Below are 72,089 nucleotides of genomic sequence, written 5' to 3'. Positions count from 1 at the left end.
CGGACAACGAAGAAATTCGACGACCACCCACCACCCACTTAATAGCCACTATTGACGACTCAACCGACATGCTCGACTTTGACTCTGAAGACATCGACGGTATGAACGACGATGCGGGAGGCAAAGGGGAACCACCGCCCACAGAGCGTTGGATGACCACCTCATCATTAGACGTATACATGGTAGACACACCAAAAGAAGAAGACAATGAGGAACAGAAGGACACACCGAAGGCTCGTTCCCTCGAGAAGCAGTCAGAGCGCCGGCGCAAGCGCCGCCCCAAATCCCGCCTCGGCAGAAATAATGATCATACAGACCCAGCGTTGGAGCAAGGCGAAACACTGCCGGACCACGGCAATACGGAGAATCAAACCAAACAAACCAATTCTATCAAAGATAATAGTCCGGACGACATAACGCCGGACAGGCACCCGGAGCAGCAGAATGCCCGTCAAAGGCTTGTTGCCACCGCGAGGAGTCTGAAAAAGCAGAAGCAAAGGCTCAAGGCTGCACAGGACACACTCCAAATCAGATGGAGCAAAGTACTCAACACAACAGCGAAGTACGGCAGAAATCGTCCCACCAAGAGCTACCCAAAGCGGAAGTTGCTACCTAAATTCGATGAGGAGGCCTCAGACCCCCCACAACCAAAAAAAACGGCCACCTGGCCGGATAGACGACCTCACGGCCAACATAGAGCGGCCAACAACACCACCCACAAGCCAACGACCGATCCACGCGAGGGCTCGTACCAAAAGGACGGCGCAACTAGATCCATCTATGGACCACGCAAGCGTGCCCCAGCATACGATGTAACACAACAAACATCCGAACAACGCGGTACACCCAGATACAGGGGTGCCGCACACCCCCTATGTTTCACCAACGAGGTGCTGGACCATGAATTCCCAGAGGGATTCAAACCCATAAACATAGAGGCATACGATGGAACAACAGACCCTGGGGTCTGGATTGAGGACTATATCCTCCATATCCATATGGCTCGAGGAGATGATCTCCACGCCATCAAGTACCTACCCCTCAAGCTCAAAGGGCCAGCTCGTCACTGGCTTAAAAGCCTCCCCGAAAACTCCATTAGAAGCTGGGAAGAGCTCGAAGACGCTTGTCAGGCAAAATTTCAAGGGACTTATGTCCGACCTCCGGACGCGGACGATTTGAGTCATATAACTCAACAGCCCGGAGAGTCAGCCCGAAAACTTTGGCACATGTTTCTTACTAAAAAGAACCAAATTGTCGACTGTCCGGACACCGAAGCCTTGGCAGCTTTTAAGCACAGCGTCCGTGATGAATGGCTTGCCAGACACCTCGGCCAAGAAAAACCAAGAACAATGGCAGCATTAACAAGCCTCATGACCCGCTTTTGCGCGGGTGAGGATAGCTGGCTAGCCAGATGCAGCACCAGCGACCCCAGTACATATAAAGTTAGAGATGGAAACGGGAAATCACGGTGCAACAGCAATAACAAACGCCGGAATAAAGAAGACAGCACGAAGAGCATGGCAGTAAACGCCGGATTCAAAAGCTCTCGGCCAGGTCAGCAAAAGCCGCCCTCTAAAGGCGCCAGAGACGAACTGTCCAGCCTAAACAAAATTCTGGACCAAATATGTCAGATCCATAGCACCCCTGGTAAACCCGCTAATCATACCCACAGAGAATGTTGGGTCTTCAAGCAGTCCAGCAAGCTCAACGCCGTACACAAGGGGGAGGATACACCAAGCGAAGACGAGGATGAGCCTCTCAAGCAAGACACTGGGGAAGAAAAGAAATTTCCACCAGAAGTCAAAACAGTAAACGTGTTACACGTGATCAAGGGAAGAAACAAAACGGCACTCCCAGAAAAATATGCCCAAGGGCCTATCACCGCAGAGTCCTGCCACTGGTCGTCTCAACCGATCACTTTCGACCATCGTGATTACTCAGCAAGTATCCGGCGTGCAGGATGGGCTGCCCTGGTATTAGACCCAATAATTGACGGATACCACTTCACACGAGTCCTGATGGACGGTGGCAGCAGTCTAAACCTGATATACCAGAATACAATCCGCGAAATGGGGATAGACCCAACAAAAATTTGCCAAAGCAATACTACCTTTAAAGGAGTAATGCTAGGCCCAGGGGCTCATTGCACGGGCTCCCTGCTACTAAAGGTTATATTCGGCTTCCCCGACAACTTCCATAGTGAACATTTAACCTTCCACATTGCTCCGTTCCAAAGTGGCTATCAAGCACTACTCGTACGCGAAGCTTTCGTTCGCTTTAATGCAATACCGTACTACGCTTCCCTCACACTCAAGATGCTCGGCCCACGTGGCATCATTACAGTGAACGGAAGTATTAAGTGAACTTCGCGCGCCGAAGAGAGTGCGGCTGCCTTGGCAGACGCACACTAAAAACGGCCTGAACAACTAAAGCATTTATCAGGTCGTCAAGACCTCAGACAAGGTTAGACGAGTCCAGCGCAGCTATATGTAATTCATACCGGATCAATGGTCACACCCCTATTACAAATACAAGAGGCTCAACGTGCGCAGACAAGTGGCAATTTTTACTCATCTGGAATTATACATGGTTTCTTTAAAAACTATCCTTTTGCACGACAACTTTTTCACCTAAGTTCCTCTCTTTTACAGATGATCATCGTGCTACACCCGTCCAGGATACGGCACAACAGAGATACAGGCGCAGACGTGTAGCAGGGACCCGCTCCAAGGATTCTTTTTAGATTAAGACCCTGCATAAACCTTTTTTACTGTCTCTTGTTGATACACATCCACCGAATTCTTATCACAGTTGAGAAGGATGCTGACGTCTTGGCATGTGGCCACATCAGAATAATGCACGTACCTAGACACAAGGGGCTTCTTACAAAGGGCACTATTTAGGCCCGGTTTATACCATAAAGACCGAATACCTTAGGGAGTGTTCGGCGTCGCGAGTTTGGCCTTATATGCATCAGCTCCGAATCATTGTCTTTGGTCAAATGTTGGGTTTGCCCGGCTCCTGTGTTTTGGTGCCTTACGTTCCGCTTTATCGGCTAAGGTAGCACCAGGAGAACTACTGCGATTGTGCCCTGGTTCATCCGGACGAGCACCTCAGTAGAGAAAGCCGAAAACTGACTGTCATGGTATAGCGTGAGACTGGTCAACCACTCGATGACCTATCGGAATGTTAGAATTCCTCCGCATTAATGAAGGGCCGTTTTCCGGCCAGGCATGTACGCACCCCGCGATCGGGAGAGTGCGGAGCCACCAGGGGCTATCTAGTAGCCCCACTGTCAAACTCCTATGGCTAAGTGAAAGTGTTAAAGCATTATAGTCCGGTTGCCTCGTTCGCTATGCTATCACCTCCTTAATAGGACCAAGACATTGGGTTAAGTGTGAACACGTGTTTTTCGCGAGCACCTCCGCATTATATGCGTGGGGGTTGAAGCCGACGGCTGTAATCTTTCAGGTTATACACATGTATACATAAACGGCCGCATAGGAGGCATCGTACTACTTTCAGGCAAAAGTATAAACATGGCCTTATAAAATTTCATAAAAGCATTGTGTTTACAATGAGAATACGTATCACTCAAACATAATATTCTTCGAGCACTGGGCCTCTATCAAACGAGCACCCTCGAGAACCTCCTCGAAAGAGTGCTTGGCAGCCACTCGACCTATGGCCGAACCCTATGCCGCAATAGTGGTAGCGTCCATCTCCGCCCAGTATGCTTTAACACAGGCAAGGGCCATCCGCGAGCCTTCTATGCACGCCGACCTCTTCATCGCATTAATGCGCGGCACCGCACCAAGGAACTGCTGCACTAAGCTGAAATAGTTGTTCGGCTTTGGCTTTTCCGGCCATAGCTGATCCACAACAGACCTCATGGCGAGTCCGGACAACCTATTTAGTTCGGCCCATTCGGCTAGCTGGTCAGTCAATGAAAGTGGACACTCTGGAACATTGAATTGCGACCAGAAAAGCTCGTCCACTTCACGATCTGTCTGACCTTGGAAGTACTTGGCCGCATCGGCAGCGCTCGCCGCCAAATCCATATACGCATCTGCCGAACTCCACAGCCGATCCAGAGGGGCATACCGTGGATCTCTGAACTTCCTCTGTAACATGAAGGGCTTTCCAGCTGCAATATCCCCGGCTTCCCGCAGCTCCTCCTTCTTCGCTCTCATAGCAGAGCGGGTGTCTTTGTCCGCCATCGTGGCCTTCTCAAGGTCTATTGTCTTCGCTAGGTTTTCTTTTTTAAGGACCCGGCAACGATCGGCAGTGTCTTTTAATTCTACGACCATCTTGGCCATCTTCTCTTAGCTTTCGCAATGTGCGGCCTTCTCGGCCTTCAACTCTTCGGCCGCCTTCAAAGCAGCTGCATTACTAATCCTTGCTTGTTCCTTGGCTCGGGCAAGTTCTACCCGCAAGGTTTCCACGGTGGCAGCTCCATCTGCAGTCACAACATATTAAAGATATTGGCATCATGCTGCTCTTACTATGTGGCATTCACCGGATAATAACACTTACCCTGTGCCTCGTCAAGCCTCTTGTTAAGAAGCTCGATGTCGGCGTCTGCTACATCCAGTTGTCGTTTTAATTTGGCAACTCACTAGTCCGGCTAGCCACCGGAGCTTCCACTACCTGCACATAGGGGCAGTCTGGTTATTGCCTGGGAATATGATCCTCTGTTCGCCGCCGTTCTCGATGACAACCAGAGTCTCAGGGGCTACTATCTACACAGGGCACACCTAACATGTGCAGTACTATCACATATTATCTCACATACCTCAAAGCCTGTCAGTAGACTCATAAAGGCTTCATGTAATCTGCTTTCGGCGGACGAAATTCTCTCCATCACCGTACCCATCAGCGTACGATGTTCTTCTGAGATGGCCGCTCGCCCCACCAGCTCCCTCAGAACGTCCGACCGCATACCAGACGGTGCTGGACTCTTTTGTCTGCCCTCTTCGGGAGCCGGACGCTGGGGACTTCGGGGGTCTATGGGATTATCTTATGGCCTCACCGGATCCGAAGAGGCCCTCCGTGATGACACTTCGGGGTCGCCCGCTTCTTGAGCGGAGGAGTCCGGGGGAGGCGTTTCGCTCTCCATCATCTCTGGAAGAAGATCCCCTGAAGACGAGCTTAGCTGAGAGGGGCTAAGGCCCGAACTGCAAGATATATGCGGTGGTTATTTTCTTAGAAGAAAGATAGCATACCTCTACTATTAAAGTACTTTGGATCACTTACGACTCGTTGGAGGGCTGATCCCCCTGCGGACTTTGTGCGGCAGAAGCACCCCCCGAGGCAGGACCCTCTGTGGGAGACTTCTTCTCCCGTTTGGAGGCTTCGGCTTCCGGATCCTCGGAAGCAGTCCTTTTCCTCCCCTAGTTATCCTCCTTCATGGAGACGCTCATTCCCTTGGTTGCAACTGGCAGCGACGGGGGCCCGCGTCCGCCTGTATTATCCCCCCCCCCCCGTATCTTCCTTCGAGGGCTCCGGGCAAGGTGCGACCTCGAGCATCTTTTCCAATACCGGATTTTCCAAACCCTCAGGGAGGGGGGCCAAACACCGAATCATCTTCGCCTTTGTTAGCCAGTCCTGGTCAAAAAGCAAACTCTCAGAAATAACTTCGTGACGAATAAAAGACAGTGTGTTCGGCCAGAGGATTTCTTACTTGTTCGGCGGCGCCGTTACTACTCAGGCCCACGTCCTCGGTAATATTCGGACACTCTACTTGAGGTCCGAAGAATGACTTGTACATCTCCTTGTGCGTCAGGCCGAGGAAACTTTGAATGGCACACGGTCCCTCTGGGTTGAACTCCCACAAGCGAAGGGGCTAGCGTTTGCAAGGCTGGACTCGACGAACCAGCATAACTTGTATTACCACAACCAAATTAAAATCTCCCTCGAAGAGATCTCGGATGTGGATTTGCAGTATAGGCACGTCCTTGGCTGGACCCCAGCTCAGACCTCTGCTAATCCATGACATCAGTTGTGGTGGGGGGCCCGAGCGGAAAGCGGGGGCAGCCGCCCACTTGGCACTTCTGGGAGCCGTGACGTAAAACCACTCCCGTTGCCACAATTCGGACACCTCTAGAAAGGAACCTTTCGGCCATGGGGCTCCTGCCATCTTGCCTATTGACGCACCTCCGCACGCTGCATGTTGCCCCTCGATCATCTTCGGCTTTACTTCAAAGGTCTTGAGCCACAGGCCGAAGTGAGGGGTAACGCGGAGAAAGGCCTCACACACGACAATAAATGTCGAGATGTGGAGAAAGGAGTCCGGAGCTAGATCGTGGAAATCTAGCCCGTAATAGAACATCAAACCCCTGACGAAGGGATCCAGAGTGAGGCCTAGACCTCGGAGGAAGTGGGAGATGAACACGACGTTCTTGTTGGGTTCGGGAGTAGGGATGATCTGCCCTCGAGCAGGCAGCCAATGCAAAACCTCGGCGGTCAGGTATCTGGCCTCCCTCAACTTCTTAATGTCCTCTTCCGTAACAGAGGAGGGCATCCATTGGCCTTGAAGGCTAGATCCGGACATGATTGAAGATCCGGAGCACCTAACCTGGGCTTTGGGTGTTAGAACTCGAGGCGGGGGAAGGGTTTGATTAAGCACGAGAGGGAAAAAGCAAAAACCTTGTCCCTTTATAAAGAGGGTGAATATCAAGCATCCTCTCCGTAGCCGTTTAGGACTTGCCTATAATCCAGGAGTCCTAGACACGGTTGGGTTACCCATGACCGCATTAATGAGAATCCCGTGATTGGGGGAACACGATCTCCGCTTCGACAAGACATGTCAAGAAACCGCCTCGCGTTATGTGCGGGGCTGGTTAAAAGAAACGGTTTGAATAATCACCGGGCCATGACGTAACGTCATGCTGCCAAAACAAGCCAGCAAATTAGATCTGCAAAAATATTATTCTCTCTATGGTGGAATGTGGAACTTATTTTGCAGGGTCGGACACTATCCTCGTATTCAAATTCTTCTATGATGTATTCAGAGAAGGAACCCGCCTTGCAATGCCGAAGACAATACTGCGCGCCGGACTCATCGTCGTTGAAGCATAGTTCAGGGGCTACTGAGGGAGTCCTGGATTAGGGGGTCTCCGGACAGCCGAACTATCTCCATTGGTCGGACTGTTAGACTATGAAGATACAAGATTGAAGACTTTGTCTCGTGTCCGGATGGGACTCTACTTGGCGTGGAAGGCAAGCTAGGCAATACGGATATGGATATCTCCTCGTTTGTAACTGACCTTGTGTAACCCTAACCCTCTCCGGTGTCTACATAAACCGAAGGGTTTTAGTCCGTAAGACAACAATCACAACATACAATCATATCATAGGCTAGCTTCTAGGGTTTAGCCTCTCTGATCTCATGGCAGATCTACTCTTGTACTACCCATATCATCAATATTAATCAAGAAGGACGTAGGGTTTTACCTCCATCAAGAGGGCCCGAACCTGGGTAAAACATCGTGTCCCCTGCCTCCTGTTACCATCCGGCCTAGATGCATAGTTCGGGACCCCCTACCCGAGATCCGCCGGTTTTGACACCGACAGCGCCAATGTTGATTTTTGTAAGGAAAACTGTCTGGTAGTTTTGCGTACTGAGCTGCATGAATGTGCTATCTCATATCACGCACATTACTGAATTGTAGTGCTTCTCTGGTTGCCCATTCATTCATTCTGTCAATGTTGCTTTCGTATTACCTTACCTGGCTGATGATAGTTGTGTCATATTGTGTTAATTTGGTGTAGGCTAGTTGCCCAAACGTTCGTTGTCTCAATGTTGCTTTCCTATTATCTGACTTGGCTAATGATAGCAATGCTAGTGTGTTAATTTTGTGCAGGCTGCTCAAGATAAGAAGACAAACTCTGAAAACAGCAAGGCAACCCCATTTTTTTCTTTTCAGTAAATCTAGGCCAGGTAATATGGCAATAACTCATGATTAATCTGTTTGGTTCCCATCCTAATTTATGTTATGATGTAGTGGTCAAGACACTCTCCACTATCAATAATACAGCCTACCAAAATCACCATCTGAATCTGTTCGGTATCCTCTGTCTCGAATGCAACGGAATAAATGTATGTTTGTGAACCAATTAATGGTTGAAGCAATGATGGAAATGGTGGATGAATCAGACATGCAGAGTCGTGTGACACAACAACTGATCAATGTTTTCAGAGACAATGTGGCAAAGCAGCAAGAACTTGCCCACATGCTTATGGGCGTCATCTGTGCTGAGGTTGCAGATTGTGACGTTGTAGATGGTTAGGTTCTGCTCATTTATTTGCACTGGCATCAATCTTTGATTGCCCAGTGGATGTAATTTCCTGTAATATATTCTGGATATGCAATGTTATTCCCTGTATGCCGTACCTTTGCTCATCGTAATGGGCTCAAATTATCTAATTTGGCATAAAGACATGAACGAACTTTAGTGGGCCCATTAAGTTAATGGGCCGTTACTAGGCCGAAAGTTAATGGTTGGCCCTCTTACCTCCCGGGTCGTTAACAGGACGACATCGAAGCGGGCAACAGGTGGCCCCAATTTATTTCACGGGCCGTTAACAGGCCGTTACTAAGTTTGGGCTACATATGGCCCAACTATACTGTAGGCCTTTAGCAGGCCGAAAGAGACAGTGGGCTTGTATTGGACCATGAAGAGCATGGGCCGCTAAGAGGCCGAAAGTCAGGTCGTATTGTAAACGACCCAACTGTGTTGTGGGCCTTTAGCAGGCCAAAAGAGAAACCCGGCTAGTATTGGACCATCAAGGGCATGGGCCATTAAGAGGCCAAAACTAAGGTCCGAGTACAAATGGCCCAACTCATTTATGGTCCGTTAATAGGCCGAAAGGCACACAGGGCCGGGAATTGGCCCAACACTAAAATGGGCCGCTAAAAGGCCAAAACTTAGGTCCGACTACAATTGGCCCAACTGATTTATGGGCCATCAACAGGCTGAAAGTGACACCGGGCCAGAAATTGGCCCAACACTTAAATGGGCCGTTAAAAGGCCGAAACTCTGGTCCGACTACAAATGGCCCATCAGATTTATGGGCCGTCAACAGGCTGAAAGACACACCGGGACGGAAATTAGCCCAACATTTAAATGGGTCGCTAAAAGGCCGAAAGATGTACATCCTAAAAATTGGCCCATCCATTAAATGGGCCGTTAACAGGACGAAATCTCATCGGGCCGATATTGAGCCCAAATATATAGCGGGCTGTTAACGGGCTCGAACTGATGATGGGCTACAATGGTGTCAAATCTTTAACGGGCTGAATTGGCACATCTTGTATGGGTCGTGAGCTTAAATGGACCTGACACAAGTAGGCCTTATATGGGCCGGCCTGCTAATTTTTACTGGGATGGCCTTTTTCACCGGAATGGGCCACTGTTGGGTTGTGCCACGTGTCGACCTATCATAGGCGCCTCCTGTCCAATGAGTGGATGACATCTGTCCCAACGATGAGCCGACACGTGTTTCCTCTAGCCAATGATGATTTTACACGTGGAAAATCCCCATTGGTCGGGGCTGTTAACGGGTTATCGGATCCAAAACCCGACCCGATAGCTTAACGGTGTTCCGTTACTGTGGATGCCACGTGTCGGTCACCCTTGACGAAAGCACTTCTGTGACGCGCGATTTATCGTCATGGAAGTGGACACTTCCGTGATGATAATTTTGGTAATGTCATGGAACACTTCTACGACAACACAGGTATGACTATCTTGATTCTGTCATAAATTTGTCATGGATGTACATGCATGACAAAAAACGCGACCTACTGTGACAAACACGTATCATCACAGAAGTGTATTTTTTGTAGTGTTCACTTATATCTTTTAGAGCATGGTGGTGGTTTTGTTTTATAGAAACTATTATTCTCTCATGCTTCACTTAGATTATTTTGAGAGTCTTAAATAGCATGGTAATTTACTTAAATAATCCTAATATGCTAGGTATTCAAGACTAGTAAAAACTTTCTTATGAGTGTGTTGAATACTTAGAGAAGTTTGATGCTTGATGATTGTTTTGAGACATGGAGGTAGTAATGTCAAAGTTGTGCTAGTTGAGTACTTGTGAATTTGAAAAATACTTGTGTTGAAGTTTGCAAGTCCCGTAGCATGCACGTATGGTAAACGTTATGTAACAAATTTGAAACATGAGGTGTTCTTTGAGTGTCCTCCTTATGAGTGGCGGTCGGGGACGAGCGATGGTCTTTTCCTACCAATCTATCCCCATAGGAGCATGCGCGTAGTGCTTGTTTTTGATGACTTGTAGATTTTTGCAATAATTATGTGAGTTCTTTATGACTAATGTTGAGTCCATGGATTATACGCACTCTCACCCTTCCATCATTGCTAGCCTCTTCGGTACCGTGCATTGCCCTTTCTCACATTGAGAGTTGGTGCAAACTTCACCGGTGCATCCAAACCCCGTGATATGATACACTCTTTCACACATAAACCTCCTTACATCTTCCTCAAAAAAGCCACCATACCTACCTATTATGGCATTCACATAGCCATTCCGAGATATATTGCCATGCAACTTTCCACCGTTCCATTTATCATGACACGTTCATCATTGTCATATTGCTTTGCATGATAATGTAGTTGACATAGTATTTGTGGCAAAGCCACCATTCATAATCCTTTCATACATGTCACTCTTGGTTCATTGCGTATCCCGGTACACCGCCGGAGGCATTCATATAGAGTCATACTTTGTTCTAGTATCGAGTTGTAATCATTGAGTTGTAAATAAATAGAAGTGTGATGATCATCATTTTCTAGAGCATTGTCCCAGGTGAGGAAAAATAAAATAAACAAAAAAATGAGAGAAAAAGAGAGAAGGGACAATGTTACTATCCTTTTACCACACTTGTGCTTCAAAGTAGCACCATAATCTTCATGATAGAGAGTCTTTTGTTTTGTCACTTTCATATACTAGTGGGAATTTTTCATTATAGAACTTGGCTTGTATATTCCAACAATGGGCTTCCTCAAATGCCCTAGGTCTTTGTGAGCAAGCAAGTTGGATGCACACCCACTTAGTTTTTGTGTTGAGCTTTCATATATTTATAGCTCTAGTGCATCCGTTGCATGGCAATCCCTACTCCTTGCATTAACATCAATCGATGGGCATCTCCATAGCTCATTGATTAGCCTCGTTGATGTGAGACTTTCTCCCTTTTTTGTATTCTCCACATAACCCCCATCATTATATTCTATTCCACCCATAGTGCTATATCCATGGCTCACGCTCATATATTGTGTGAAGGTTGAAATTTTTTGAGATTACTAAAGTATGAAACAATTGCTTGGCTTGTCATCGGGGTTGTGCATGATGAGGGCATTCTTGTGTGACAAAAATGGAGCATGACTAAACTATATGATTTTGTAGGGATGAACTTTCTTTGGCCATGTTATTTTGAGAGGACATAATTACTTAGTTAGTATGCTTGACGTATTATTATTTTTATGTCAATATTGAACTTTTATCTTGAATCTTTCGAATCTGAATATTCATACCACAATTAAGAAGAACTAGCAAAAATGCCCATGCGTTGCAATGGGAGAGAAAAATCTTCCATGTTTAGCTCGTGGGTCCATGCGTTGTCATCAGAGAACACTCACATATGTGATGCTATCAAGATTCGTCTTAACCAAAACCTAGTTATTCATTTCTTAATGTATCTACATGCATTTGTCAATGTAAAGACCCATTACTATGGGAAAAATCAACTAATTGCAACTTTCTCATTTACAAATTAAACCGAGGCACCTTGACCACCCTGAACTCTCTTTTCACCCAAACAACATAAATCTACTTTAGTCATGACCAACGGTGGACAAAAGTCTCTGATGAAAAAATACTATGGATCAAAGGTACTTTGTGACCCTAGTTTGGCAAAGAGTGTATGTATTCCCGTCCTTGACAATCAACATTTTTCCATATCCTCTTAGATATTTCCGGAAACATCATACATAAATATCACACTTAGCAATTGCAACCATGGTATAGTCTGAATCTCAATGCAAAAGTTCAGAACATGCATCCTACTGACTTCTGCATCTTAGGTTCAGAACCATTTTAAGTAAACAACTAAGCATTGTTGCCATGGTTACAAATTAAATCGGGTTAAATTAGCAATGAAGTGTATAACAGACCAGACAAAATTTGAGTTTATACATACACTACAATCATTGTGATCTATATGTTGGACTTACCTAAACAAATATTAATAAGAGGAGTAGGCCTGATCAACATATATATAGAAATAAACATACAAACAAAACTATCAGCACCGCGCATCTTCGCATGTACATTCATTTTTGCCTAACTAATATTGTAGCTCAAAAGCTTATATTCCTCTTATAAGATGCGGCTGGTTTTACCCTCTTTATTTTCCTTTTTTCGGTGAGCCTTTCCACCTCCTTCTTATCATGCCAAATGCCCGTTTGGCCGACACGGACATAGTTGATCCGATCGCTGCTTCCCTTCTTCCTGCATGAGATCGAACAGGTAACCGCTTATATCCTTCGAAACCCTTGCTCCTTGTACCTCTCCGTCTATCACCATCTTCCCCCCCCCTCTCTCTCTCTCTCTCTCAGCCCCTCGAGCACAGCCGTCCGATCCCTCTCAGCGAGGCCGGCCGCCGCACCACTCTCCTGAGCTCGACCGAGCTGTAGCCAATGGCGCCGCCGACCTCTCCTGCGCTGCTGCATCATCGGGCCACAACTGCCTCCCCGTTTTCTGCCCTCCCTTCGGCTTCCTTCAGCGTACACCGAGGCCATGGCCACCTCCTACATGCGCATGCAGCGCAGCGTGCTCCGTTAACCTGAACTCCTCCCTGCTCCTTCCCATGGAGAGGCGGCCAGTTCCTTCTTCTTCTCTAACTCCTTCCTACCATGACGCTCTCTCAAGCTATCTCTCCAGTTAATTCCATAATTTTCTCCCCATGGAGAAGCTGGCACATTTCTTATTGATTCACTAGACGGCTTATTGGTATCAACTCATAGATGTATATAAATTGCTGAGATTTTGCTTAAGAAAGTGAGGTGGGACTATCTAACACCGACCAACCTTTTTTCTTTAATCCATGAAAATAAGCTTGAATAGTTGTAAACCTCCTTATACATTGAACAGGAGGTCGGGGGTTCGACTCCCCATAGTTGCATCATTATTTTTGCCACCTCCGTTGGACTGCATTTGTTTTGCCTGGGCTGAGTTTGGTGGGCTGAGGCCCAGACAGCGAACGGGTCTCACAAAAATCTGGTAAAACTAAAAACTCGAGATGGGTCGGGGAGAAGTCCAACTCATGTAAAACTAACCTATGAAACTTTTGACGGACGGACGAAGCTATGGACGAAAAATCGGTGGGAAAAAGTGATAACCCTTTTATTAGTAGGTATAGATTACATTGAAAATATGCTAAGTAGCATTCCACATCAAAAATTCTATTTTTATCATTTACCTACTCGAGGACGAGCAGGAATTAAGCTTGGGGATGCTTGATACGTCTCCAACGTATCTATAATTTTTTATCGTTCCATGCTATATTATATTCCGTTTTGGACATTATTGGGCTTTATTATACACTTTTATATTATTTTTGGGACTAACCTATTAACCGGAGGCCCAGCCCAAAATTGCTGTTTTTTGCCTATTTTAGGTTTTCGCAGAAAAAGAATATCAAGCGGAGGCCAAACGGAATGAAACCTTCGGGGACGTGATTTTCGGAACGAACATGATCCAGAGGACTTGGACCCTACGTCAAGACATCAACCAGGAGGCCACGAGGTATGGGGCGCGCCAACCCCCCCCCCCCCAGGCGCGCCCTCCACCCTCGTGGGCCCCTTGTTGCTCCACTGGCGTACTCCTTCCTCCTATATATACCTACGTACCCCCAAACTACCAGATACGGAGCCAATACCCTAATTCCACCGTCGTAACTTTCTGTATCCATGAGATCCCATCTTGGGGCCTATTCCGGAGCTCCGTCGGAGGGGGCATCGATCATGGAGGGCTTCTACATCAACATCATAGCCCCTCTGATGAAATGTGAGTAGTTTACCTCAGACCTACGGGTCCATACTTATTAGCTAGATGGCTTCTTCTCTCTTTTTGGATCTCAATACAAAGTTCTCCCCCTCTCTTGTGGAGATCTATTCGATGTAGTCTTCTTTTACGGTGTGTTTGTTGAGACCCATGAATTGTGGGTTTATGATCAAGTTTATCTATGAACAATATTTGATTCTTCTCTGAATTCTTTTATGTATGATTGGTTATCTTTGCAAGTCTCTTCGAATTATCAGTTTGGTTTGGCCTACTAGATTGATCTTTCTTGCAATGGGAGAAGTGCTTAGCTTTGGGTTCAATCTTGCGGTGTCCTTTCCTAGTGACAGTAGGGGCAGCAAGGCACGTATTGTATTGTTGCCATCAAGGATAACAAGATGGGGTTTTCATCATATTGCATGAGTTTATCCGTCTACATCATGTCATCTTGCTTAAAGCGTTACTCTGTACTTATGAACTTAATACTCTAGATGCATGCTGGATAGCGGTCGATGTGTGGAGTCATAGTAGTAGATGCAGACAGGAGTCGGTCTACTTGTCTCGGACGTGATGCCTATATACATGATCATACCTAGTGTCGATGTCAAAACTGGCGGATCTCGGGTAGGGGGTCCCGAACTGTGCGTCTAGGCCGGATGGTAACAGGAGGCAGGGAACACGATGTTTTACCCAGGTTTGGGCCCTCTTGATGGAGGTAAAACCCTACGTCCTGCTTGATTAATATTGATGATATGGGTAGTACAAGAGTAGATCTACCACGAGATCAAGGAGGCTAAACCCTAGAATCTAGCCTATGGTATGATTGTTGTATATGGAGTTGATTGCCTACGGACTACAACCCTCCGGTTTATATAGACACCAGATAGGGTTAGGGTTACATAGAGTCGGTTACAATGGTAGGAGATCTTGAATATCCGCATCGCCAAACTTGCCTTCCACGCCAAGGAAAGTCCCATCCGGACACGGGACGAAGTCTTCAATCTTGTATCTTCATAGTCCTGGAGTCCGGCTGAAGGTATAGTCCGGCTACCCGAACACCCCCTAATCCAGGACTCCCTCAGTAGCCCCCGAACCAGGCTTCAATGACGACGAGTCTGTCGCGCAGATTGTTCGGCATTGCAAGGCGGGTTCTTCTCCAAATCATGTGTACCTGTAGGAATAATGTCCGATTTTTTTGTAATGTAGTGCTCCTCGGCTTCCATGCCCAATAATGGCCGTCTTCCACGTGTCAAACGAATGCGAAAAGCCGGGGCGTTTTTACATCCACACCCCTAGCCGTATAAACGAGCCGCCTATTTAACGGGATGGGGATTTAGGTCCAAACCACATCTTATCCTTTCCGCGAGTTATCATCAGAGCGCTTCCAGCAAAGGTCCATTCCAACATGACCAGCCGTCGCAGCTCCTCCCCTCGCCCCTCCGGTCCCAAACCCGGGGACTGAGAGAGTTGCACCATCCCGCATAGCGAGTTAGTGTCGCTTCAGGCCAATGGATTTCTCCCTCAGGCATACATGGTCCCGGTCCGAGCCGGTCTCGCCACCTACAATGGCGGAAAACAAGCGGAGAGCACCCCCAATCCTTCTAAAGGAGAGCGGGTGTGCCTCGTCCCCTATCTAATAAGGGGACTGGGATTTCCAATTCATCCATTTCTCCGCGGGCTTCTGGAGTTCTGCGGCCTCCAGCTGCACAATCTCACGCCCGCCTCCGTATTGCATATTGCGGGTTTCGTCGCCCTTTGCGAGCTATTTTTAGGCGTTGAGGCTCATTTCACGCTGTGGAATAGGTTATTCTGCCTGGTGCCCCGTTCTCAAGAGGGGTCTATATACCAAGTGGGCGGAGCCGAAGTATGGCGCATCGCCGGGTCCGGATACCTATCCGAAACCCCAAAGAAGGCGTCCGAGGACTGGCCTTCGGAATGGTTTTCTATAGATGACGTCCCGCTACCGGAACCTATCCGGGTCGGTCTCCCTGAGTTCAACAGTGCTCCATTGAAGAAACGCTTGAGCTGGCGTCCGCGGAGCTCTCAGAGAGAAAGCGACAAAGACGTCCTTTACGTGATGGGCCGGATAAGACTATTGGCTCATTCCGGACTAACCATGATTGGAGTCATGGCCGCATGCATTATGCGGGGGTGCAGCCGCTTCAATATAGAGGACACCCCATGTGGGATTTCAATGGGGAGGATGACGCCACATGTTACGGTCATAAGGGGCCGGCCTCAGCCGCCGCCTTAGTAAAGATCTTATCCTATTTGTACAAGGGAGAAAAGGAGGAATTCCACCGCGTCAACCCGCGGGCCGGATTCAGTATGTACGATCCTCCAAGTTGGGTAAGTGAACAATTGCGCTTGCCAGTTTGTTTTATACTCCCATGGTTAGATAGGTAGTCTAACGACTTCAATGCAGGAACTGCGACAGGAGGTAAAGGATATAAGCAGCCGCCCTCCACAGCCCGAGGACCCAGAACGGTCCCTCAATCTGAACTCCGAAGAGGATCCGGACATATCGGTGGAGCTTATCGACGGGGTGTTCCATCAGCTAAGCAAGGACAATACCTTGGTAGCCATTACGGCGGATTACCCAGGGTTAATCCCGGCCTCCCAGGTGACAAAAACCGGGGTCTTATTCCCTTGAAAGAGATTCCACCCTCACGTAGCCCGGTGTTTCTGACGATAGCCATGTTTTGCAGGGGAGATTTCTGAGGCATGAGGGCGAACCTGCGGCGGCTAGCCAACGAGGGGCCGCAGGGCCCCGTGGGGCAAAAAGGAATGAAGTCCGGACTGAGATGCCGGCGCAAAGGTATAGTGCACCCTCTGTTTCCCTGGAGTTATTCTGTCAGGGCATATTAACGTTCGTGCTATCTTCAGAAAGAAGAGACCTCGCCGGACTACATCCGGAGAGGTTGCCAATCGCGCCTCCACCAGCCAGGCTCCAATGTCTGGCCAGGAAGCGGAGGCGAGCACAAGGCACGCACCGGACGCTCCTCCGACGGAGGATGCGGACAGGCTGTCTGCCACAAATTCTGAAGTGGAGAGTGCCATGAACCACAGGTGTCGCCGGACAATTCTACGTGACGCTTGTTTCTCCCAAGAGGCTTTAGATGCCTTTAATTCGGGAGATGCGTACCTCCGTGCCGCTCAAAATGGTTTAGCCAGAGCCACAGAGTAGTATGTAAAAGACATACGGGTAAGAAAATTTTGGTTAAATATATATATATATGCCAGTAGCCCCCGAGACTTGGAGCAGTTAGAGCAACTGATTTAAGGATCATTTAATATGCAGCTTCTTACAGAGAAGAATACCGTACTATCCCAGGAGCTGGAAAAGTGCAAGGCCCAACTAGAGGCCGCACTAGCCGCAGCAGGGGAGCCCAAAGAGACCCCCTCAGGTAAGATACACTTCAAAAGATTAGTATTGTGCGGTGTGGGTGCAAATCTGACAAATCATATTGCAGATGGCGCCGGACTCGATCCGGACAAGCAACAACTCTTACGCCGGCTAAAGGCCGGCGAGAGTACATTGACAAAGGTGAGGCGAGAGAAGAATGATCTTCAGGATACCAACACCAAGCTGGACGTCGAACTTAAAGATGTTCGTGGCCAGCTGTCGGACTCCACGAAGGAGAATCAGCGGCTTCGACGCGGCATTTTTAGTAAGTGCTTGAACGAACTTTGAAAAAAGAGTTCAGTGAGGAAGTCGACTAACAGAGTAATGTCTGTAGGTATGCTCACAGGTCATCCTGCAGAGGAGATGCCCGGTTCTACGGGTGACCTTCTTCCCGAACTCTTGCAACTGCATGAGCGAATTCGGCAGGCGATGCGGGATATTGCCCAAGCCTTATGGCCTGCCCACTCCGTGCCCGAGGACCTTGGAGAGCTTGCGGAGAAGCTGAAGGGAGCTCGGCGGCGCTTCCGGTTGTGGAAGATATCGGCCTGCCGACAAGGCGCTAGGGAGGCCTGGGCCATGGTGAAGACCCGTTTTACGAAGTCTGACCCAAACCACATGGCCGAGGTCGGACCAGTGGGGCCTGACGGGAAGGAGATCCCTATAAGCTTAGTATACGGCCAAGTAGAGTTGGCCGCGAAGTATTCCCAGCAGAACTGTAAATTATACAGCCTGTTAGATGGTATAGAAGAGGAATACAATCAGTCAGAATGACTGTGTAATTTTGAATTGACATGTGTAATGCCTTCTAGCCGGATTGTAGATCGTTTATCGTTGCCGACCTTTTCGCTTCAACCTCGGGACCTGACGGTCCGGAGTGTGTCCGAATACCCTAGCGGTTATATAAGAACCGGGGTATGTGTGGAGACCAGGCGTAGGGGTCATCAGTGCTTTATCAGACAAGTGCCCAACTAGTTATGTTATATTACATGGTTAGTAAGAAACATCTTCCAGAGAGAATAGTTCCGTTAAGGGTTCCTTTCGCTAGGAGGCATGCCCTAAGGTGCATGTCCGGACTGCGTGAAGAGACGCAGAAAAAAAGGCATCTGGGGGCGCATAAAATGAGTAAAAAGATCATCTTTTATTTCATCGACCAAATATTCCCTTAAGAACGCTAGCTTTCGGCTTCACCCAGTCTGAGGTACACATCCGGCTGACCCGGCAGTAACAATCGCAGAGGTGCTCCCTTTACTGCCTAGCCGAACAATCGGGAACGTAGGGGTAAGCACAGGAGCCAGGCAACCCAGCTTGGCCAAAACTTAAGTCATATTGATGCATATAATGGTGAAGAAAAAAGGTACATGCGGAAGTTTGATGCATGTGTTGGGCGTGAAGCCCGTATAAATAAGCTTTTGTTAAAGAAGCCCCAAGGTTTAATGAGCGCGAGTGGCGCATCACTAGATGAGCCTTTAAGGGCTATGAAAGAAAAAAAATGGGAGGGAGAGAAATGTAAGACAGAAAAATACAAAAAGGGATGGACAGAGGAAGGAGACGAACACAGAGTCCGGCGCTAGGCATAGAATCTTCGGAGACGGGTGGCGTTCCACGGGTTCGGCTCGAGTCGGTTGTTCGATGCATCTCGCAGGCGGTACGCCCCACCAGTCAGGACTTGGTCGATTATGAATGGACCTTCCCACTTGGGCTTGAGTTTGTCCTTTTTCTTATCCTGCAGGCGTAGAACTAGTTCGCCAACATTGTAATTTTTGGCCCGTACTTCTCTGCTTTGATATCTTCGGGCCTGCTGTTGATAAAATGCGGAACGGGCTTTTGCCACATCGCGCTCCTCCTCCAAGGCGTCCAAGTTGTCCTGCCGATCGAGCTCGGCTTCTCTTTCTTCGTACATGCGCACTCTAGGTGAGTCATGAATTATGTCGCAGGGCAGAACTGCTTCTGCGCCGTACACCATAAAAAATGGTGTGTACCCGGTGGTGCGATTTGGCGTGGTCCGCAGCCCCCATAGCATGGAGTCGAGATCCTCTACCAAGTGCGTGTTAGATTCCTTGAGGGACCGCACCAGTCTGGGTTTGATGCTGCTCATGATAAGACCATTTGCATGTTCGACCTGGCCATTGGTTTGTGGGTGATAGACGGAAGCATAATCGAGCTTGATGCCCATGTTTTTGCACCAGAGTTTTACCTCGTCGGCAGTAAAATTTGTACCGTTGTCGGTTATGATGCTGTGGGGGACGCCATAACGGTGTACAACCCCGGATATGAAGTCTATCACAGGACCGGATTCGGCCGTTTTAACAGGCTTGGCTTCTATCCATTTGGTGAACTTATCCACCATGACCAGTAAGTATTTTTTCCTATGGGTTCCACCTTTAAGGGGTCCGACCATGTCAAGCCCCCAGACCGCAAAAGGCCAGGTGATGGGTATAGTTTGGAGTGCGGTGGGTGGCATATGGCTTTGGTTGGCAAAAAGTTGGCAACCAGCGCATCGTTGGACTAGGTCCTGAGCGTCTGCTCGGGCCGTCGGCTAGTAAAAGCCTGTACGGAAAGCCTTGCTAACGAGGGACCGAGCAGCGGCGTGGTGACCACCGAGTCCGGCATGAATTTCAGCCAGGAGGTTCCGCCCTTCCTCTTCGGAGATGCACCTTTGAAGGACTCCGGTAGTGCTTTTCGTATAAAGTTCTCCCTCATGGACTCTTTAGGCCTTAGATCGCCGCACTATGCAGCGGGCCTCGTTTTGGTCCTCCGGGACTTCCTGCCTAGTAAGGTAGGCTAGGAATGGTTCTGTCCACGGGGCGATAACCGCCATTATTACGTGGGCTGAAGGTGTAATTTCGTTGGCAGAGCCTCCAATTGTGTCAGATTGTTCGGGGTCGAGTGGTGCGGCTGGGTTCGGGCTGTTATTTTCGGGTTCCCCCTCCCATGCTACGGATGGCTTGAACAATCTTTCCAAAAAGACGTTGGGGGGGCTGCATCGCGTTTTGCTCCGATGCGTGCTAGGACGTCCGCCGCTTGATTGTTTTCTCGGGCTATATGGTGAAACTCCAGCCCTTCGAACCGAGCTGACATTTTTAGGACGGCGTCGCGGTAAGCTGCCATTTTTGGGTCCTTGGCGTCGAAGTCTCCATTTATTTGGGATATCGCGAGGTTTGAATCCCCGTGTACCTCTAGGCGCTGGATACCCATGGATACTGCTATCCGGAGGCCATGTAGGAGGGCCTCATATTTGGCTGCATTGTTGGAATCCGTGTACATGATTTGGAGCACATATTGGACTGTGTCTCCTGTGGGGGACGTCAGGACGATGCCGGCCCCCAGTCCGACCAACATTTTGGAGCCGTCAAAATGCATAATCCAATTTGAATATGTGTCGTACTCTTTAGGGAGCTCGGCCTCCGTCCATTCTGCGATGAAGTCGGCGAAAACTTGCGATTTAATAGCTCGCCGTGGCTTATAGGTTATATCGAACGGGAGAAGCTCGATGGCCCATTTTGCAATCTGGCCCATTGCATCGCGGTTGTTGATAATATCGTTTAGTGGCACTTCCGAGGCTACTGTTACGGAACACTCTTGAAAGTAGTGTCGTAGCTTCCGGGATGCCATGAATACCGCATATGCAATCTTTTGATAATGCGGGTACCGTGATTTGCATGTAGTGAGGACAGTGGACACATAGTAGACCGGCCTTTGAAGGGGGAATTTGTGTCCGTCCGTTTCCCGCTCGACAACGAGCACTGCGCTGACAACTTGGTGTGTTGCTGCAATGTACAATAACATTGGTTCGCCGGTGATTGGCGCGGCCAGGACTGGGTTTGTTGCCAATATGGCTTTTATTTCATCAAGTCTGGTCGTGGTGGCATCCGTCCACTCGAAGTGTTCGGTGCGCCGAAGGAGGCGATAAAGGGGTAGTGCCTTTTCTCCCAAGCGGGAGATGAAGCGGCTTAAAGCTGCCACGCACTCGGTTAATTTTTGTATTTGTTTAAGGTCCTTTGGGAGATCCAATTGTGAAAAAGCTCGGATCTTGGCTGGGTTTGCTTCAATTCCTCTACCGGATACAATGAAGCCCAAGAGCTTTCCGGCTGGAACGCCGAAGACGCATTTTTCTGGGTTGAGCTTGATGTCATATTGTCGGAGGTTATTGAATGTAAGCCTCAAGTCGTTTACTAGGGATTCGACATGTCTTGATTTCACGACCACATCATCCACATACGCCTCCACTGTTTTGCCGATCTGGTTTACCAGACATGTCTGGATCATGCGCTGATATGTTGCGCCGGCGTTTTTCAGCCCGAAGGGCATTGTGTTGAAGCAGAATGGGCCGTATGGTGTGATGAATGCTATTGCAGCTTGGTCTGATTCTGCCATCTTGATTTGATGGTAACCGGAGTATGCGTCGAGGAAACACAACAAATCGTGTCCTGCGGTGGCATCGATAATTTGATCGATGCGGGGGAGGGGGAAGGGATCCTTTGGGCAAGCCTTGTTAAGATCTTTAAAATCGACACACAGGCGCCAGGATTTGTCCTTCTTTGGTACCATCACCAGGTTTGCTAGCCAGTCCGGATGTTTTATGTCTCTGATGAATCCGGCCTCCAATAGCTTGGCTAGCTCCTCTCGCATAGCCTGTCTCTTGGGTTCGGAAAACGTCGAAGGGCTTGTTTGACAGGTTTAAATCCTTTTAGGATATTTAAGCTGTGTTCGGCCAGCCTGCGTGGGATCCCTGGCATGTCTGAAGGGTGCCAGGCAAAGATGTCCCAGTTCTCTCGTAGGAACTCTCGCAGTGCGGCGTCTGCATCAGGGTTCAGTCATGCCCCGATTGAAGCTGTTTTATTGGGGTCCATTGGATGGACCTGGAATTTGACTATTTCGTCGGCTAGCTTGAAGGATGTGGATTTGGATCTCTTATCGAGTATCACATCATCCCTGTTAACCATGGAGCGCAGCGCAGTCAGTTCCTCGGCCGCTAAGGCTTCGGATAGCGCCTCAAGGGCTAATGCGGCCGTCTTGTTTTCGGCGCGGAGTGCTATGTCCGGATCACTAGCTAGAGTAATAATTCCATTCGGACCGGGCATCTTAAGCTTCATGTACCCGTAATGGGGTATTGCTTGGAAGATTGTGAATGCTTCCCACCCTAGTAAAGCGTGATATCCGCTCTTAAACGGGGCCACCTAAAACGTGACTTCTTCGGACCTGTAATTATCCGGCGTGCCGAACAGCACATCTAGTGTGATTTTTCCTGTGCAGCACGCTTCCCGACTGGGGATTATTCCTCTAAAGATTGTGCTGCTTCGCTCGACGCGGTTCCAGTCTATTTCCATTTTTTGAAGGGTTTCCTCATAAATGAGGTTCAGTCTGCTGCCTCCATCCATGAGCACCTTGGTGAGGCGAAAGCCGTCCACTATGGGACTGAGGACCAATGCGGCTGGTGCTCGGGCTGTTCGGAATCTAGGTTCATCACTTGCGTTGAAGGTAATGGCAGTGTCGCTCCATGGATTTATTGTTGCAACTTGATAGACTTCGGCGAGGCTGCGGAGTGTTCTTTTTCGCACATTGTTTGATGCGAAAGTCTCGAAGACTGTGAGAACGGTACTGGTGTCCTTGGGCTGGCTTTCTGCGGCCTCCGGAATTAAGAGGTCCTCGCCGATTTTGGCCACCTGCCAGAGTATCCAACATGCTCTAAGGCTGTGAGTTGGTGTGGCATCCTCTGTACTGTGAATTCTACAGGGTCCATCAAGCCATCTTTCCAGTACGGTTCCATGCCCTGTAGAGGGTTTTGGCTTTTTGGTGTTTATCCCGGGTGTCCTGTGCTGATGCACCCTCTTAGTTCGGACGGGATTACTATTCAAGGCCGGATTATCCCAAAAATTTATTTCGGTTTTTCAGGCGCTTTCCATCGCACAGTATTTTTGTACTATGGACGCCAAGTCAGCGAAGCGTGTGATATCACGACGACTTACGGCGTTAAGGATCCTTGTCCGTGCAATTACCGCAAAAAATTGAGATTGAGTCTTCCTCGCGGCAATCCTTTATCCTGTTCATAACCAGGAGGAATCTGGCCCAGTAATGATGTACTGTTTCCTCGGGCCTCTGCCTGATTTGGGAGAGATCGCTTATGATTGGGTGGGCGGGTGTCGTTGAATCTGAAACCTCACCCAATCCAAGATTCGGAGGCTGAAGAGTTTCCGAACTCTGAAGTTCGGATTCTTGGATGTTGTCTAGTGAATCTGGCCCGTTGCCTGATCCTAAGCTCAGATCTTGAGTTATATCTCCCCCTCCGCGGGTATCCGGCTTGGAGGGGTCGGGAATTCGGACGTAGCTAGTCCTTAAAATAGATGAAGGGTCGCCGCACAGCGTCTCTACCATGGCAACATGGTGGGTGACTTGGGGAGAGTTAATTTCTCTTAGATCAGGTTTAAGCCCAACCTGGTCGTAATCCGTAGCGACCCCCAGGGCGGCGATGCGATCCAAGAGCTCGTTTAAGGAAGAGAGCTCCATTGGATCTAGCTGCTCGACGAGCTCCGAGCTGACATGTAGGTTGCTTTTGATGACCCGAGAGGTCACCGTCGGCGCAACAGCCGAACAGGCAGTCATGAGGAAACCACCTAGCTGGAGGGTTTGGCCGACAGCCAAGGCTCCCTTAGCAACGGCGCCGTCTTTAAAGACGGGAGGAGGCATCCTTCCTGATTGTGACGGCACATAGGAACTCTCAATGAAAGCACCAATGTCGGTGTCAAAACCGGCGGATCTCGGGTAGGGGGTCCCGAACTGTGCGTCTAGGTCGGATGGTAATAGGAGGCAGGGAACACGATGTTTTACCCAGGTTCGGGCCCTCTTGATGGAGGTAAAACCCTACGTCCTGCTTGATTAATATTGATGATATGGGTAGTACAAGAGTAGATCTACCACGAGATCAAGGAGGCTAAACCCTAGAAGCTAGCCTACGATATGATTGTTGTATATGGAGTTGATTGCCTACGGACTACAACCCTCCGGTTTATATAGACACTGGATAGGGTTAGGGTTACATAGAGTCGGTTACAATGGTAGGAGATCTTGAATATCCGCATCGCCAAACTTGCCTTCCACGCCAAGGAAAGTCCCATCCGGACACGGGACGAAGTCTTCAATCTTGTATCTTCATAGTCCTGGAGTCCGGCTGAAGGTATAGTCCGGCTACCCGAACACCCCCTAATCCAGGATTCCCTCACCTAGATATTCTCATAACTATGCTCAATTCTTTCAATTGCTCAACAGTAATTTGTTTACCCACCGTGAATACTTATGCTCTCGAGAGAAGCCACTAGTGAAACCTATGGCCCCCGGGTTTGTCTTCCATCATATTAATCTTCCAACACTTAGTTATTTTTATTGCCGTTTATTTTACTTTGCATCTTTATCATAAAAATAGCAAAAATATTATCTTATCATATCTATCAGATCTCACTCTCGTAAGTGACCGTGTAGGGCTTGACAACCCCTTATCGCGTTGGTTGCGTGGATTATTTGTTTGTGTAGGTGCGAGGGACTCGTGCGTGGCCTCCTACTGGATTGATACCTTGGTTCTCAAAAACTGAGGGAAATACTTACGCTACTTTGTTGCATCACCCTTTCCTCCTCAAGGGAAAACCAACGCAAGTGCTCAAGAGGTAGCAGTGGGGGCGTGGGAGAGATAGCACAAGAAATGAGAGTGGTCTAGAGAGAGCGACAAATATGACGTCACGGCGAGAGATTCCCTTGAGTGTGTATATGCAAGGGGGAGTGGATAGAGGCACCAGGAGAATATATTTTTGTGTGTGATGTCTGTGTTGGTATGTGTGGGTGTGAGAAGATAACAAGACGTGGGGGCAGAGGGTGTGTTACTGTGTGAGGTCCGGTGGGTCGAGGTGAGGCCCTTCGTTCGGTTCCGTCCTGCGCCACATTGGTGGGCCCGTGACGCATTTAGGGGGACCCATGGATGACTAGTCATACAAGACAAAGATAGCATAATTGTGCAGGACTCTATGTCCACTGACAAAGCCAGCTAGGATTTGTAACCTTGGGTTCTTGGAGTAAGGTAACCCCTTTATCTTTGATATTACTATTCATCCAACCTAACTTTAAGGGGCATCCTACAGAATTCTCTGCTAGAATCATACTCGTCGATTAGGAAGAGAGGTGTGAGACAATGCGTGAGAGACGGGCCTAAAGATAATGTGCGTATAGGAGACACGTAGGCAGGTCTATGTATATAGAAAGGGTCGATGGAGATTGTGTGTGTGTATGCTTGCGAGAGGAAGAGTGCTTGTGATAAAGGTTAGTGAAAACAGTCGTAAATGGTTACGAGAGGGAGGGAGGGTTATATCGAGAGCATGTGTGCGATAAAGACACCTCGGGAGAGAGTGTGTGAGCATGTGTGAGAGACCATCGATGGAGAGTGAAACTACACGTACAAGACTGTTGTACACATTGATTAAAGATATAAATTGTATCCAAATATTAGGATGGGATCATGATATTTGCAATTTGCGTAAGGAACGGTCATTGATCCATCAGACATCTAGATTCTATCGAATTTGAGCATGTCTATGTTATTATTCGACACAATTGATCCACATAGTTAATTTTTTGAACTCCAGACAATGCATCGCTTTAGCAATCGAATATAAACGTGAGTAGAGTTCATGTTGTGTGTGTAAAGTACATTATACATATGTAAGTTACACAATGAACATTATAAATGGCTACCTATGAACTAGCATACATTTAAATTCAACTTAAGGTGGTTTTAAAAAATCGAATTCAACATAAAGTCCATTCAATTATTTGAATTTGATATCATGGCATTTGCAAATCATACCTAAATTATGGGGGCACCAATAATTGCTCTGATTTTGTACATAATAGCATATGTAGTCGTGTACAAAATAGATTCTAATTTAGCTCATCCATTCCAAAATAATCGTAGTTATAGGATTTTCAAGTGTCAAAATTTCAAAAAGAAGCAGATAATTTAATGAGGTTTTCAAACATACAAGGTCAAATTTAACGTTGTCTACTTAGGTCAATCCTCAAAGTTCAAGAGTACTCTAAACATGAATGCTTGTGTTTCAAAATTTCGAACGAAGCGCCAAAAGAGCCTCTACTCGCCCGAAACCGCGTGAGACCAATGTTTGGTAGTACAAGGAAATTACTTTTCTAATAAATACGACCCATGAAACCTACCGGCCCGAGGTCCAAAGGTCTAAACCGGGGTAGGTTTGTAGCTTCATCTAGACGCCACGCAACCGCCTCCGAAAAACATTCATACACAATGCTCGCCTAAGCACACATGCACGCAGCTGAAATCGCTCCCGCCCACTATTTGGGACACCTAGGATTACCATCCTACCCTCGACCCGCAATAGGTCTGAAATTTAAGAGGGGGGCAAAGTTTGTACTTTCCCCAAATTTCAAACAAGTGTGTCCCATCTTCTGTTCAAAAAAGCCAAAAACAAGTGCGTCCCAGACCGAAACATGGTTCTCCCCCCCCCCCCCCCCCCCCCACCCACCCGTCTGATTCCCCATTCGTACTCTCTGGGCGCAAAAACTACCTCTCCACCAACCGCGAAACCCCTGCGTCCTCCGTCCGCCACCCCATTCCACCCATCAACCACCGCCCTCCTCCATCACGCCGGAGCCGATACCCTGACGTCGTTGTCCACCGCAACCTCAACCACAACGCCCTCCACGGCTAGTAGTTGAAGCCGAGGCCGAGCCGTCCGTACCTGAGCCAGTTCAACCACGCCGTCCTGTGCCTCACCATTGTCGCTCCAACTTCGCCACCCTCCACCGCACCGGAGTTGTTCCTGCTATGTCGTCCTTCGCTGCCTCGGATCTGCTTCCCCTCCGCCGACATACGGCCACGGCAACACAGTCAACAATTTGGCCATGGGTTCGTCCAAGCCTGCGCCCTCCAGAACATCGGTTTCCCCGGCAAAAAGAAGAAGATCGGCGCGACATGTGGAGGCGACCACACCAGCAACCGAAAATGGTACTCCTCTTCCCTTATTCGTGCAAATGTTACGTGTCTGCTTGCACGGTATTCATCCCACAGAAGACACTAGTTGACCGCTTCTTCTTGATACGAGATGTTCCTAGTAACTCGCAATGCACAAGGTTTCTCCTCATATACTATTTCACCTTAGCTAGAGGTCCGTCGCCCCCCTGAATTTCAATTCCTGGTCAGTTGATTCCCAATTAACAGAAGCATTCCCCGGCATAACAGGCGCTAGTCCGCCTATTACGCCAGGGAAGCAGTGCCTCAATGTTTATCTTAGGGGCGTGTGGGGCCTAGAGCTACTGGCGCCCGATCTGGAGGTCGGCCGGGATTAAAGGGATGGCCTGGGGGCGCTGCCAAGCATGGCGGTGGTGTGAGGTGGAGGGGAGAGCGGGGTGGTGGAGGCAGGGGTCTGGGCCGGTGGTCGCTAGCAGTTCGAGAAAGATCATCAACAGTGATTGGCGGGAGGTAGACGAAGGCCATCTGCCCATTCCTTATAGATCGGACGGTTCATTAAAAAATTGATTCAGTCGACTGTTATCTTGATATGACCACATGTGGTGTTGTGCTGGAGGAGTACCTGCATTTCCTGTGCTCATATATTACAAAATCATATGGAGTAGAATCTAATTTTATTTGCCATGCAATGTCGTAGAGCTATCATATGTCTCCTGTCATTTATTTTTCAACCACCTGGTATCTGCTACTTTTACAGTGCACTAGTTCTACACACACTTCACCCATACTCTCACTATTGTGTTTTTATGCAAGGGTATTTCAGAGTCTGCCTCGAGAGAAGCAGAAAAGAAAAGAGAGAAGTTGCTCCAGCTTTCTACGCGGGTAAGCATGGCATGTTACAACGCTATAAAGGGTGCAGTGTCAGCAGATGGAGATAGTAAACGTAGCTCTAGAGTTGATGACCTCGCTCGCAATGAACCACCATCCCAGGTGCTTGCTTTAACTTCGTGGTGTCATATGTGGTTGCATGTTCCATATGGTGTCTAGCTTGTATTCGAAAGGCCGAAGTCAGTCTTTATTAAGATAAGGAAAGATATTTTTTACATGATCCACCATCCCGTGAGCACCAGAAGACAAATAGCTAGTCAGGGCACTGGCCGAGCCAGTGACAAGCCCAGCAAAGAGAGGCATCACCTGGAAGCCAACTAAAAAGCCGCGATGGTGGCGAAGCAGCCCGCCTCCCACCAGGCTCTCAGGTCCTAGATGATCATGCTCACCACTCCAGCCGGATGTCTAACTTGTATTGCTTCCAATTTGGTTAAATTGCATGTGCTTAGCTTACACATTATACCTTTGAATATGACATGCCTTTCTGTTTTTGGTACATACTAGTACATCTGTGTATTAACCATGTTCCTACATCAAACTAATGTTCTTGTGTATCCCTCATCAGTCACTTATGAAGAGGCAGTCAGGCAAGTGGATTACTCCTCATTTAAAGAATGCAGCGTCAGCCTCCCGACATGATTCTCAATAAATAGCAAGGCTAGATGAAGATAGTGAACGTAGCTTTGTAGTTGATTACCGCATTTCCCCTACACTAGTATCGCAGGTGCTTGCTCTAACTTGGCAGCGTGATATGTGGTCGCATGTTGCATATGGTGTCTAGATTGTAATTCTTCCAATCTGGTTAAACTGCATGTGCTATTCTTCTTAGCTTATACATTATACCTGTTAATGTGACATGCCTTCCTATTTAGTACATAGTACATCTGTCTATTAAGCATGTCCTCACATAAAACTTTTGTTTTTTTGTATCCCACATAAATCAATATGACGAGACACCTTCAGTATATGCAGTGTGATATTAGTTGCATCTTTGATATGATTTATAGCATGTGCTGCTTCTAATTTGTTGAAATGCCATTTATGATGGGACACTTTTAACTTGGCAGGGTCATATTGGTTGCATCTTTTACGTGGTGTCTAGCTTGCATTGCTTCTTATTTGGTGAAATGGTTTCTGCTTAGTTTACACAAACAGGTGTGAATATGCCATGCCGTCCTGTTTTTTCGTATCATTCCATCCTGGAATCATGTGTTTGACTTACATCAAAGTAGTGATTGTCAGTATCATGCACGAATGAGTTCCGAAGAGTGAACTTTATTGCTTTTTCTTGTCGGTTTTACTTGACAATTCAAAATCAATAAAGCAGAAGGAAGTTAGGAAGGCAGCGGATGAAGGTGCTCCTTCCAAATGGAGGGCCTCTACATATTCTACTCCTCCATCCCCCCAGGATGATTACCAAGACAACACATGCATAGGCACTAAACGTAGTTGTGTTGGTGATGAGCACGTCTCCCCTAGTGCACCATCACAGGTGCTCCCTCTAACTTGGCACTGTTATATGTGGTTGCATGTTATGTATGATGTCTAGCTTGTATTGCTTCTAATTTTGTTGAATTTCATCTGCTTACTTTACACATTATACTTGTGACTAAGACACATGTTCCTGTTTCTAGAACATACAATATATGTCTATCACACCATGTTCTTACATCAAAGTACATTTGTTCTGAAGAACTAAATTGTTATTCGTTTTTCTTGTCAGCTTGACTTAACATGGCACAGAGAAAGAGGAAGCAAGACAGAACTATAGGGAAAGGGAAGCGGAACAATCCTGCAGATTCTGCTGGTACTTGATGACCCACAAGTATAGGGGATCTATCATAGTCCTTTCGATAAGTAAGAGTGTCGAACCCAACGAGGAGCAGAAGGAAATGATAAGCGGTATTCAGCAAGGTATTCTCTGCAAGCACTGAAATTATAGGTAATAGATAGTTTTGTGATAAGATAATTTGTAACGAGCAACAAGTAACAAAACTAAATAAAGTGCAGAAGGTGGCCCAATCCTTTTTGTAGCAAAGGACAAGCCTGGACAAACTCTTATATAGAAGAAAGCGCTCCCGAGGACACATGGGAATTATCGTCAAGCTAGTTTCCATCACGTTCATATGATTCGCGTTTGGTACTTTGATAATTTGATATGTGGGTGGACCGGTGCTTGGGTACTATCCTTACTTGGACAAGCATCCCACTTATGATTAACCCCCATTGCAAGCATCCGCAACTACAACAGAAGTATTAAGGTAAACCTAACCATAGCATGAAACATATGGATCCAAATCAGCCCCTTACGAAGCAACGCATAAACTAGGGTTTAAGCTTCTGCACTCTAGCAACCCATCATCTAATAATTACTTCCCAATGCCTCCCTCTAGGCCCAAACAATGGTGAAGTGTCATGTAGTCGATGTTCACATGACACCACTAGAGGGATGACAACATACATCTCATCAAAATATCGAACGAATACCAAATTCACATGACTACTAATAGCAAGACTTCTCCCATGTCCTCAGGAACAAACGTAACTACTCACAAAGCATATTCATGTTCATAATCAGAGGGGTATTAATATGCATATAGGATCTGAACATATGATCTTCCACCAAATAAACCAACTAGCATCAACTACGAGGAGTAATCAACACTACTAGCAACCTACAAGTACCAATCCCAGACTTAGAGACAAGAATTGGATACAAGAGATGAACTAGGCTTTGAGAGGAGATGGTGCTAGTGAAGATGTTGATGGATATTAGCCTCCTCCCGATGAGAGGAGCGCTGGTGATGACGATGGTGATGATTTCCCCCTCCCTGAGGGAAGTGTCCCCGGCAGAACAGCTCCGCTGGAGCCCTAGATTGGTTCCGCCAAGGTTCCGCCTCGTGGCGGCGGAGTCTCGTCCCGAAAGCTTGCTTATGATTTTTTTCTCGGACGAAAGACTTCATATAGCAGAAGATGGGCATCGGAGGGCCAACAGGGGGCCCACGAGGCAGGTGGCTCGCCCAGGGGGTAGGGCGTGCTCCCCACCCTCATGGCCAGGGTGTGGGCCCCCTCTGGAACTTCTTATGCTCAGTAATTTCTATATATTCTAAAAATAGCTTCCATGAAGTTTCAGGACTTTTGGAGCTGCGCAGAATAGGTCTCTATACTTGCTCCTTTTCCAACCCAGAATCCCACCTACCGGCATTCTCCCTCTTTATGTAAACCTTGTAAAATAAGAGAGAGTAGGCATAAGTATTGTGACATAATGTGTAATAACAGCCCGTAATGCAATAAATATCGATATAAAAGCATGATGCAAAATGGACGTATCAACTCCCCCAAGCTTAGACCTCGCTTGTCCTCTAGCGAAAGCCGAAATCGAAAATATGTCCACATGTTTAGAGATAGGGGTGTCGATAAAAATAAAATACGGACATGAGGGCATCATGATCATTCTTAGAACATCATCTTATATAATTTTGTCATATGATCTCTTATGCTAGAGTAACAATTCAATCACAATTTCAAGTATGAATCATAAACTTCATTGAAAACTAACAAACTATAATCTCAGCCATTGAAGCAATTGCAATTTATCATAACATAGGAAAGAGTCAGTATAAGAGCTTTTCAGCAAGTCCACATACTCAACCATCTTTAAGTCTTTCACAATTGCTAACACTCACGCAATATTTATGGGTATGAAGTCTTAATCGGACACAGAGAAAGATAGGGGATTATAGTTTTGCCTCCCAAGGTTTTACCTCAAGGGTAATGTCAACAATAATAGTTCATGAAAACTCACATCCAATTAGCCATATATACGGGGATCCTTCCAACATATTGTGCTTGCCAAAATATAAATGTAAAAAGGAAAGGTGAAGATCACCATGACACTTATGTAAGGTAGGAGATAAAAGTAAAAGATAGGCCCTTCGCAGAGGGAAGCAGAGGTTGTCATGCGCTTTTATGGTTGGATGCACAAAATCTTAATGCGAAAGAACGTCACTTTATATTGCCACTTGTGATATAGACCTTTATTATGTAGTCCGTCTCTTTTATTTCTTCCACATCACAAGATCGTATAAAGGTCATTTCCTCCACACCAAACAATCATACATATTTAGAGAGCAATTTTTATTGCTTGCACCGATGACAACTTACTTGAAGGATCTTACTCAATCCATAGGTAGATATGGTGGACTCTCATGGCAAAACCGGGTTTAAGGGTATTTGGAAGCACAAGTAGTATCTCTACTTGGTGCAAAGAATTTGGCTAGCATGAGGGGGAAAGGCAAGCTCAATCATGTTGGATAATCCATGACAATATAATTTATCTCAGATGTAAGAAAACATAACCCATTACATTGTCTTCCTTGTCCAACATCAACTCTTTAGCATGTCATATTTTAACGAGTGCTCACAATCATAAAAGATGTCCAAGATAGTGTATTTATATGTGAAGACCTCTCTTTCTTTATTACTTCCTATTAATTGCAATGATGACCAAAACTATGTTTGTAAACTCTCAACAACTTTTATTCATCATACTCTTTATATGTGAGCTCATTACTCTCCATAAGATCCATATGATCTCTTTGTTTTCTTTTTATTCTTTCTTTTTCTTTTATTCACTCAAGATCATAGCAAGATAATCAAGCCCTTGACTCAACACTAATCTTTATTATATAGCTCACGGACTCGATTACATAAAGGAATCAAAAAGCAAAACTCAAAACTAGATCATACCAAAAACTTTATTCTACTAGATCAAGATATTACTAAAAGGATCGAACTAAGAAAAATGGTAAAGATAGAGATGTGATGGTGATACGATACCGGGGCACCTCCCCCAAGCTTGGCAGTTTCCAAGGGGAGTGCCCATACCCATGTGATTATGTCTCATTTTTTGGTGAAGAAGATGGTGGTGATGATGGGTAGTCGCACATCGAGCGTAAGAGATCCTCCAACTTGCGGATAATGCCCTTGAGTGCAACTATATGCTCCTTCAACAAAATATTTTCACGTGTGAGATAATTGTTTTGTATACGAGCTAACTCAATCATCTTGAAAGCTTCGATCTTAGTCAGGGTAAGAAGATTGTGATCAAGTTGAAGGATGTCTTTTGTTGCCGGAACTTGGTCCTCAGTAGCCTTCTAGATCCCTTCATCCTTGTTGATCTCCACGGGTTCTTCCCTCTACAGCTCTATCTTCATTAACCAAGCATCATTGTCACCATTGTTGGAGGAGGGGGACGGCATGATGCCTGGCCTTGACAACCCTAACAGAAAACAACTCGAAACAAGAACAGAGGACAATTGTGTGATACAGCAGTCAAAACCTCCGGGAGATTATATAATGAATTTTACCGACCAAAATACGTATCGTGCAAGAAAACGGAGTCCGAAGAGCACACGAGGTGCCCACGAGGTAGGGGGTGCGCCCTCCACCCTCGTGGAGTCCAAGTGTGCTTCCCGGACTGCTTCTTATTTTCTATTTTTCTAAATATTTCAAAATGGAGAAAAATTGCCATTAGAGCTGTTTTGGAGTCGGTTTACTTACCATACCACATGCCTATTCCTTTTTGGAGTCTGAAACGTTCCGGAAAGTGTCCCTTGTGTAATCCTCCGGGGTTACGGTTTCAATAACATTGGTTTCAACATTTATAGGATTACCTGAGATATAATGTTTGATTCTTTGACCGTTCACCACCTTCGGATTTGTGCCTTCGAAGTTGTTGATTTTTATGGCACCTGAATGATAGACCTCCTCGATAACGTAAGGACCTTCCCATTTAGAGAGAAGTTTTCCTGCAAAAAATCTTAAATGAGAGTTGTATAGCAATACATAATCACCTACATTAAACTCATGCTTTTGTATCCTTTTGTCATGCCATCTTTTAACTTTTTCTTTAAACAATTTGGCATTATCATAGGCTTGGGTTCTCCATTCATCAAGTGAGCTAATGTCAAATAACCTCTTCTCACCGGCAAGTTTGAAATCATAGTTGAGCTCTTTAATAGCCCAATATGCCTTATGTTCTAGTTCGAGAGGTAAGTGACATGCTTTTCCATAAACCATTTTATACGCAGACATACCCATATGATTTTTATATGCAGTTCTATAGGCCCATAATGCATCATCAAGTTTCTTGGACCAATTCTTTCTAGATCTATTAACAGTCTTTTGCAAAATTAATTTGAGCTCTCTATTACTCAATTCTACTTAACCACTAGACTGTGGGTGATAAGGAGATGCAATTCTATGATTAACATCATACTTAGCAAGCATTTTATGGAAAGCACCATGAATAAAATGTGAACCACCATCAATCATTAAATATCTAGGGACCCCAACCCTCGGAAAATAACTTCTTTAAGCATCTTAATAGAGGTGTTATGATCAGCACTACTAGTTGGAATAGCTTCTACCCACTTAGTAACGTAATCAACAGCAACTAAGATATGTGTATACCCATTAGAGGAAGGAAAAGGTCGCATATAATCAAAGCCCCAAACATCAAATGGTTCAATAACAAGTGAATAATTCATAGGCATTTCTTGACGTCTACTAATATTACCAATTCTTTGACATTCATCACAAGACAAGACAAACTTACGGGCATCCTTGAAGAGAGTAGGCCAATAAAAACCGGATTGCAATACCTTATGTGCAGTTCTATCTCCAGCATGGTGTCCTCCATAAGCCTCGGAGGACACTTATGTAGGATATGTTCCTGTTCATGCTCAGGTACACAATGTCTAATAACACCATCTACTCCTTCTTTATAAAGATGTGGGTCATCCCAAAAGTAATGTCTTAAATCATAGAAAAACCTTTTCTTTTGCTGGTATGTGAAACTAGGTGGTATAAATTTAGCAACAATGTAATTAGCATAATTAGCATACCATGGAGCAGTATGAGAAGCGTTTATGACATTTAATTGTTCATCAGGAAAGCTATCATTTTCTAACCTAGACAAGTTATCTGCAACGGGGTTCTCAGCGCCCTTTCTATCAATAATATGCAAATCAAATTCTTGTAGCAAGAGAAGCCATCTAATAAGTCTAGGTTTAGCATCTTTCTTTTCCATAAGATATTTGATAGCAGCATGATCCATGTGAATAGTTACTTTAGAATCAACAATATATGGTCTGAACTTATCACAAGCAAATACAACTGCTAAAAATTCTTTTTCAGTAGTAGCATAATTTCTCTGGGCATTGTCTAGAGTTTTACTAGCATATTGAATAACATTTAATTTCTTATCAACTCTTTACCCTAGAACAGCACCTACAGCATAATCACTAGCATCACACATAATTTCAAAAGGTAAATTCCAATCAGGTGGCTGAATAATAGGTGCAGAGATCAATGCTTTCTTAAGTATTTCAAATGCTTATACACAATCATCATCAAAGACGAATGGTATATCTTTTTGTAATAAATTAGTCAGAGGCCGAGAAATTTTTGAGAAGTCCTTAATGAACCTCCTATAAAAGCGTGCATGGCCAAGGAAACTTCTTATACCTTTGATGTCCTTGGGACACGGCATCTTTTCAATAGCATCAACTTTAGCTTTATCAACTTCAATGCCCCTTTTAGAAATTGTATGCCCCAAGACAATACCTTCGTTAACCATAAAGTAGAACTTCTCCCAATTCAAGACAAGGTTAGTTTCTTCACATCTCTGCAAAACTCGATCAAGGTTTCTTAAGCAATCATCAAAAGAGGATCCATAAACGGACAAATCATCCATGAAAACCTCACAAATCTTTTCACAAAAGACAGAGAATATAGCCATCATGCATCTTTGAAAGGTAGCAGGTGCATTACATAAACCAAAAGGCATACGTCTATAAGCAAAAGTACCGAATGGCGAAGTAAAAGTGGTCTTTGATTGATCATCAGCTGACACAGGTATTTGAGGGAAACCAGAATAACCATCTAGAAAGCAAAAATGTGTATGTTTGGATAATCTTTCTAGCATTTGATCAATAAAAGGTAAGGGGTAATGATCTTTTTAGTAGCCTTATTGTAACACCCTGGATATGATTTTCCCAATGTGTACTCCAACTCTTGTCGTTTCCAGCGTTAAGTTATTTTATTTTCTCGGGTTCGGGTTCTTGTCTCCGTGTGTTGTTGTCGTTGTCATGCATCGCATATCATGTCATCATGTGCATTGCATTTGCATACATGTTCATCTCATGCATTCGAGCATTTTCCCCGTTGTCCGTTTTGCATTCCGGCGCTTCGTTCTCCTCCGGTGGTCAATTCTACCTTTCTTTCATGTGTGGGGATTAAACATTTCCGGATTGTATCGAGACTTGCCAAGCGGCCTTGGTTTACTACCGGTAGACCGCCTGTCAAGTTTCGTACCATTTGGACTTCGTTTGATGCTCCGACGGTTAACCGAGGGACCGAAAAGGCCTCGTGTGTGTTCCAGCCCAACACCCCTCCAAGTTGGCCCAAAACCCACCAAAACCCTCTCCATCATCTAGAGCGTTCGATCATGATCGCGTGGCCGAAAACCGCACCTCATTTGGCCTCTCCTAGCTCCTCCTATGCCTATATAAAGAACCCCCCATTCCAATTCCCAGATCTTCTTCCCCTAACCTAGCTCCTCTTCCACCGCGCCGCGCCGGACACGTCCGCTGCCGGCCGGACATTTCGCCGCCGCCGCCCTCGCCCAGTAGGAGGCCGCCACCTGTCCCGCGCCGCTCTCCCACCGCCACGGCCCGCCGAGCCCGCTCGGGGCCCCCGCGGCCCAAGGAGCCGCCGCCCGCGCCTACCTCCATTGCGCGCCGCCTGAGGCCCGTGCCTCGCCCCGCACCACCGCGGGCAGCGCCGGCCGCCTCCGCCTCCGCCGCCCGGTAGTCGCCGCCCCACCGCAGCCCGACGCCTCCTTGTCAGCCCGCCAAGCGCCGCCGCACGTCGTCGCCATCGCCGGCGAGCTCACCCACCGGAGCTCCGCCGCCGCCCGGGTCCTCCTCGTCACCGGCGTACCCCGACCGCCCCTCTCCCTCGACTCCGGCGCACCCCGACGAACTCCGGCCGACGAACCTCGAAGTCCGCGCCGCTGCTACAGTACACTCGGATCTGGATCTGGATCTGGATCGGTTGACTTTTTGCCCGAAACCCTAATATTTTGGCTATGTTCATCGCATCGTAACTTTGCATTCGTAGCTCCATTTTGGGCATATAGCATATCAAAATGTTCATCTTAGAGAGCACATCATTTCATCTCATTGCATCATTTTCATTTGAGTTCATCTTGATGCCCAAAATGCTATTGGAAGAGTGCTACTTGAGATAATTGTCAGATCTGCTGCTCCAATTAGATATTTGTCATTTTTGCCATGATTATTGTGTGCATGATATGCCCAGGAGTTCTACATGAGTTTTGTTATATGTTTTGCCATCTATCCAGAGGTGCAACCCATGTATTTTTGTGATGTTTGTGGTGACTAGCACAAGCTTGCAAAGTGGAGCATTCGTTAATGCTAATTTCAGGGACTTAGCATTTCCACTAAGTCCTTGATCTGTTTATCTCAATATGCCATATGTTCATGTTGTTTCCTAGTGATCCGTGCCTCTTGTGAGGATGATCAGTAAGGATGTTTGTTAATCTTGTAGTGCTCTATCCATCCATGTCTTTGTGTGCATTTATGAAGCACCCTAGCTTGAGTCGATCGAGCTCTACTTTTGCTATTTCGTGAATCTGGGCAGATTGTCTACTTGTTAGGAATTTTGCCAAGGATGTTGTAGTTGATCCGTGCATGCTATGTTATTGTTCTTGCCATGTCTAGCTTGTATTTTGTGTATTCTTGATAGGTGTATGCTTAGATTGTCATGACTTGCTCTGTAGTGAGTGCATCGAGCTCGTAAACATGCCTACTTGATATTTGTTTCAGCATGCTCCAGTTTTCACCAAGTCTGAGAACTGATTATGTTTTTGCCATGTTCACGTGCTTGCAAATGCATTTTCTGATCCCTTTTGGCTCAAGGTCACTAAGGGACTTTTGTTAAGCTCCTTGAGTAGCTCCATGCCATGCTTTACTTTGACATGTTCAGGTCCTGTAGCATATAGTTTTCATGCTCCAAAGTGGGCTACCTGATCTGAAATTCCAGACAAGTGTTAATTTCACTAAGTCTGAAATCTATTTACCAAATGCATTTTTGCCATGCTTGTTTGAACCTGTTATTGGATGATTTGGCCATAGCTCAGTGCTAGTCTTTTGTTAAGCATCATGAATGGATCCCTGCCATGTAATTTGTTGTCATGTTTGGGTGCTGTAGCATGTTCATCTTGTTGCATTTAGTTGGCTACTTGCTGTAAATCGCAGAACGTGGTCATATTTGAATTGCTTGCCATTTCCAAACCTTAACTCCGATTCCGGTGTTCTTTATATCGTTTTCAAGCGGTTTCACCTCACCTTTCCAGTGGCACACTTGGATTTCCAAGTTGAGGCCAGGTTCATGCTTTCCTTGTCAAATCTTGCATATGCATCACATATTGCATCCTGCATAGCATACCATCTTTGCATCATGTTGTTTGAGTTTGCACGTGGTTGATTGTGTCCTTGTTGCTTGTTTGTCTTATTTGGGTAGAGTCGGGAGACGAGTTCGCTAATGAGGAGCCCGTTGAGTTTGCTTTCGAGGATCCAGTCAACTCTGACAACTTTGCGGGCAAGATGATCATACCCTCGAAATCACTACTATATTTGCTTTGCTAGATGCTTGCTCTTTTGCTACGCCTATGCTACGATGCATACCACTTGCTTATCATGCCTCCCAAATTGCCATGTTCAACCTCTAACCCACCATGTCCTAGCAAACCGTTGATTGGTTATGTTACCGCTTTGCTCAGCCCCTCTTATAGCGTTGCTAGTTGCAGGTGAAGATTGGAGACAGTTCCTTGTTGGAACATTATTTACTTGTTGGGATATCATTATATTGCCATGTTATCTTAATGCATCTATATACTAGGTAAAGGGTGGAAGGCTCGGCCTCTCTCCTAGTGTTTTGTTCCACTCTTGCCGCCCTAGTTTCCGTCATATCGGTGTTATGTTCCCGGATTTTGCGTTCCTTACGCGGTTGGGTGATAATGGGAACCCCTTGATAGTTCGCCTTGATTAAAGCTTTTCCAGCAATGCCCAACCTTGGTTTTACCATTTTCCACCTAGCCTCTTTTTCCCTTGGGTTTCTGGAGCCCGAGGGTCATCTTATTTTAAACCCCCCCCCCTGGGCCAGTGCTCCTCTGAGTGTTGGTCCAACTTGTCAGCCGCCGGTGGCCACCAGGGGTAACTCTGGGCTGGCCTACCGGAAGTTAAGACAATCTAAGTGTGCCCTGAGAACGAGATATGTGCAGCTCCTATCGGGATTTGTCGGCACATTCGGGCGGTGTTGCTGGATTTGTTTTAACTTGTCGAAGTGTCTTGTAGAACCGGGATACCGAGTCTGATCGGAATGTCTCGGGAGAAGGTCTATTCCTTCGTTGACCGTGAGAACTTGTCATGGGCTAAGTTGGGACTCCCCTGCAGGGTTTTGAACTTTCGAAAGCCGTGCCCGCGGTTATGGGCAGATGGGAATTTGTTAATGTCCGGTTGTAGATAACTTGAACCTTAACTTAATTAAAATGATTCAACAGTGTGAGTTACCGTGATGGTCTCTTCTCGGCGGAGTCCGGGAAGTGAACACGGTGTTGGAGTAATGCTTGCCGCTGGATGTTCTCTAGTTACTCGTTCGCGCTTTGCCTCCTCTTCTTGCCCTCTTTTGCGAACAGGATAGCCACCATATATGCTAGTCGCTTGCTGCAGCTCCATATATTTACCTTGCCTTACCTATAAGCTTAAATAGTCTTGATCGCGAGGGTGCGAGATTGCTGAGTCCCTATGGCTCACAGATTACTTCCAAACCAGATGCAGGGCCTGATGACTCCGTTCCAGATGGCGCGCTTGAGCTCAAGTGGGAGTTCGACGAGGACTCACGCCGTTACTACGTGTCTTTCCCTGATGATCAGTAGTGGTGCCCAGTTGGGGTGATCGGGACCGTGTCGCATGTTGGGTTATCTTTCATTTTGGCATCATAGTCGGGCCATGAGTGTTTGATTGTTGTAATGCTATTTATGTACTTTGATTGACGTGGTGAGTGTAAGCCAACTATGTATCTACCCTTTTATTATCTATATTACATGGGATGTTGTGATGATTGCCTAACTTGCGACATTGCTTTCAATGCGGTTATGCCTCTAAGTCGTGCCTCGACACGTGGGAGATATAGCCGCATCGAGGGCGTTACACTTATTTAATTTGCGGAAATCAATTACCATCCTATAACATGTAATAATTCTTTGCGGAATCAATTCATCTTTATCATTAGGAACGACAGTAATACCTCCCTTCTTAGGAACACAATGGACAGGACTTATCCACTGGCTATCAGCAACGGGATAAATTATACCTACCTCAAGGAGCTTTAGTATTTCTTTTCTTGCCACTTCTTTCATCTTAGGATTCAGCCGTCGTTGATGATCAATAACTGGTTTGGCATCTTTCTCCAAATTTATTTTTTGTTGACATAGAGTGGGACTAATGCCCTTAAGATCATCAAGAGTATATCCAATAGCAGCACGGTGCTTCTTCAGAGTTTTCAATAATTTTTCTTCCTCCTTCTCTGAAAGGTTAGCACTAATAATAACAGGATATATCTTCTTTTCATCAAGATTAGCACATTTAAGAGTATCAGGCAATGGTTTAAGCTCAAACACGGGATCACCCTTGGGTGGAGGAGGATCCCCTAAGATTTCAACAGGCAAGTTGTGTTTCAGAATAGGTCCCTATTTAAAAAACACTTCATCTATTTCCCTTCTTTCATTCATAAACATATCATTTTCATGGTTTAGCAAATATTGTTCTAAAGGATCACTAGGAGGTACGGTAATAGAAGCAAGACCAATAATTCCATCTTTACTAGGAAATTCCTCTTCACAATGTTTTCTACGGAATTTAGAAAAGTTGAACTCACCTAAACCAATAGTGACAACATCCTTTTCGCAGTCTATCCTAGCATTAACAGTGTTTAAGAAGGGTCTACCAAATATAATGGGACAAAAGTTATCTTGTGGGGAACCAAGAATAAGAAAATCAGCAGGATATTTAGTTTTCCCACACAAGACTTCAACATCTCTAAAAATCCCAATTGGTGAAATAGTATCTCTATTGGCAGGTTTAATTGTGACATCAATATCTTCTAACTCAGCAGGTGCAATATCATGCATAATTTCTTTGTATAAGTCAATAGGTATTGCACTAGCACTAGCACCCATATCACACAAGCCATGATAACAATGATCTCCTATTTTAACAGAAATAACAGGCATGCCTACCACAGGTCTATGTTTATCTTTAGCACAAGGTTTAGCAATTCTAGCAGTTTCATCACAGAAATAAATAACATGCCCATCAATATTATCAGCCAAGAGATCCTTAACAATAGCAATATTAGGTTCAACTTTAACTTGCTCAGGAGGTTTATAGGTTCTAGTATTGCTTTTATGAACCATAGTTGAAGCTTTAGCATGATCTTTTATCCTAACAGGAAAAGGTGGTTTCTCAACATAAGCAGTAGGAACAATAGGATCATTATAAGTGATAGTCTTTTCTTCAACTTTAATAGGTGCAGCTACTTTTACTTCTATGGGAGGATGATATTTAAACCACTTCTCCTTAGGGAGATCAACATGAGCAGCAAAAGATTCACAAAAAGAAGCTACTATCTCAGAGTCAAGTCCATATTTAGTGCTAAATTTATGGAAAACATCGGTATCCATAAAAGATTTAACACAATCAAACTTAGTTGTCATACCTGACTCCTTACCTTCGTCGAGATTCCAATCTTCAGAGTTGCGTTTAATTCTTTCCAATGAATCACATTTGAATTCAATAGTCTTCATCATAAAAGAGCCAGCACAAGAAGTACCGAGCATGGTGCGATTGTTATCAGAAAGCCGAGCATAATTTTTTTTGGATAATCATTTCTCTTGAGAGCTCATGATTGGGGAATGAATATAACATTGATTTAAGCCTCCCCGAATCTTGAGCGATGCTTTCTCCTTCGTGAGGCCAAAAATTATATATATAATTGTGATCACGATGAACAAGATGCATCGGATAAAACTTCTGATGAAATTCCAATTTCAATCATTTGTAGTTCCATGATCACATATCATCACATAGCCTATACCATGTCAATGCATCTCCCTTCAAAGATAAAGGGAAGACCTTCTTCTTGATAACATCATCGGGCATACCTGCAAGCCTAAATAATCCATGAACTTCATCCACATATATTAGGTGCTCATCAGGATGTAATGTTCCATCTCCTGCAAAAGGATTATCTAGCAATTTTTCTATCATACCCGAAGGAATTTCAAAGTGGACATTTTCATTTTCAGTAGGTTCAGTAGGTTGAGTAGGTTGAGGATCAACTCTTTGCCCTACTAGTCGAGGTGAAGATACCCCGAACAAGCCCCTCAAAGGATTACTTTCCACAGTAACAAGTGACAGTAAATTTCAGCACACTATATAAATTTTTCCTTACCAAATTCCACCTACCAAAGACGCTTCACTCCCCGGCGATGGCGCCAGAAAAGAGTCTTGATGACCCACAAGTATAGGGGATCTATCATAGTCATTTAGATAAGTAAGAGTGTCGAACCCAACGAGGAGCAGAAGAAATGATAAGCGGTTTTCAGCAAGGTATTCTCTGCAAGCACTGAAATTATAGGTAATAGATAGTTTTGTGATAAGATAATTTGTAACGAGCAACAAGTAACAAAAGTAAATAAAGTGCATCAAGGTGGCCCAATCCTTTTTGTAGCAAAGGACAAGCCTGGACAAACTATTATATAGAAGAAAGCGCTCCCGAGGACACATGGGAATTATCGTCAAGCTAGTTTTCATCACGTTCATATGATTCGCGTTCGGTACTTTGATAATTTGATATGTGGGTGGAGCGGTGCTTGGGTACTGTCCTTACTTGGACAAGCATCCCACTTATGATTAACCCCCATTGCAAGCATCAGCAACTACAACAGAAGTATTAAGGTAAACCTAACCATAGCATGAAACATATGGATCCAAATCAACCCCTTACGAAGCAACGCATAAACTAGGGTTTAAGCTTCTGTCACTCTAGCAACCCATCATCTAACTATTATTTCCCAATGCCTCCCTCTAGGGCCAAACAATGGTGAAGTGTCATGTAGTCGATGTTCCCATGACACCACTAGAGGGATGACAACATACATCTCATCAAAATATCGAACGAATACCAAATTCACATGACTACTAATAGCAAGACTTCTCCCATGTCCTCGGGAACAAACATAACTACTCACAAAGCATATTCATGTTCATAATCAGAGGCGTGTTAATATGCATATAGGATCTGAACATATGATCTTACACCAAATAAACCAACTAGCATCAACTACGAGGAGTAATCAACACTACTAGCAATCTATAGGTACCAATCCCAGACTTAGAGACAAGAATTGGATACAAGAGATGAACTAGGGTTTGAGAGGAGATGATGCTGGTGAAGATGTTGATGGAGATTGGCCCCCTCCCGATGATAGGAGTGTTGGTGATGACGATGGCAATGATTTCCCCCTCCCGGAGGGAAGTGTCCCCGGCAGAACAGCTCCGCCGGAGCCCTAGATTGGTTCCACCAAGGTTCCTCCTCGTGGCGGCGGAGTCTTGTCCCAAAAGCTTGCTTATGATTTTTTTTTCTCGGACGAAAGACTTCATATAGCAGAAGATGGGCACCGGAGGGCCAACAAGGGGCCCACGAGGCAGGGGGCGCGCCCCCACCCTCGTGGCCAGGGTGTGGGCCCCCTCTGGAACTTCTTGTGCTTAGTATTTTTTATATATTATGAAAATAGCTTTCGTGAAGTTTCAGGACTTTTGGAGCTGTGCAAAATAGGTCTCTAATATTTGCTCCTTTTCCAGCCCAGAATCCCAGTTGCCGGCATTCTCCCTCTTTATGTAAACCTTGTAAAATGAGAGAGAATAGGCATAAGTATTGTGACATAATGTGTAATAACAACCCATAATGCAATAAATATCGATATAAAATCATGATGCAAAATGGACATATCAGTACTGATGGTGCAATAGAAGGTCAAAGTCCAGCGGAAAATTGTACCGACAGGGTATCCCATGCTACACGAGCTGCAGAACAAGCCAAACAAAAACAAATAGTTGCCACCAAACAAGCAGAGACAACCCTAGTTGTTGCAACACCTTCCACAGTACCACGAGCTGCATGATTTACTCGTTCGTCAACTCAGCTAGCAGCACGTTCCAAGCTCCCTTGCCACCTGACACTACTTCCGAAGCACTCTTGACACAAGATGAGTTGGCAAGATCAGATGAACTTTGTGAGCTTCAACAGCAAGAAGGTAGTTGCTAGAGTCAAGTTACAGTTGCATGCTTCTTTATATGTAGTCTCACAGTTCGATGTACAATAACACTTCATATGTTTGTTGTTGGCCTAGCACCTAGGCGCAAGAGGAAACAAACATCAGGGATAATGCTCGATAGGTTAACTAAATCTAGAGGAGGAAGAATGGAGATCCGTTTTGAGGCAGGTTTAAAAAGGCCACGTGATGCTATAGAGTCAGCCAAGTTAGTATCAGAGGCAGCGGTTGCTGTTAGGTGTCATGTACGTATCCTCCCAACATGGATTCAGTACATGAATGACAAAGACGAAACCCAGTTAAACACCTTCCTCGACCATTTATCTGTAAGTATGGTTATGTATGGAAACTAGTAATATCATCTTGCTCTGTCCAATACTTTCTAGGTTGCTGATAATGAGACTCCCATAATTTTGAACAGATGAGGTACAAGTTGGATAGCCAAGATGATGCAATCATACAAGCTTGCACCCATGCTTTCAAGTCTGCTCTGCGACAGTATCGGTATAACTTGAGGAAAACTCACTTTGAAGGCAAGGCTAACAGTGAACTTGCCCAAACATCTCCAGTGGAAAATATATCTGATGAAGACTGGAGAGGCCTCGTTAAACACTGGTCCGATCCGAAGTATCAGGTACATTATATATATGTGATCAGATCACATGTTGAAGTCCTATTTATGCATGTGCCACACAAATCTATCTTCTTGTAGGTGAACTGTTCAAAGAACAAGGCCAACCATACGAAAGTGAAGTTCCAACAGACGACAGGATCTTGTAGATATATTGCACACTACGAGGCTCTTGTAATTAGCTGATGTTTCACTCTTTTCGTTGTACCATATTATCAGATCTATATTGACTTGTTCCAAATGCAGAGGAAAGCCCGCAAGGACCAAAAAGTACCTGAACCAAATGTTGTCGAAATCTTCAAGGACTGTCACACCAACAAGAAGAAGGGCATGACTACACCAGTCAAAGCCGCTGTTGTAAGTCCTTAATCCTCATGCCTTTTAACTACTACTTACTCTGACTTGTGCCTTGAACTGCATGGTTTGCAGCCAATGTCTATCACTCTTTTCAATTTTATACACAATTGTCTTAGTGTATCATTGCACCTTACAAGGTTTAAAAGAGACGAGTGATGTTCCTTTGATCTTGACTTGTAATCTAGTTCTGTGCTGGACTTGCCCACACAACGTTACAAATGCATGTTTGTCTGTTCTCAGTTGTTTTGTGATATGAATGATGTCATACTATGCTTACCGTATTATAAACTTCGTCTCTTTATCCTTAGCCCTCAATACAATGTGAAGAAATAGACAATACATTAGCGATGGTACATGGTCATATGTTTGGAACCTGGTTTTATTATGTACTTTGCAATAAAATACAATTATTATTTTACATGGGTTCACCAAAATAAGTTCTGTATATAGACCAAAGCTATTTTTTTTGGTTTTGCCGCCTCCTTAATATCTTCTATTCTGGTACTACTAATGTAAAACCACAACTTTTCAACGAGCTATGGAAAAAATGGTGGAACCACCACCTTCTGAAGGTGGCGAGGCAACTATAACCACAATGTCAGCTCTTGCTGCAGTGGGTCAGTACCTGTCCATTAACAGTGCCAAAAGCACGTTCCTATGTAATACTGGCTTGGTTGTTAAGGCAATCTCGTCCAAACTGCCTCATGATCAAGATATGCAAGCTCAAAACAATGTTGTATCTGCGCTCCAGACACAAGTCCATTCCCTAACAAAGACCCTTTGTGAAACAAGGAGAGACATTGTTCGATGTTGTCAAGATATGCATGGTTTTGAAACCAGACTATCGGACATTTTCTATGTTGTTCAGGAGCCTAGGAGAACTGAAGGCGAAGGTTATGGTGCTCCATCGGACAATACAGCATGAAAACGTAACAGTCAGCTCAAATGAACTGAGCTTCTGAACTTCTGGTGGTGCATTTATCTGCTAGACTGTTAACTTTTATGCCAACCTTCCTTTTGTTTTATAGTTGTAATTTGTTTTAGTGTGATACAAAATTTGTTCTTAACGTGCAGCCACCGGCTGAAGAAAACAGCAAGCCATTTTTGTATAGTGTAGGGTGTTCCCTATATTTTCACTGGTGGCGAACTTTGATGCCCACCGGCTGTAGTTAACATGGGCCTCCTACGGGCCGTAGAAACAATGGGCCTTCTAAGGGCCGTAGAAACAATGGTCCTTCTACGTGGCGTAGAAACAATGGGCCTTATACGGGCCGTAGACACAATGGGCCTTCTATGGGCCGTATCATTAATGGGCCTTCTACGGGCTTATGATCGGTTGGCCAAACATGGCCGTAAATGGGCTAGAATTGAAATCGTCCGTTCATGGCCCGACCATAATGGGCCGTCGTTAATCGGCCATATTTGATGATGCTATGAAAACAGCCCAACGTATTAACGGGCCACAAACGGGCCGACTGTAACCACGGGCTGAATTTGGCCCACAAGCAGAAAATGACAGTAACGGGCCGTAAGTAAACGAATGTGGAAATGAGCCCAAGAATAAATGGGCCCCGAGAAGGCTGAAAGATAACATGGGCTGGAAACAGCCCAACGGAATAATGGGTTGTTGATGGGTATAAAGTGATACACTGTCCATTACGGGCCAGTTTCACCACGTGCCGTTAATGGGTATAAAGTGATACATTGTTCATTACGGGCCAGTTTTACCACGGGCCGTTAATGGGCCGAGAGTAATAAGGGCCTCATACGGGCCGAAATACGTCATGGGCCATACATGGGCCGGGAGTTAAAACGGGATGGAATTATATTGGACGGCCCAGATGACGCTACTGGGCCTAATTCGGATAGGTCGTAAACGGGCCCTGGGTTAGCGGGCTGTAAATGGGCTATATGCGAACAGGCCGTTAACATGCTTGTCGTGGGCCGGCCCGCCACATTTTGACCAAGTCAAACGGGCGGCCTTTTCACAGTAATGGGCCTCTGTTGGGCCGTGCCACGTGTCGACGTATCATAGGCGCTTTGGGTCCAATGAGTGGATGACATCTGTCCCAACGGTGAGCCGACACGTGTTTCCTCCAGCCAATGATGATTTTACACGTGGAAAATCCCCATTAGTCGGGGCTGTTAACGGGTTATCGGATCCAAAACCGGAGCTGATAGCTTAACGGCGTTCCGTTACGGTGGATGCCACGTGTCGGTCACCCTTGACAAAAGCACTTCTGTGACGCGCGATTTATCATCATGCAAGTGGACACTTCCATGATGATAATTTGGGTAATGTCATGGAACACTTCTACGACAGCACAGGTATGACTATGTTGATTCTGTCATAAATTTGTCATGGATGTACATGCATGACAGAAAACGTGACCTACTGTGACAAACACGTATCATGACGGAAGTGTATTTTTTTGTAGTGTATACATGTTCCTATGACTATGAGATTATGCAACTCCCGATTACCGGAGGAACACTTTGTGTGCTACCAAACGTCACAACGTAACTGGGTGATTATAAAGGTGCTCTACAGGTGTCTTCGATGGTACTTGTTGAGTTGGCATAGATCGAGATTAGGATTTGTCACTTTGATTGTCGGAGAGGTATCTCTGGGCCCTCTCGGTAATGCACATCACTATAAGCCTTGCAAGCAATGCAGCTAATGAGTTAGGTGCAGGATAGTGCATTACAGAACGAATAAAGAGACTTGCCGATAACGAGATTGAACTAGGTATTGGGATACCGACGATTGAATCTCGGGCAAGTAACATACCGATGACAAAGGGAACAACGTATGTTGTTATGCGGTTTGACCGATAAAGATCTTCGTAGTATATGTAGGAACCAATATGAGCATCCAGGTTCCGCTATTGGTTATTGACCGGAGACGTGTCTCGGTCATGTCTACATAGTTCTCGAACCCGTAGGGTCCGCACACTTAACATTCGGTGATGATCGGTTTTATGATTTTATATGTTTTGATGTACCGAAGGTAGTTCAGAGTCCCAGATATGATCATGGACATGATGAGGAGTCTCGAAATGGTCAAGACATGAAGATTGATATATTGGAAGCCTACATTTGGACATCGGAAGAGTTCCGGGTGAAATCGGGATTTTACCGGAGTGCCGGAGGGGTTACCGGAACCCCCCGGGGGTTAATGGGCCTTGTTGGGCCCTAGTGGAGAGAGAGAGAGAGGGGCCGGCCAGGGAAGGCCGCGCGCCCCCTCCCCCTCTGGTCCGAATTGGACTAGGAGAGGGGGTTGGTGCCCCCCTTTCCTTCTCCTTCTCCCCCTTCCTTTCCCCCTCCTAGTAGGAGTAGGAAAGAGGGGAATCCTACTCCTACTAGGAGGAGGATTCCTCCTCCTGGCGCGCCTACAAGAGCCGGCCGGCCTCCCCCTTGCTCCTTTATATATGGGGCAGGGGGCACCTCTAGACACACAAGTTGATCACAAGATCTCTCCCAGCCGTGTGTGGTGCCCCCCTCCACCATAATCCACCTCGATCATACTGTAGCGGTGCTTAGGCAAAGCCCTGCGACGGTAGCTTCATCAGCATCGTCACCACGCCGTCGTGCTGACGAAACTCTTCCCCGAGCTCTACTGGATCGTGAGTTCGCGGGACGTCACTGAGCTGAACGTGTGCTAAACATGGAGGTGTCGTACGTTCGGTACTGAGGATCGGTCGATCATGAAGATGTACGACTACATCAATCGTGTTGTCATAACGCTTCCGCTTAACGATCTACGAGGGTATGTGGACAACACTCTCTCCTCTCGTTGCTATGCATCACCATGATCTTGCGTGTGCGTAAGATTTTTTTTTCTGAAATTACTACGTTCCCCAACAGTGGCATCCGAGCCAGGTTTATGTGTAGATGTTATATGCACGAGTAGAACACAAGTGAGTTGTGGGTGATACAAGTCATACTGCTTACTAGCATGTCATACTTTGGTTCGGCGGTATTGTTGGATGAAGCGGCCCGGACCAACATTACGCGTACGCTTACACGAGACTGGTTCTACCGACGTGCTTTGCACACAGGTGGCTGGCGGGTGTCAGTTTCTCCAACTTTAGTTGAACCAAGTGTGGCTACGCCCGGTCCTTGAGAAGGTTAAAACAGCACTAACTTGACAAACTATCGTTGTGGTTTTGATGCGTAGGTAAGAACGGTTCTTGCTCAGCCCGTAGCAGCCACGTAAAACTTGCAACAACAAAGTAGAGGACGTCTAACTTGTTTTTGCAGGGCATGTTGTGATGTGATATGGTCAAGATGTGATGAGATATAAATTGTTGTATGAGATTATCATGTTTTGTTGAAGTTATCGGCAACTGGCAGAAGCCTTATGGTTGCCTCTTTATTACATAAGATGCAAGCGCCATACAATTGCTTTACTTCATCGCTATGCGATAGCAGTAGTTGCAAGAGCAATAGTTGGTGAGAGGACCATATGATGACACATTGATAGAGATCAAGACGATGGAGATCATGGTGTCATGCCAGTGATGATAGAGATCATGACGGTACTTTGGAGATGGAGATCAAAGGCGCAAGATGATCATGGCCATATCATGTCACATATTTTTGATTGCATGTGATGTTTATCTTTTATACATCTTATTTTGCTTAGTTTGACGGTAGGTTTATAAGATGATCTCTCACTAAATTTCAAGGTAAAAGTATTCTCCCTGAGTATGCACCGTTGCCAAAGTTCGTCGTGCCGAGACACCACGTGGTGATCGGGTGTGATAAGCTCAACTTTCATCTACAACGGGTGTAAGACAGTTTTGCACATGCAGAATACTTGGGTTAAACTTAACGAGCCTAGCATATGCAGATATGGCCTCGGAACACTGAGACCGAAAGGTCGAGCGTGAATCATATAGTAGATGTGATCAACATAGTGATGTTCACCATTGAAGACTACTCCATTTCACGAGATGATCGGTTTTGGTTTAGTTGATTTGGATCACGTGATCATTTAGATGACTAGAGGGATGTATATCCAAGTGGGAGTTCTTAAGTAATATGATTAATTGAACTTAAATTTATCATGAACTTAGTCCTGATAGTATTTGCATATCTATGCTGTAGATCAATAGCTCGCACATAGCTTTCCCGTTTATTTTGATATGTTCCTACAGAAAAATGAATTGAAAGATGTTAGTAGAAATGATGCGGATTGGATCCGTGATCTGAGGATTATCCTCATTGCTGCATAGAAGAATTATGTCCTTGATGCACCGCTAGGTGATGGACCTATTGCAAGAGCATATGCAGACATTATGAACGTTTGGCAAATCTCGGTACGATGACTACTTGATAGTTTAGTGCACCATGCTTTACGGCTTAGAACCGAGACTTCAAAAATGTTTTGAACGCCACAGAGCATATAAGTTGTTCCAAGAGTTGAAATTAGTATTTCATACTCATGCCCGTGTCGAGAGGTAGGAGACCTCTGACAGTACTTTGCCTACAAAGATGGAGGAGAATAGCTCAACTAGTGAGCATGTGCTCAGATTGTCTGGGTACTGTAATTGCTTGAATCAAGTGGGAGTTAATCTTCTAGATAAGATAGTAATTGAAAAAGTTCTCTAGTCACTATCACCAAGTTACTAGAACTTAGTGATGAACTATAATATGCAAGGGATAACGGAAATGATTCCCAAGCTTTTCGTGATGCAGAAATCGACGAAGGTAGAAATCAAGAAAAGCATCAAGTGTTGATGGTTGACAAGACCACTAGTTTCAAGAAAAGGGCAAAGGGAAGAAGGGGAACTTCAAAAAGAACGGCAAGCAAGTTGCTGCTCAAGTGAAGAAGCCCAAGTCTAGACCTAAGCCTGAGACTAAGTGCTTCTACTACAAAGGGACTGGTCACTGGAAGCAGAACTACCCCAAGTATTTGGCGGATAAGTAGGATGGCAAAGTGAACAAAGGTATATTTGATATACATGTTATTGATGTGTACTTTACTAGTGTTTATAGCAACCCCTCAGTATTTGATACTAGTTCAGTTGCTAAGATTAGTAACTCGAAACGGCAGTTGCAGAATGAACAGAGACTAGTTAAGGGTAAAGTGACGATGTGTGTTGGAAGTGGTTCCGAAATTGATATGATCATCATCGCACACTCCCTATACTTTTGGGATTAGTGTTGAACCTAAATAAATGTTATTTGGTGTTTGCATTAAGCATGAATATGATTTGATCATGTTTATTGCAATACAGTTATTCATTTAAAGTCAGAGAATAATTGTTGTTCTGTCTGGATGAATAAAACCTTCAATGGTCATACACCCAAGGTGAATGGTTTATTGAATCTCGATCGTAATGATACACATATTCATAATATTGAAACCAAAAGATGCAAAGTTAATAATGATAGTGCAACTTATTTGTGGCACTGCCGTTTAGGTCATATTGGTGTAAAGTGCATGAAGAAAATCCATGCTGATGGGCTTTTGGAATCACTTGATTATGAATCAGTTGATGCTTGCGAACCATGCCTCATAGGCAAGATAACTAAGACTCCGTTCTCCGGAACAATGGAGCGAGCAACTGACTTATTGGAAATAATACATACTGATGTATGCGGTCCGATGAGTGTTGAGACTCGCGGCGGGTATCATTATTTTCTGACCTTCATAGATGATTTGAGTAAGATATGGGTATATCTACTTGATGAAACATAAGTCTGAAACATTTGAAAAGTTCAAAGAATTTTAGAGTGAAGTGGAAAATCATCGTAACAAGAAAATAAAGTTTCTACGATCTGATCGTGGAGGACAATATTTGAGTTATGAGTTTGGTCTTCATTTGAAACAATGCGGAATAGTTTCGCAACTCAAGCCACCTAGAACACCACAGCGTAATGGTGTGTCCGAACGTCGTAATCGCACTTTACTAGATATGGTGCGATCTATGACGTCTCTTACTGATTTACCGCTATTATTTTGGGGTTATGCATTAGAGACAGTTGCATCCACGTTAAATAGGGCACCATCTAAATCCATTGAGATGACCCCGTATGAACTATGGTTTGGCAAGAAACCAAAGTTGTCATTTCTTAAAGTTTGGGGTTACGATGCTTATGTGAAATAGTTTCAAACTGATAAGCTCAAACCCAAATCGGAGTAGTGCGTCTTCATAGGATATCCAAAAGAAACTGTTGGGTACACCTTCTATCACAGATCCGAAGGCAAGACATTTGTTGCTAAAAGTGGATCCTTTCTAGAGAAGAAGTTTCTCTCGAAAGAAGTAAGTGGGAGGAATGTAGAACTTGATAAGGTAATTGTACCTTCTCCTGAATTGGAAAGTAGTTCATCACATAAATCAGTTCTAGTGATCTCTACACCAATTAGTGAGGAAGCTAATGATGATGATCATGAAACTTCAGATCAAGTTACTACCGAACCTCGTAGGACGACCAGAGTATGGTCGCACCAGAGTGGTACAGTAATCCTTTCTGGAAGTCATGTTACTTGACCATGATGAACCTACGAACTATGAGGAAGTGATGATGAGCCCAGATTCCGCGAAATGGCTTGAGGCCATGAAATCTGAGATGGGATCCATGTATGAGAACAAAGAATGGACTTTGATTGACTTGCCTGATGATCGGTGAGTCATTAAGAATAAATGGATCTTTAAGAGGAAGACGGACGCTGATAGTAGTGTTACTATCTACAAAGCTCGAATTGTTGCAAAAATGTTTTCGACAAGTTCAAGGTGTTGACTACGATGAGATTTTCTCACTCGTATTGATGCTTAAAAGTTTGTCCGAATCATGTTAGCAGTTGGCGCATTTTATGAAATCTGGAAAATGGATGTCAAAATTGTATTCCTTAATGGATTTCTTAAAGAAGAGTTGTATATGATGTAACCAGATGGTTTTGTCAATCCTAAAGGTGCTAAAAAAGTGTGCAAGATCCAGTGATCCATCTATGGACTGGTGCAAGCATCTCTGAGTTGGAATATATACTTTGATAAAGTAATCAAAGCATATGGTTTTATACAGACTTGCGGTGAAGCCTGTATTTACAAGAAAGTGAGTGGGAGCACTATAGCATTCCTGATAAGTATATGTAAATGACATATTGTTGATCAGAAATAATGTAGAATTTTCTGGAAAGCATAAAGGAGTGTTTGAAAGGAGTTTTTCAAAGAAAGACCTCGGTGAAGCTACTTACATATTGAGCATCAAGATCTATAGAGATAGATCAAGACGCTTGATATATTTTCAATGAGTACATACCTTGACAAGATTTTGAAGTAGTTCAAAATGGAACAGTCAAAGAAGGAGTTCTTGCCTTTGTTGCAAGGTGTGAAGTTGAGTAAAGACTCAAAACCCGACCACGGCAGAAAATAGAAAGAGAATGAAAAGTCATTCCCTATGCCTCGGTCATAGGTTCTATAAAGTATGTCATGCTATGTACCAGACCAATTGTATACCCTGCCCTGAGTTTCGCAAAGGAGTACGATAGTGATATAGGAGTAGATCACTGGACAGCGGTCAAAATTATCCTTAGAGGACTAAGGAAATATTTCTCGGTTATGGAAGTGATAAAAGAGTTCGTCGTAAAGACTTACGTCGATGCAAGCTTTTTACATCGATCTAGATGACTCTAAGTCTCGATCTAGATACATGTTGGAAGTGGGAGCAATTAGCTAGAGTAGCTCCGTGCAAAGCATTGTAGACACAGAAAATTTGCAAAATACATACGGCTCTGAATGTGGCAGACCCGTTAACCCGTTGACTAAATTTCTCTCACAAGCAAAACATGATCACTCTTTGGGTGTTAATCACATAGCGATGTGAACTAGATTATGTTGGAAATATGCCCTAGAGGTAATAATAAAAGCATTATTATTATATTTCCTTGTTCATGATAATTGTCTTTATTCATGCTATAATTGTGTTATCCGGAAATCGTAATACATGTGTGAATAATAGACACCAACATGTCCCTAGTAAGCCTCTAGTTGACTAGCTCGTTGATCAACAGATGGTCATGGTTTCCTGACTATGGACATTGGATGTCATTGATAACGAGATCACATCATTAGGAGAATAATGTGATGGACAAGACCCAATCCTAAACATAGCATAAGATCGTATAATTCGTTTGCTAGAGTTTTTCCAATGTCAAGTATCCTTTCCTTAGACCATGAGATTGTGTAACTCCCGGATACCGTAGGAGTGCTTTGGGTGTACCAAACGTCACAATGTAACTGGGTGGCTATAAAGGTATACTACAGGTATCTCCGAAAGTGTCAGTTGGGTTGACACGGATCAAGACTGGGATTTGTCACTCCGTATGACAGAGAGGTATCACTGGGCCCACTCGGTAATGCATCATCATAATGAGCTCAAAGTGACCAAGTGTCTGGTCACGGGATCATGCATTACGGTATGAGTAAAGTGACTTGCCGGTAACAAGATTGAACGAGGTATTGGGATACCAACGATCGAATCTCGGGCAAGTAACATACCGATTGATAAAGGGAATTGTATACGGGGTTGCTTGAATCCTCGACATCGTGGTTCATCTGATGAGATCATCGAGGAGCATGTGGGAGCCAACATGGGTATCCAGATCCCGCTGTTGGTTATTGACCGGAGAGCGATCTCGGTCATGTCTACATGTCTCCCGAACCCGTAGGGTCTACACACTTAAGGTTCGGTTACGCTAGGGTTGTACGGATATGTATATGCAGTAACCCGAATGTTGTTCGGAGTCCCGGATGAGATCCCGGACATCACGAGGAGTTCCGGAATGGTCCGGAGGTAAAGAATTATATATAGGAAGTGCTATTTCGGCCATCGGGACAAGTTTCGGGGTCACCGGTATTGTACCGGGACCACCCGAAGGGTCCCGGGGGTCCGCCGGGTGGGGCCACCTATCCCGGAGGGTCCCATGGGCTGAAGTGGGAAGGGATCCAGCCCAAAGTGGGCTGGGGCGCCACTTCCCCCTAGGGCCCATGCGCCTAGGGTGGGGGGAAACCCTAAGGAAGAGTCCCAAAAGGGGAAGGCACCTCCTAGGTGCCTTGGGGAGGAGGGATTCCTCCCTTGGCCGCCGCCCCCCTAGGAGATTGGATCTCCTAGGGCCGGCGCCCCCCCCCCCCCCCTAGGCCCCCCTATATATAGTGGGGAGATGGAGGACTTCTTACCTTTGCCTTTGGTGCCTCCCTCTCCCTCTCCAACACCTCCTCCTCCTCCATAGAGCTTAGCGAAGCCCTGCCGGAGTACTGCAGCTCCATCACCACCACGCCGTCGTGCTGCTACTGGAGCCATCTTCCTCAACCTCTCCTTCCCCCTTGCTGGATCAAGAAGGAGGAGACGTCACGCTGACCGTACATGTGTTGAACGCGGAGGTGCCGTCCGTTCGGCGCTAGGATCTCCGGTGATTTGGATCACGTCGAGTACGCCTTCCTCATCCCCGTTCTTTGGACGCTTCCGCGCGTGATCTATAAAGGTATGTATATGCAATCCGATCACTTGTTGCTAGATGAACTCCTAGATGGATCTTGGTGAAACCGTAGGAAAATTTTTGTTTTCTGCAACGTTCCCCAACAGTGGCATCATGAGCTAGGTCTATGCGTAGTTCTCTTGCACGAGTAGAACACAATTTGTTGTGGACGTAGATGTTGTCAACTTTCTTGCCGCTACTAGTCTTATCTTGCTTCAGCGGTATTGTGGGATGAAGCGGCCCGGACCAAACTTACACGTACGCTTACGTGAGACCGGTTCCACCGACTAACATGCACTAGTTGCATAAGGTGGCTGGCGGGTGTCTGTCTCTCCCACTTTAGTTGGAGCGGATTCGATGAAAAGGGTCCTTATGAAAGGTAAATAGAAGTTGACAAATCACGTTGTGGCTTTCACGTAGGTAAGAAAACGTTCTTTCTAGAACCCTATTTCAGCCACGTAAAACATGCAACAACAATTAGAGGACGTCTAACTTGTTTTTGCAGCAAGTGCTTTGTGATATGATATGACCAAAGTTGTGATGAATGATGAATGATATATATGTGATGTATGAGATGTTCATACTATTGTAATAGGAATCACGACTTGCATGTCGATGAGTATGACAACCGGCAGGAGCCATAGGAGTTGTCGTTATTTTTGTATGACCTGCGTGTCATTGAGAAACGCCATGTAATTTACTTTGCTTTATTGCTAAACGTGTTAGCCATAGTAGTAGAAGTAATGGTTGGCGAGCAACTTCATGGAGACACGATGATGGAGATCATGGTGTCAAGCCGGTGATAAGATGATCATGGAGCCCCAAGATGGAGATCAAAGGAGCTATGTGATATTGGCCATATCACGTCACTATTATTATTTGATTGCATGTGATGTTTATCATGTTTTGCATCTTGTTTACTTAGAACGACGGTAGTAAATAAGATGATCCCTCATAATAATTTCAAGAAAGTGTTCCCCCTAACTGTGCACCGTTGCGACAGTTCGTTGTTTCAAAGCACCACGTGATGATCGGGTGTTAGATTCCAACGTTCACATACAACGGGTGTAAGACAGATTTACACATGCAAACACTTAGGTTGACTTGACGAGCCTAGCATGTATAGACATGGCCTCGGAACACAGAAGACCGAAAGGTCAAGCATGAGTCGTATAGAAGATACGATCAACATGAAGATGTTCATCGATGTTGACTAGTCCGTCTCACGTGATGATCGGACACGGCCTAGTTAACTCGGATCATGTTATACTTAGATTACTGGAGGGATGTCTATCTAAGTGGGAGTTCATTGAATAATTTGATTAGATGAACTTAATTATCATGAACTTAGTCTAAAATTTTTACAATATGTCTTGTAGATCAAATGGCCAACGTAGTCCTCAACTTCAACGCGTTCCTAGAGAAAACCAAGCTAAAAGACGATGGCAGCAACTACATGGACTGGGTCCGGAACCTGAGGATCATCCTCATAGCTGCCAAGAAAGATTATGTCCTACAAGCACCTCTAGGTGACCCACCTGTTCTCCCTGCAGAACAAGACGTTATGAACGCTTGGCAGGCATGTACAGATGACTACTCCCTCGTTCAGTGCGGCATGCTTTACAGCTTAGAGCCGGGGCTCCAAAAGTGTTTTGAGAGACACGGAGCATATGAGATGTTCGAAGAGCTGAAAATGGTTTTCCAAGCTCATGCCCGGGTCGAGAGATATCAAGTCTCCGACAAGTTCTTCAGCTGTAAGATGGAGGAAAACAGTTCTGTCAGTGAGCACATACTCACTATGTCTGGGTTGCATAACCGCTTGACTCAGCTGGGAGTTAATCTCCCGGATGACGCGGTCATTGACAGAATCCTTCAGTCGCTTCCACCGAGCTACAAGAGCTTTGTGATGAACTTCAATATGCAGGGGATGGAAAAGACCATTCCTGAAGTATTTGCAATGCTGAAATCAGCAGAGGTAGAAGTCAAAAAGGAACATCAAGTGTTGATGGTGAATAAAACCACTAAGTTCAAGAAGGGAAAGGGTAAGAAAGCCTTCAAGAAGGACGGCAAGGGAGTTGCCACGCCTGGCAAGCAAGCTGCCGGGAAGAAGCCAAAGAATGGACCCAAGCCCGAGACTGAGTGCTTTTATTGCAAGGGAAGTGGTCACTGGAAGCGGAACTGCCCCAAATACTTAGCGGACAAGAAGGCTGGCATCACGAAAGGTATATGTGATATACATGTAATTGATGTGTACCTTACCAGTACTCGTAGTAGCTCCTGGGTATTTGATACCAGTGCGGTTGCTCACATTTGTAACTCAAAACAGGAGCTGCGGAATAAGCGGAGACTGGCAAAGGACGAGGTGACGATGCGCGTCGGGATGGTTCCAAGGTCAATGTGATCGCCGTCGGCATGCTACCTCTACATTTGCCTTCGGGATTAGTTTTAAACCTTAATAATTGTTATTTAGTGCCAGCTTTGAGCATGAACATTGTATCAGGATCTCGTTTAATTCGAGATGGCTACTCATTTAAATCCGAGAATAATGGTTGTTCTATTTATATGAGAGATATGTTTTATGGTCATGCTCCGATGGTGAATGGTTTATTCTTAATGAATCTCGAGCGTAATACTACACATGTTCATAGTGTGAGTACCAAAAGATGTAAGATTGATAATGATAGTCCCACATACTTGTGGCACTGCCGCCTTGGTCACATAGGTGTCAAACGCATGAAGAAGCTCCATATAGATGGACTTTTAGAGTCTCTTGATTACGAATCATTTGACACGTGCGAACCATGCCTCATGGGTAAAATGACCAAGACTCCGTTCTCAGGAACAATGGAGCGAGCAACCAACTTATTAGAAATCATACATACTGATGTGTGCGGTCCAATGAGTGTTGAGGCTCGCGGTGGCTATCGTTATGTTCTCACCCTCACTGATGACTTGAGTAGATATGGGTATGTCTACTTAATGAAACACAAGTCTGAGACTTTTGAAAAGTTCAAGGAATTTCAGAGTGAGGTTGAGAATCAACATGACAGGAAGATCAAGTTCCTGCGATCAGATCGTGGAGGAGAATACTTGAGTCACGAGTTTGGAACACACTTAAGAAAATGTGGAATAGTTTCACAACTCACGCCGCCTGGAACACCTCAGCTTAATGGTGTGTCTGAACGTCGTAATCGCAATCTATTAGATATGGTGCGATCTATGATGTCTCTTGCCGATTTACCGCTATCTTTTTGGGGCTATGCTTTAGAGACTGCCACATTCACTTTAAATAGGGCTCTGTCGAAATCCGTTGAGACGACACCGTATGAATTATGGTTTGGGAAGAAACCTAAGTTGTCGTTTCTAAAAGTTTGGGGATGTGATGCTTATGTCAAGAAACTTCAACCTGAAAAGCTCGAACCCAAGTCGGAAAAATGCGTCTTCATAGGATACCCTAAAGAAACTATTGGGTATACCTTCTACCTCAGATCCCAAGGCAAGATCTTTGTTGCCAAGAATGGATCCTTTCTAGAGAAGGAGTTTCTCTCAAAAGAAGTGAGTGGGAGGAAAGTAGAACTTGATGAAGTATTACCTCTTGAACTGGAAAATGGCGCAACTCAAGAAAATGTTTCTGAGGTGCCTGCACCGACTAGAGAGGAAGTTAATGATGATGATCAAGATACTTATGATCAAGCTCCTACTGAAATTCGAAGGTCCACAAGGACACGTTCCGCACCAGATTGGTACGGCAACCCTGTCTTGGAAATCATGTTGTTAGACAACAGTGAACCTTCGAACTATGAAGAAGCGATGGCGGGCCCAGATTCTGACAAATGGCTAGAAGCCATGAAATCTGAGATAGGATCCATGTATGAAAACAAAGTATGGACTTTGACTGACTTGCCTATTGAGCGGCGAGCCATAGAAAATAAATGGATCTTTAAAAGGAAGACAGACGCGGATGGAAATGTGACCATCTATAAAGCTCGGCTTGTCGCTAAGGGTTATCGACAAGTTCAAGGAGTTGACTACGATGAGACTTTCTCACCGGTAGCGAAGCTGAAGTCCGTCTGAATCATGTTAGCAATTGCCGCATTCTACGATTATGAGATATGGCAAATGGATGTCAAAACGGCATTCCTTAATGGTTTCCTTAAGGAAGAATTGTATATGATGCAGCCGGAAGGTTTTGTCGATCCTAAGAATGCTAACAAGGTGTGCAAGCTCCAACGCTTGATTTATGGGCTGGTGCAAGCATCTCGGAGTTGGAACATTCGCTTTGATGAGATGATCAAAGCGTTTGGGTTTACGCAGACTTATGGAGAAGCCTGCGTTTACAAGAAAGTGAGTGGGAGCTCTGTAGCATTTCTCATATTATATGTAGATGACATACTTTTGATGGGAAATGATACAGAACTTTTGGACAGCATTAAGGCCTACTTGAATAAGAGTTTTTCAATGAAGGACCTTGGAGAAGCTGCTTATATATTAGGCATCAAGATCTATAGAGATAGATCGAGACGCCTCATAGGTCTTTCACAAAGCACATACCTTGATAAGATATTGAAGAAGTTCAATATGGATCAGTCTAAGAAGGGGTTCTTACCTGTGTTACAAGGTGTGAAATTGAGCTCGGCTCAATGTCCGACCACGGCAGAAGATATAGAAGAGATGAGTGTCATCCCCTATGCCTCAGCCATAGGTTCTATTATGTATGCCATGCTGTGTACCAGACCTGATGTAAAACTTGCCGTAAGTTTGGTAGGAAGGTACCAAAGTAATCCTGGCAAGGAACACTGGACAGCGGTCAAGAATATCCTGAAGTACCTGAAAAGGACTAAGGAAATGTTTCTCGTTTATGGAGGTGACGAAGAGCTCGTCGTAAAAGGTTACGTCGACGCTAGCTTTGACACAGATCTGGATGACTCTAAGTCACAAACCGGATACGTGTATATTTTGAATGGTGGGGCAGTAAGCTGGTGCAGTTGCAAGCAGAGCGTCGTGGCGGGATCTACATGTGAAGCGGAGTACATGGCAGCCTCGGAGGTAGCACATGAAGCAATTTGGGTGAAGGAGTTCATCACCGACCTAGGAGTCATACCCAATGCGTCGGGGCCAATCAAACTCTTATGTGACAACACTGGAGCTATTGCACTTGCCAAGGAGCCCAGGTTTCACAAGAAGACAAGGCACATCAAGCGTCGCTTCAACTCCATTCATGAAAATGTTCAAGATGGAGACATAGATATTTGTAAAGTACATATGGACCTGAATGTAGCAGATCCTTTGACTAAACCTCTCCCTAGAGCAAAACATGATCAACACCAGAATTCCATGGGTGTTCGATTCATCACAATGTAACTAGATTATTGACTCTAGTGCAAGTGGGAGACTGTTGGAAATATGCCCTAGAGGCAATAATAAAAGAATTATTGTTATATTTCCTTGTTCATGATAATTGTCTTTATTCATGCTATAATTGTGTTATCCGGAAATCGTAATACATGTGTGAATAATAGACACCAACATGTCCCTAGTAAGCCTCTAGTTGACTAGCTCGTTGATCAACAGATAGTCATGGTTTCCTGACTATGGACATTGGATGTCATTGATAACGAAATCACATCATTAGGAGAATGATGTGATGGACAAGACCCAACCCTAAACATAGCATAAGATCGTATAATTCGTTTGCTAGAGTTTTTCCAATGTCAAGTATCCTTTCCTTAGACCATGAGATCGTGTAACTCCCGGATACCGTAGGAGTGCTTTGGGTGTACCAAACGTCACAACGTAACTGGGTGGCTATAAAGGTATACTACGGGTATCTCTGAAAGTGTCAGTTGGGTTGACACGGATCAAGACTGGGATTTGTCACTCCGTATGACGGAGAGGTATCACTGGGCCCACTCGGTAATGCATCATCATAATGAGCTCAAAGTGACCAAGTGTCTGGTCACGGGATCATGCATTACGGTACGAGTAAAGTGACTTGCCGGTAATGAGATTGAACGAGGTATTGGGATACCGACGATCGAATCTCGGGCAAGTAACATACCGATTGATAAAGGGAATTGTATATGGGGTTGCTTGAATCCTCGACATCGTGGTTCATCCGATGAGATCATCGAGTAACATGTGGGAGCCAACATGGGTATCCAGATCCCGCTGTTGGTTATTGACCGGAGAGCGATCTCGGTCATGTCTACATGTCTCCCGAACCCGTAGGGTCTACACACTTAAGGCTCGGTTATGCTAGGGTTGTAGGGATATGTATATGCAGTAACCCGAATGTTGTTCGGAGTCCCGGATGAGATCCCGGACGTCACGAGGAGTTCCGGAATGGTCCGAAGGTAAATAATTATATATAGGAAGTGCTATTTCGGCCATCGGGACAAGTTTCGGGGTCACCGGTATTGTACCGGAACCACCGGAAGGGTCCCGGGAGTCCACCGGGTGGGGCCACCTATCCCGGAGGGTCCCATGGGCTGAAGTGGGAAGGGATCCAGCCCAAAGTGGGCTGGGGCGCCACTTCCCCCTAGGGCCCATGCACCTAGGGTGGGGGGGGGGGAACCCTAAGGAAGAGTCCCAAAAGGGGAAGGCACCTCCTAGGTGCCTTGGGGAGGAGGGATTCCTCCCTTGGCCGCCGCCCCCCTAGGAGATTGGATCTCCTAGGGCCGGCTCCCCCCCCCCTAGGCCCCCCTATATATAGTGGGGAGATGGAGGACTTCTTACCTTTGCCTTTGGTGCCTCCCTCTCCCTCTCCAACACCTCCTCCTCCTCCATAGAGCTTAGCGAAGCCTTGCCGGAGTACTGCAGCTCCATCACCACCACGCCGTCGTGCTACTACTGGAGCCATCTTCCTCAACCTCTCCTTCCCCCTTGCTGGATCAAGAAGGAGGAGACGTCACGCTGACCGTACGTGTGTTGAACGCGGAGGTGCCGTTCGTTCGGCTCTAGGATCTCCGGTGATTTGGATCACGTCGAGTACGCCTTCCTCATCCCCGTTCTTTGAACGCTTCCGCGCGTGATCTACAAAGGTATGTAGATGCAATCCGATCACTCGTTGCTAGATGAACTCCTAGATGGATCTTGGTGAAACCGTAGGAAATTTTTTGTTTTCTGCAACGTTCCCCAACAGATTATTGACTCTAGTAAACCCTTTGGGTGTTAGTCACATGAAGATGTGAACTAATCACATAAAGATGTGAACTATTGGTGTTAAATCACATGACGATGTGAACTAGATTATTGACTCTAGTGCAAGTGGGAGACCGAAGGAAATATGCCCTAGAGGCAATAATAAAGTTGTTATTTATATTTCCTTATATCATGATAAAATTTTATTATTCATGCTATAATTGTATTAACCGGAAACTTAATACATGTGTGAATACATAGACAAACAGATTGTCACTAGTTTGCCTCTACTTGACTAGCTCGTTGAATCAATGATGGTTATGTTTCCTAACCATAGACATGAGTTGTCATTTGATTAACGGGATCACATCATTAGAGAATGATGTGATTGACTTGACCCATTCTATTAGCTTAGCACTTGATCGTTTTAGTTTACTGCTATTGCTTTCTTCATGACTTATACATGTTCCTATGACTATGAGATTATGCAACTCCCGATTAACGGAGGAACACTTTGTGTGCTACCAAACGTCACAACGTAACTGGGTGATTATAAAGGTGCTCTACATGTGTCTCCGATGGTACTTGTTGAGTTGGCATAGATCAAGATTAGGATTTGTCACTCCGATTGTCTGAGAGGTATCTCTGGGCCCTCTCGGTAATGCACATCACTATAAGCCTTGCAAGCAATGCAGCTAATGAGTAAGTTGCGGGATAGTGCATTACGGAACGAATAAAGAGACTTGCCGGTAACGAGATTGAACTAGGTATTGGGATACCGATGATCGAATCTCGGGCAAGTAACATACCGATGACAAAGGGAACAACGTATGTTGTTATGCGGTTTGACCGATAAAGATCTTCGTAGAATATGTAGGAACCAATATGAGCATCCAGGTTCCGCTATTGGTTATTGACCGAAGACGTGTCTCGGTCATGTCTACATAGTTCTCGAACCCGTAGGGTCCACACGCTTAACGTTCGGTGACGATCGGTTTTACAAGTTTATATGTTTTGATGTACCGAAGGTAGTTCGGAGTCCTGGATATGAACATAAACATGACTAGGAGTCTCGAAATGGTCGAGACATGAAGATTGATACATTGGAGGCCTACATTTGGACATTGGAAGAGCTCCGGGTGAAATCGGGATTTTACCGGAGTGCCGGAGGGGTTACCGGAACCCCCCGAGGGTTAATGGGCCTTGTTGGGCTCTAGTGGAGAGAGAGAGGGGCCGGCCAGGGCAGGCCGTGCGCCCCCTCCCCCTCTGGTCTGAATTGGACTAGGAGAGGGGGGCGACGCCCCCTTTCCTTCTCCTTCTCCCCCTTCCTTTCCCCCTCCTAGTAGGAGTAGGAAAGAGGGGAATCCTACTCCTACTAGGAGGAGGTTCCTCCTCCTGGCGCGCCTACAGGGGCCGGTCGGCCTCCCCCCTTGCTCCTTTATATACGGGGGCAGGGGGCACCTCTAGACACACAAGTTGATCACAAGATCTCTCCCAGCCGTGTGCAGTGCCCCCCTCCACCATAATCCACCTCGGTCATACTGTAGCGGTGCTTAGGCGAAGCCCTGCGACGGTAGGTTCTTCAACACCGTCACCACGCCGTCGTGCTGACGAAACTCTTCCCCGAGCTCTACTGGATCGTGAGTTCGCGGGACGTCACCGACCTGAACGTGTGCTGAACACGGAGGTGCCGTACGTTCGGTACTGAGGATCGGTCAATCATGAAGACGTACAACTACATCAATCGCGTTGTCATAACACTTCCGCTTAATGGTCTACGAGGGTACGTGGACAACACTATCCCCTCTCATTGCTATGCATCACCATGATCTTACGCGTGTGTAAGATTTTTGAAATTACTATGTTCCCCAACAGTAATTAATGAAGAAAGAGAGGCAAGTGGTAACATAGCTAGTTTGTAACATCACACATATCAAGAAAAGATGAGTCTATAATGTAATAAATGAAGTGATGCATGAGACAACACATATGTTACTGCCCACTGTGGAGGTAGTAACATAAACTAGTAACATGTGCATGTTACAACTCTAAGTTACTCCCCACTGTGAACTAGTCTAAAGGAGTGGAGTTTTTACCATTAAACACATGGTTTGTACATGGTCCTCACTAAAAGGGTTGTTTTTTAGATATTTTCCCTATTAATTCATGCTACCAAGGCATCAATACATTACAAGTGTGGATTGTAATTATTTTATTTTACTTCTTCACAATCATAGGCTCCCATGCTTATGAATTTTAATACGATTTCCCCAATGTAACCTCAGGAACAATGGTTCTACTAAGACGTATGTCAAACAGACAAACAATCAAGAACGCGGTTTTGCTTTGTTCAATACACGTGCTGCAATGAAAGATAGACTTCACATTGGAGATATGTTTCTTCATTCTACCTTATGGACTTCATTTTACACTAGTGCTACAAATTGTGCTAAAATCTTCACATACACACACAAAAAAGTCATTCATTTTGATGCACTACCCATGATTCTCTTCGTGTAAGCAATGTTATTCTTAAATTGGTTGAATTTGTCTATGCTTATGCCTTATTTTTATACTGGTAATCCCATATTTGGATTTACATTTATATTTGAAAGCTGGCATCAATGATGCAGAAAGAAAATGTATGGATCGTAAAGAAGCATTTTGGGCATCTAGTCTTCTTGCTTTTGAATGGTAAGTTCTTGTGCTTAGACATTGTATATTTTTATAACCTAATATATTGCATACCAAGCACTATTCGTGTCGGTTGAATGCTCCATTATGTGCCTTTTGTGGAGTAGTTAGTTGCTTCACACCATTTCTCTTGAATTTCTTAGCTATTTGAGGGGAATATAACCGCGTAAATGCTTCAGACATTAAAAAATTGTATGAAATATCTCCTACTTAAAGAACATAAGCTTTCTGTTCTGCTCTTTTGTCATTCCGCTCCTTCCTTCGTCCCCACGCTTAGTTTTCACCGAAGAAGGGGCCAACACGAACCTCAGGTTACACCTACTACCTTTGTAAAGTGTTTATATGTGGTGTATATGCCATATATTGTTAGTGGCTACTGCCAAAATAAGGTAGAATGTGATACTAGTTGTAAACCAATTCAATTAGTTGTCTCATTAGATGATACTATGGCACATGAAGCTTATGTTAATGTATCTTCTATGGTTGAATGACACAAAAGCATGAGAGCCACTTTCAAGAAGAGACTATCGTTTGGTAAGTTTACAAATCTTCCTAACATTAGTATCTCCATAGCATGATTTTCTATAGATGATTATTTTTACCTTATTGAAGAAAAAATGTTCTAAAAGTGTAGGACAATTAATCTTATGGTCTTAGGTATTGCAAATCATATTTTTGTTTGCTTTACCTTGATACCTACTTGGCTAATTCACATATTGTATCTTTTAGTATTTATCAACTGTAGCTTCATCATTTATGTTGTTAATGTTAACTATTCTGTGGGAGGTAGATGGATCTTTCTCTACAACAATAATTGAATCTATATAAAGTGTGTATGATCTTTGCTATTTTTAATGATTTTACTGTTCACCGGGAGTAGATGAGCCTGGGCTCAGAGATGAATTATCGCATACATTATGGGATAAACATTGTTAAAAAGGATACATGGCAGTGAGTGCGTTATAACTGAAGCTTGGTATTAGCTTGGGATACTATTGTGGGAAATGGTAGGTAGATCTTTTTCTACAATAATAGTCAAATCTACAAGAAGTGTATCCGATCTTGGTATAATTTTTTTCCGGTGTAAGCATGTGCATATATTAGCATAAACACTTAAAATAGACATGATAGTGGGTGGATTATAACTGAAACTTAGTATTAGTGTGGGATCTTGATTTTCTGCTTCTATAAATTATGTTTGGTGTTATGAATTTCCTGGCAGGAAAATCAAGAATTTCATGGCTTTGGTGTTTTTACAAATGTTTCACACAAGGTATGAGACATTGTATGTTTCCTCAACTTCCCCTTACATATTGTGATTGCTTATATGAAGGAGATGGGTTTCTTGTAGGGAAATTTTCATAACGACCTGATGTCATTCCAAACAAAATAAAAATGTATAATACTATTATCGTTAATCCTTTTGTTACTGTAATGGATGCCAACACTTGGTGGGATGTCTTTTTTAATAAAATAGAAATTCTTCGGACACTATTGTAAATAATACCAAGATCGGATACAAGTTCGATGACAGGTGGTGTTGGTTATGCATAATGGCAACTACATTAAAGGCAGGTGGTGCTGGTTTGTGGAAACAGTTCGATGACACAAGAGGTTGACCCATGATGTAGATTGGATAGAGGATCCAAGTGATAACAAACAAATGGCCATCAAATTTTGCAAAAAATTTGCCGGTTGTAGTGTCACTTAGGAGGTGAGGAATTTTTTAACTACTTCCAATTATCTCAACATGGGTGCTTCCACATCATCAAACTTGGTGTTTTCATTATATTTACTAGCTTAATCCACTAGGATTTATTTTATCTATGCATGAGAATACTCTACCATGCAACATGCATTAGTGCATTATAAGTGAGTTTCAAATCACATTGCATTTAATTGTGGCATGCACAACTTTTCATGTTACGATTTTTTCCTTATGCAAAAAATTCTCACATAGTTTAACCATAAGGACTAAATTAATATTCTACACGATTAGAAACTATATATCTAAATCCAAGACAACGCGCAAGGTATCATCTAGTATATAATTAGTGTACTAGCCAAGGAGGCCCTTGCAGTGCAATTTAGTTGGGCCATAACATTGGGTTGGAGCAAGGCATTAGACTGCGATGGCATAAAAGAGGATGTCGAAGGCGATGGTGATGATGATGGATGAGGTGGAACACACACTCTACTTGGCCTTTGCAGTACCACTAGCTCCATCTCCTGCTCCTCTCCCAGGCCAAGGTGCAGTAGACGCACATGCTTAGCACTGGCTAGCTCCATGCCGATGTATGTGCACCAACAATCCATTATTGTCGGCATTCTTCATTGTCAATCCCAACCTATGTTCCTATAGATGATGGTCGAAGTGTTGGGGAACGCAGTAATTTCAAAAAAATCCTACGCACACGCATGATCCATCTAGGTGATTCATAGCAACGAGAGGGAAAGAGTGTAGTCCACGTACCCTCGTAGACCGTAAGCGGAAGCGTTATGACAACGCGGTTGATGTAGTCGTACGTCTTCACGACCCAACCGATCCTAGCATCGAAGGTACGACACCTTCGCAATCTGCACACGTTCAGCTCGGTGACGTCCCACGAACTCTATATTTAGCTGAGTGTCGGGGGAGAGCTTCGTCAGCACGACGATGTGATGACCGTGATGATGAAGTTACCGACGCAGGGCTTCGCCTAAGCACTATAACGATATGACCGAGGTGGAAATCTGTGGAGGGGGGCACCGCACACGGCTAAGAGATCAACTTGTGTGTGTATGGGGTGCCCCCTCCCCATATATAAAGGAGTGGAGGAGGAGAGGGCCGACCCTCTCTATGGCGTGCCCTAGGGGGAGTCCTACTCCCACCGGGAGTAGGATTCCCCCCTTTCCCTAGTTGGAGTAGGATAGAAGGAAGGAGGAGAGAGAGAGGGAAGGAAGGGGGCCGGCCCCCGCCCAATTCGGATTGGGCTAGGGGGCGCGCCCTCCACCTTGGCCTTCCTCTCCTCTTTTCCACTAAGGCCCAGTAAGGCCCATATACTCCCCGAGGGGTTCCGGTAACCTCCCGGTACTCTGGTAAATGCCCGGACTCATCTGGAACCATTCCGATGTCCAAACATAGGCTTCCAATATATCAATCTTAATGTCTCGACCATTCCGAGACTCCTCGTCATGTCCGTGATCATATCCGGGACTCCGAACTACCTTCGGTACATCAAAACACATAAACTCATAATACCGATCGTCACCGAACGTTAAGCGTGCGGACCCTACGGGTTCAAGAACTATGTAGACATGACCGAGACTCGTCTCCGGTCAATAACCAATAGCGTAACCTGGATGCTCATATTGGTTCCTACATATTCTACGAAGATCTTTATCGGTCAAACCGCATAACAACATACGTTGTTCCCTTTGTCATCGGTATGTTACTTGCCCGAGATTCGATCGTCGGTATCTCAATACCTAGTTCAATCTCGTTACCGGCAAGTCTCTTTACTCGTTCCGTAATGCAACATCCCGTAACTAACTCATTAGTCACATTGCTTGCAAGGCTTATAGTGATGTGCATTATCGAGAGGGCCCAGAGATACCTCTCCGATACACGGAGTGACAAATCCTAATCTCGATCTATGCCAACTCAACAAACACCATCGGAGACACCTGTAGAGCATCTTTATAGTCACCCAGTTATGTTGTGACGTTTGATAGCACACTAAGTGTTCCTCCGGTATTTGGGAGTTGCATAATCTCATAGTCATAGGAACATGTATAAGTTATGAAGAAAGCAATAGCAGTAAACTAAACGATCAAAGTGCTAAGCTAACAGACGGGTCAAGTCAATCACATCATTCTCTAATGATGTGATCCCGTTCATCAAATGACAACTCTTTGTCCATGGCTAGGAAACTTAACCATCTTTGATTAACGAGCTAGTCAAGTAGAGGCATAGTAGTGACACTCTGTTTGTCTATGTATTCACACATGTACTAAGTTTCCGGTTAATACAATTCGAGCATGAATAATAAACATTTATCATGATATAAGGAAATATAAATAACAACTTTATTATTGCCTCTAGGGAATATTTCCTTCACGGAGTTGAGGAAGATTGTAACCCCCTGATTAATAAGATTGATAGACTACTCATATCATAATGCATCTTATGTTTTGGAATCTCATGTCCAAGGAACTTTGAGGCTAAACGTGCTTGGTATTTGTAATTGAGGATGGGTGACTGATTGAGAAGCTTTCCCGGGTGCGCATGAGTGAGAATAAAATGCTCAGGAAGGACCAGTGTTAGTTTGTACGGCAAGTCTAGATCTCAGGTGGTAGGCAGGCGTAAGACCAAGAACCAATGACCATGGCCGAGGCGTTACAAAAATGTAGGCTCCGCACTACCGGGCGGCGCCTCGTCCAGATATTACTGTTTCACGCCGAAGTTCTAGTAGATGGTGGTCGAAGTCGAGGAAGACATGTTCTCCTCACCATTGGGAGGTTAATGCCCGGGTGTGTCCGTGTGGCATGCGTCTTCGACGCAGCGAGTTGTAAATTCGAACCAAATTGAAAGCAAAGATGGTAGCTCAAATCAAATAATTCCATGGCCTGTCCTACACAAACTCCTTGCTTTTCCTATTCGATTAGCAACAGGAGGAGGACCTTTTTTGCGAATATGAGGAGGAGGATCTTCATGCAAGGAAAACATTGATCTTCTGAAGGTTGTAAACAAGAGCACCTAATCTCAACGAACATGAACGATCTCACTAGATAGGAATCATGACCTGCTGAACACGGCCAAGCAAATTTTGTTTGGTGATGTTGTTACTCGAGGATGATCTGATTGTTGCACATGTTAATCCAAATTTGTTGATAATGCTACTTCTCATTCTCTACCTTTAAATATCAGTACTAATTAATAATATGGAATTACATTTGTTCACGTGGATCAATTGATTAGGGATCATATCCCATGTCCCCAACTAATGTCCTGAAGAACCCTGTTATTAATCGATCCATCATTTTTGTCATCACTGACTCTTGTCCTATGATCCTAATCGTTGACCTGACCAATCATACTTCATGACAACTATCATCGTTTGCTTCATAGCTAAGCATGGACTTTATGATAATAAAAACTGCAAGTGGATGGGGCTGCAAAACTTGGAAACATATATCACATGTCCCTAACTGACATCCTAAAGAACTCTGCCCTAAATCGATCCATCATTTTTGCCATCATCGACCCTTGTCATGTGACCCTGATCCTCGACCTGACTTTTACTCCATAGCGAAGCACATACTTTACAACTAATAACTTCAAGTGGACAGGGTGCAAGATTGACCATTTTACCTTCTCTCTAGGGGTGTGTTCGGTTTGAGGATAAGGTGTTAATGAATGGGTTGATTCGGTCTTTGGCAGCCCGTCCTCGTGTTCACTTGGGTATGTAACAGGAACCAGACTGTCTGCATGCAACGGATATTCCCCCAAGATGCTTTATCTAGCGATGCCCGCGATTTGGAGGAACGACCTCATCATTCATCTGTCAAGTGCAAAACAAAAAGGAAATAAGCTAAAGTCTCACCACTCTCAACCCCCCCCCCCCACACCAGAACCATATCCCTCTCTATCGGGGATATACCCCGTGGTATGATCCGGCCGGAGTTATAACCCGGCTGGGACTTAGTAAACCGGCTGACAGTTAAGACAGATGGCTAAGGCGGACGGTAAACCGGCGGGTGGTAAACCGGCAGGTGTTAAGGCGGGTGGTAAACTGGTTGGTGTTAAGTCAGACGGTAAACCGGCAGGTTGTTAAACCGGCTGACAGTTAAGACAGACAGGTAAGACAGGTAGTTAACCCAGACGATAAACCGGCAGGTTGTTAAACTGGCTGACAGTTAAGACAGGAGTTAAGTCAGATGATAACTCAGCAGAC

This window comes from Triticum aestivum, chromosome 3A, assembly GCF_018294505.1.
Source record: "Triticum aestivum cultivar Chinese Spring chromosome 3A, IWGSC CS RefSeq v2.1, whole genome shotgun sequence".
Lineage (NCBI taxonomy): Eukaryota > Viridiplantae > Streptophyta > Magnoliopsida > Poales > Poaceae > Triticum > Triticum aestivum.
Note: the sequence above shows the minus strand (reverse complement) of the source record.